The following is a 72,089-nucleotide window of genomic DNA, read 5'->3' as shown; positions in this document are numbered from 1 at the left end:
CATGCCCCACACCTGGCTAATTTTCGTATTTTTAGTAGAGACAGGGTTTTGCCATGTTGGCCAGGTTAGTTTTGAACTCCTGATCTCAGGTGATCCGCTCACCTCGGCTTCCCAAAGTGCTGGGATTACAGGCATGAGTTATCTTGCCTGGCCTTGGTCAAATACTTTGGAAAATTGTTTGACAATATCTACTAAAGCTAAACATACAACTGCCCTATGACTCAGCAATTTCACTCCTAGGTATAAACCCAAAAGAAATAAATGTGTATCTCTACTGAAAGACATAAGGAATATGCACAGCAGCTTTACTCATAAGATCCAAATAACAGAAACAACTCATTCTGCGTAGTCACATAATAGGTTACTAAAGTACAGTTTAGAACTACTGTTAAATTGTAAATTTTTTTTCTTTTTTTTGAGACAGTTTCACTCTTGTCACCCAGGCTGGAGTGCAATGGTGTGATCTCAGCTCACTGCAATCTCCGCCTCCTGGTTTCAAGTGATTCTCCTGTCTCAGCCCTCTGAGTAGCTGTGATGACAGGCACCCGCCACCACGCCCGGCTAATTTTTGTATTTTTAGTAGAGATGGAGTTTCACCATGTTGGCCAGGCTGGTCTCGAACTCCTGACCTCAGGTGATCCTCCTGCCTTGACCTCCCAAAGTGCTGGGATTACAGGCATGAGCCACCGCGCCTGGTCAAATTGTAATTTATTTATTTATTTATTTTTCTGAGATAAAGTTTTGTTCTTGTTGTCCAGGCTGCAGGGCAATGGCGCAATCTTGGGTCACTGCAACCTCCGCCTCCCAGGTTCAAGTGATTCTCCTGCCTCAGCCTCCCGAGTGGCTGGGATTACAGGCATGCACCACCGGCTAATTTTGTATTTTTAGTAGAGATGGGGTTTCTCCATGTTGGTCAGGCTGGTCTCGAACTCCCGACCTCAAGTGATCCGCCCGCCTCAGCCTCCCAAAGTGCTGGTATTACAGGCATGAGCCACCGTGCCTGGCCCAAATTGTAATTTACAACTACTGCTACACACAACTTGGATGAGTTTCACAAACATCGTGATGAATGAAAGAAACCAGACAGAGAATACATTTTCGGCCGGGCACAGGGACTCATGCCTGTAATCCCAGCACTTTGGGAGGCCAAGGTGGGTGAGTCACGAGATCAGGAGTTCGAGACCAGCCTGGCCAAAATGGTGAAACCCCATCTCTACTAAAAATACAAAAATTAGCTGGGTGTGCTGGCACGCACCTGTAGTATCAGCTACTCGGGAGGATGAGTCAGAGAAATCGCTTGAACCAGGAGGCGGAGGTTGCAGTGAGCTGAGATTACACCACTGCACTCCAGCCTGGGAAGCAGAGTGAGACTCCATCTCAAAAAAAAAAAAAAGAATACATTTTCTACGATTCCAATTTAACAGATAAAACTGTTTAAAAACAGATAAAACTGCCGGGCGCGGTGGCTCAAGCCTGTAATCCCAGCACTTTGGGAGGCCGAGACGGGCGGATCACAAGGTCAGGAGATCGAGACCATCCTGGCTAACACGGTGAAACCCCGTCTCTACTAAAAAATACAAAAAACTAGCCGGGCGAGGTGGCGGGCGCCTGTAGTCCCAGCTACTCGGGAGGCTGAGGCAGGAGAATGGCGTGAACCCGGGAGGCGGAGCTTGCAGTGAGCTGAGATCCGGCCACTGCACTCCAGCCCCGGCGACAGAGTGAGACTCCGTCTCAAAAAAAAAAAAAAAAAAAAAAAAAAAAAAAAAAAAAAAAAAAAAACAGATAAAACTTATCTCTAGTGGCAACAGTCAGAACAGGTAATTTCTGGGAAGGAGAAGAAGTATCAATTAGGAAAAGATACAAGGGAATCCCCTAGTGAGCTGGGAACATTCTGAAGTATCTTGATTGGATGGTGATTTTATATGTAAACAGTCTTCAAGCTGTATACTTAACATTTTTACCCTTAACTGTATATATACCTCAGTGAAAAATTGGTAAGCTGTTTTGAGATGGGCGAAGATGAGCCAATGGACACCTTCATGTGGTACTTACTTTGGAAACTGCCCGGTCAATCCAGCCTTTTGCGCAAGGGTCAACATTAATGAGCATAAGGCCTTCCACAAGCTCTGGATGGTCGAGCTGAAAGAGGAGGCAAAGACGACAGTATGAAAGCTACACTCCCAAAGTTCTTCTAAATAGTTGGAACATGACTGATCAATTCTTTCTTACATGCCTTAACGCCTCACATTTGAAAGTAAAACTACAAAGAAGGAGAACATGTGGAAAAATAGCTCTTGAAATCTGACTTAGCATCTGGAAACCAGTTTCTGGTTTTACTATCAAATTACTTATTTTACTATCAAATTATCTTGCCTTGCAAAGATCTATATGCAGTTGTTCAACTCATGGTGGATCTTTCTCATTGGGAAAGTGCCGTTGGCACAAGTGGCTGCTCCACACTCATATATCTTTGTTCTCAACAGGGGCTTCTAAAGTTTTTTTTTTTTTCCCCAAAACCACCTGAACAGTTTATATCATGCTCAGAAGACTCTCCTATCACTGAGGAGGTATTGAAAAAAATAATAATAATTTCTAGCCGGGCACAGTGGCTCGTGCCTGTAATCTCAGCACTTTGGGAGGGTGAGAGGGGAGGATCACGATGTCAGAAGTTAAGAGACCAGCCTGACCAACATGGTGAAACCCCATCTCTACTAAAAATACAAAAATTAGCCAGGAGTATTGGCGGGTGCCTGTAATCCCAGCTACTCAGGAGGCTGAGGCAGGAGAATCACTTAAACCCGGGAGGCAGAGGTTGCAGAGGGCCAAGATTGTGCCATTGCACTCCAGGCTGGGCGACAGAGCAAGACTCCGTCTCAAAAAAAAAAAAAAAATTTTTTTAAAATGAGTTCTAGCTCTCTAGCTTATTTAATTAATTAATTTATTTATTTTGAGACAAAGTTTCACTCTTGCTGCCCAGGCTGGTGCAGTGATGCAATCTCAGCTCACTACAACCTTGGCTTCCAGGATTCATGCAATTCTCCTGCCTCAGCCTCCCAAGTAGCTAGGATTACAGGCACCCGTCACCACGCCTGGCTAATTTTTGTATTTTTAGTGGAGACGGGGTTTCACTATGTTGGCCAGGCTGGTCCGAACTGCCGACCTCAGGTGATCTGCCCACGTCAAACTCCCCAAGTGCTAGGATTACAAGCGTGGGCCACTGCACCTAGCCCCGAGCCTACTTTTTTTCTCTTACTACAGTAGAAAATTTGATAAGCAGAGAAATGATAAAAAGCAGAAAATAAAATTTCACATTATCTTACCACACATCAATCCATTAATATTTTTTGGTACATTTTCTTCCAGTCCTTTCCTACAGTTATGACAAACTTTACGTTTTGTCATATTCTATTCTATTCTAACTTTTTTGTTAACATTATAAGGTATGCAAACCATGTATCATTATAAAGTTTTTCGTAAACTTAATTTTAATGGCTGTACAAAATTCCATTATAAGCAGTATCTAGGAATGGCTTTTTATTGATGACGTACTGTCCCCATTTGTGATTTTTCAAGTATTGTAAGTACAAAGCAAGACTTTATACAACCTGCATCTAAAGCTGACAGAAGTTACAGAAAAATTGACATAAGTCCCAGAATACTGCCTGGTCATTTAACACAGCGTAATAGCTGTGACCTAGGCAGTGCCTCAAGCATGTTGAGGCTAATCCTCTATATACTTACTGCAAATCTGCTGAGGATGTAAGCTCCAGCTCCAACTCCAATTCCAATGATGCTTTTCAGGCTGTGAATGGGACATAATGACAAATGACAACTTCATTTGGAGGCAGCACTGCGTAATTGAAAGCATACAACCTGGGTTGAAATCCTGGCTCTGATATTTATTAGATGTGAGAATTTGGGCAAGTGCTTTCTTCCTTTTCCCTAACTTTCTGAGCCTCGGTTCCTTCCCTATCTATAAAACAAGGATCCCAGCTGGGCGCAGTGGTTCATGCCTGTAATCCTCATGCCTGTAATCCCAGCACTTTGGGAGTCTGAGGCAGTTGGATCACGAGGTCGGGAGATCAAGACCATCCTGGCCAACATAGTGAAACCCCATTTCTACTAAAATACAAAAAATTAGCCAGGCATGGTGGCGTGCGCCTGCAGTCCCAGCTAAACAGGAGGCTGAGGCAGGAGAATCGTTTGAACCCGGGAGGCGGAGGCTACAGTGAGCCAAGAGCACGCCACTGCACTCCAACCTGGTGACAGAGTGAGACTCTGTCTCAAAAACAACAACAACAAGGATCCCACCACCTACTTTCAAGTTGGTTTTAATGGTTAAATAACATATAACTAAGGCTGGGGGCGGTGGTTCACGCCTATGATCCCAGGACTGAGAGGCCAAGGCAGGTGGATCACTGAAGGTCAGGAGTTCAAGACCAGCCTGGCCAACCTGATGAAACCCTGTCTCTACTACTAAAAATACAAAAAAAATTAGCCAGGCACGGTGGCCTGTGCCTATAATCCCAGCTAAATGGGAGGCTGAGGCAGGAAAATCGTTTGAACCTGGGAGGCAGAGGTTGCAGTGAGCCAAGATCGCACCACTACACTCCAGCCTGGGCAATGGAATCAGACTCCATCTCAAAAAAAAAAAAAAAAAGTAGTATATATATACATATATATATACACACACACACAGACACACACACAGACACACACACACACATATACACAGCTGAAACCTGGCAGTTATCCTTGGTAGCTTACTGTCAGTATCCAACCCATCAGCAAGTCAGTGGAGTCCACCTCCAGAATATACCCATCTATCTACTACTATCTACTTCAATCATCCCCAACAGCAGCATCCAGTACCATGCTATCATTATCTCTTGCCTGGACTATTGTTAAGTTTAACTGTTCTCCCTGCTTTCTCTCTCTGATTCCTCTCCAAAGCATTCTCTTCATAGTGAGATGAACCCTTTAAAAAAAATTTAAACAGCTTTATTTTTATTTTTTAGATACAGGGTGTCACTGTTACCCAGGCTGGAGTGCAGGGGTGGGATCACAACTCACTGTAGCCTCAAACTCCTGTCGTTAAGTGATCTTTCCACCACTGGGCCCAGCTCAAGGTAGATTTCTAAATCTTCTAGGTCTCAGCGTATGTGCCACCTTCCTAGAAAGGAATTCCCTCACTAGCCTTACTAATCTAGATCCTGCCCTTATTCTCTATCACAACACCCCCACTGACTTATTTTATAAAACTTTATTATTTGTTTGCTTACTTGTTACCCCACTAAGCTCTAGAAGGACAGTGACTACTGTTTTCCTAATCTTCGTATCCTCTGAAACAGACACTAAAGAACTCACCATAGAAAGTCAATAAAAACTGCACGAAAGACTACAGAATGAACCTACCTTAGGTGGGTAAAAACAGAAGGCAGCATTTCGGCCAGCTCATCCATTGTGGGGTACTGATACCTGAAATCCAGAAGGATATCTCCTGAATTAGAAAGTACTCACAGGGGGGAGGGGGGAGGAGGGAGGGATTGCATTGGGGAGTTATACATGATATAAATGATGAATTGATGGGTGCTGACGAGTTGATGGGTGCAGCACACCAACATGGCATAAGTATACATATGTAACAAACCTGCACGTTATGCACATGTACCCTAGAACTTAAAGTATAATAAAAAAAAAAAAAATAAGAAATGTAATCCTCAGTGTTGGATGTGGGGCCTGCTGAGAGATGTTGAGATCATAGGGATGGATCTCTCAGGAACGGCTTAGTGCCATCTTCCTGGTGATGAATGAGCTCGTGCAAGATCTGGTTGTTTAAAAAGTGTGTGGTGCTGTGGCACTGACCTCACCTTGCTCTTAATCATGTGACATGCTGGTTCCCTGTCACCTTCTGCCATGAGTAAGAGCTCCTTGAGCCCTCACCAGAAGCTGAGCGTATGTCAGCACCATGCTTCTTGTACAGCCTACAGACACATAAACCAATTAAACTTCTTTTCTTTGTAAAAAAAAAAAAAAAAAAAAAGTACTCACAATTCCCAGTTACTAGAACAGCTGGAAAGGTACAGAAGTCTTAGATAAAAGGCTGGGCACAATGGCTCATGCCTATAATCCCAGCACTTTGGGATACGGAGGTGGGCAGATCACCTGAGGTTGGGAGTTCGAGATCAGCCCGACCAACATGGCGAAACCCCATCTCTACTAAAAATACAAAATTAGCCAGGCATGGTGGTGTGTGCCTGTAATCCCAGCTACTCGGGAGGCTGAGGCAGGAGAATCGCTTGAGCCTGGGAGGTGGAGGTTGCATTGAGCAGAAATCACGCTATTGTACTCCAACCTGGGAAACAAGAGCGAAATTTCGCCCCCCTCAAAAAAAAAAAAAGAAGTCTTAGAAAAAAGCATTTCCTTTTACCAAAGGCTCAAAGGAGGTGATGTGGTACCTGAAAATGATTGTGGCATATTGTGTAACTCTCTACAACTGCCATGCTAAGGAGAAAGTGAAAGAATCCACTGTTTCTATATCCTAATGAGCAGCCCTTGGGACCAGAGGGTGCCACATGAAAAGAATTAGTAACAGGGTTCTCTCTTAGGGTGTTTCCAAACCTCTAGCAATCACTTCAGTTTGGAGTCCAGGCTCAGTAAACCTCTGGCACTAAGAGTCAACTCAGAAAGTGGGTCTTGGTCTGCTGCTATATTTAGACAACTAAATGCAAAAATAAACAAAGGTTTTCTAGTTATGGGCACACAGTTACAAACCCTTAGCATGAATGCTTATTTGTTTCACTTAGGCAGAGAATAACATAGTTATTTTTAAAAATTTATTATTAAATTTTTAAGAGACATGGTCTCACTCTGTCACCCAGGCTGGAGTGCAGTGGTGAAATCATAGCTCACTATAACCTTGAACTCCGGGGCTCAAGCTATCCTCCTGCCTCAGTCTCCTGTGTAGCTGGGACTACAGGCGCGTGCCACCATGCCTGGCTAATTTTTCAATTTTTTGTAGAGATGGAGTCGCGCTATGTTGCCAGGGCTGGTCTTGAATTCCCGGCCTCAAGTGATCCTCCTACCTCGGCCTAACAAAGTGCTACAACTACAGGTGTGAGCCACTGTGTCTGGCATGGTTATTTTACCGTTTTTGAATTTGGTTCATAGTATGAACCATATGATCCTAAAATGTTCGAGCAAGCCCAGGAACAGACCCAGATCAGAATTCTTAGAAAAGCAGTAAGCATCTGACTGGGAGCGTTGGCTCACGCCTATAATCTCAACACTTTGGGAGGCTGAGGCAAGCAGATTGCTTGAGCCCAGGAGTTCGAGACCAGCCTGAGCAACAGGGCAAAACCCTGTCTCTACAGAAAATACAAAAATTGGCTGGGCGTGGTGGCTCACGCCTGTAATCCCAGCACTTTGGGAGGCCCAGGCGGGCGGATCACGAGGTCAGGAGATCGAGACCATCCTGGCTAACACAGTGAAACCCCATTTCTACTAAAAACACAAAAAATTAGCCGGGAGTGGTGGCAGGCGCCTGTAGTTGCAGCTACCTGGGAGGCTGAGACAGGAGAATGGTGTGAACCCGGGATGTGGAGCTTGCAGTGAGCGGAGATCTCGTCACTGCACTCCAGTCTGGGAGACAGAGCAGGACTGCGTCTCAAAAAAAAGAAAAGAAAAGTAAAGAAAATACAAAAATTAGCCGGACATGTTGAAAATGCAAAAATTAGCTGGGCATGTTGGTGCACACTTGTAGTCCCAGCTAGTAGGGAGGCTGAGATGGGAGGATCACTTGAGCCCAGGAGGTTGAGGCTGCAGTGAGCCATGATCACACCACTGTACTCCAGCCTGGGAAACAAAGCAATATCCTATCTCAAAAAAAAAAATAAATAAATAAAATAAAGTGATTACAGAATTGAAGATGGAATTGATCCTAAGATGACCACTTACATATGAGGCAGTATCTGTTCTACATCTGACAGGGAAGTCAGCCTGCCTCTGCCTGAACACTTAAGGGATGGTGTGCTGTGGAACCATTTGTGCACAAAATAGAAAAAAGGAACTGGATCCAAATCTTGTTGGATATAAATTGACCACTGACCAATTTGCATTATAGAGTCAGAACAGCACAGATTCTGGCACCAGACTGTCTGTGTTCAAATCTTAGTTCTGCCACTTATTTGTTATGTAATGTTAGCCATGTTACTTAATTTTTCTGGGCCTTAGTTTCCTCACTTATAAAATGGGAATAATAGTAAACTTATCCCATAGGGTTATGAGGAGTAAATGAGTTAACAAATGTAAAGCATCTAAAGCAGTGTCTGGAACATGGTTTGAGTACTATTTAAGTATTAGCTATTATTTGTCTGCAATTGTCTATTTCCCAGCAGTCACTGGCCAAAGGCAGCTCTGGAGATGAGTGAAAGGAGAGGGGAAGAATTAGAATTCCACAGTGTGTGCGCTCACTCCTCCTAAGGTCTTCTCGATAAGCACACCGTCCAGGGAACAAACAGGTAGGGAGCCTGTAACTCTGCCCTGCAAAGCAGACGTAGGAGGAAGCTGAGAGTGCCAAAGCCAATCAATCGGCCCACACCTCTATCTGCCAGGACAGCCTCTCAGAATAAATAGTTACACAGATAGTCAAATTTCCATTATCAGATTGAGAGTCAAATTTCCATTATCAGGATGGGGAGATGCTCCCAGGAAAGCTCAGAAGGACCTGAATTTGGGCCTAGGTAGTTGGGAGTTTCGAGGAAGGACACAAAAGTGACAGTTTTGTTTTGTTTTGTTTCTGGGGACAAGGTCTTGCTCAGTCACCCAGGCACTGCAGCCTCAATCTTCTGGGCTCAAGTGATCCTCCCACCACAGCCTCCCAAGCAGATGGCAACACAGGTGAACACCACCATGCCTGGGTGGCTAATTTTTAAATTTTTTGTAGAGACAAGGTCTTCCTATGTTATCCAGGCTGGTCTTTTTTTTTTTCTTGTTTTTTTTTTTTTGAGACGGAGTCTCTTGCCCCGATGCCCAGGCTGGAGTGCAGTGAGTGCAGTGGCGCGATCTTGGCTCACTGCAAGCTCTGCCTCCCGGGTCCAGGCCATTCTCCTGCCTCAGCCTCCTGAGTAGCTGGGACTACAGGCACCTGCCACCATGCCCGGCTAGTTTTTTGTATTTTTAGTAGAGATGGGGTTTCACCGTGTTAGCCAGAATGGTCTTGATCTCCTGACCTCGTGATCCGCCCACCTTGGCCTCCCAAAGTGCTGGGATTACAGGCATGAGCCATTGCACCTGGCCCACTATCCAGGCTGGTCTTGAACTCCGGGGCTGAAGCAATCCTCCTGCCTTGGCGCTCCAAAGTGCTGGGATTATAGGTGTGAGTCACCACGTCTGGCTAAAAAATGACGCTTTCAAATAGATAAGGAAGGGAAAGACAAAGACAGTGAGAAGTAGGTGTTCCAGGCACTTACGCCTTGAGATTACAGGAAAGCAGGCACCTGCTATGGACAGGCATTCCTGGATATGGGAAAACATACAGTTTCCCCTAAAAAACTGTAAACACCAGTCCTCTCAGCCCAAGGACAGAAAACATGAGGATGGATGGTCAATAAGCATAACCTATAGACTGTAATAAAATCAAAGGGAAGCACAAACCACTTCTCCCATTGGAGCTCAGCCAGTTGCTCTGAGTGCTTATCTCCCAGATGACCTCTTTGTGGCCTTACCCTGTTGGGAAAGAGGGTGCACCATTCTGCTGGCCTGGGGCATCCACATGACAGACAGCAAAGTGCTGGGTGACCTCGTGCATATCCTCAAAGTTAAAGAATGCATCGAAACAGGATATATCTATAAGAATAAAAATACCTGTAAGTCACAGGCTCTCCGTATCTCCTCAATTTTCCTCCACTCAGTCAATGCCTATCATCACCTTCTTTCACTGCTTTTTAACCACCAATCCATCAAAGTGAGGTGTCTGAACAATCTGTCTGATTCAAGCTGCCCTAAAGGCTGAATATAAGACATCTCATATTGAGATACATATTGAAAATAATTCTCAATTCTAAATAATGTCTGCAAAGTAGAAATTACTTTGTTAACGTTTGGTGGCTTCCGATTATAGCACAAAATAATCTTACACCCATAATGCCATCATTTCTCATGGACATTATTCCTCTATCTCACAAAGAGACACTGATTATATCCCAAGAGCACAGGTGGAGTGAATGTCCTGAGCTGCTCACATTCACCTCATGGAAGTTTGCCTCTTGGCAAAATTGCCAGGGTGCAGTGAGGGGCTGCTGCTTCCACTTCTACCCTCTTTGTATACCTGCTTAGATCACTTCTCATGCCAAGGAGGCTACAAAAGCTTTAACACTCAACTGTAGCCTCAAATGCAGGGCATTTCTGAAAGCCAGAGCAGCGTGAAAGAAAACACATGTATGCAGACTCTGTGTGTCCATGGCTGGGGCCAGAATCTTACACTATCATCTAGAAAAGACCACTTAAAGTCACTGGCGACAGACTCTAGCAAGAACTCTTTTACTAATTCATTGAAGAGCTCACAACAAAGTTAAGTTCCAACTCTGAATTTTCTAACCTGAAACAAACAAACAAACAACAACAACAAAAAAACAAAGTACAGGCTTGAAAACATGGATTTCAGTTCTACTTTCTTAAGCAATTCATTGTATAATCTTCACTCCTTTAGCAGACATGAAGGCGAGATATGGTTCCAGTATCCCCAAAATATATCCCCCTGCACACTTCCCAGGAACTTTATACCATTAACGAATGTGGGAACAAGGAGGGAAGGCTACCACAGAGAGGGGAAAACCTCTGCTCTATTAGAATATTATTGTTGTTTGGTTTTTAATATACAAAGATCAAATATGATAAGAAGGGAAGGTATAAAATCAAATACATACGGTTGAGGCCAATGTCATGATACGTTAGTATTACTGGTCTGTTTCCTTTGGGTAGTAAGCCTCTTATAGTGACGTGGACCACACCATGAATTGTTTCTACGTCATGTTCCTGTAACAAGATAATATAAGGTCGCAGGAAAAGCAGAACGAACTTCCCAGGTTGCCAAAGTTTTACAATACCTGCTTTACCGCCATTTCCCACTAGCTGGGGCAGGACACATTAATAAACTGTATGTGGCCGGGCACAGTGGCTCACGCCTGTAATCCCAGCACTTTGGGAGGCTGAGGTGAGTGGATCACTTGAGGTCAGGACTTTGAGATCAGCCTGGACAATATGATGAAACCCTGTCTTTACTAAAAATATAAAAATCAGCCGGCTGTGGTGGCACACACACATAATCCCAGCTACTTGGGAGGCTGAGGCTGGAGAATCACTTGAACCTGGGAGGCAGAGGGTGCAGTGAGATCGTGCTACTGCACTCTAGCCTTCATCTCAAAAGAGCGAGACTTCATGTCAAAAAATAAAATAAAATAAAAGGAAACGGAAGATATGAAGAAGTTGCTGGGTAGCAAGTGAGAGGTTTCAGAGCTTCTGAACACATGTTCAGAAAATTTATAATTAATTTCAGTAGATAATTTCACTAGACACCTATGTGTGTATCTGCCTAGGATCTCTTCTTTCCTGGGAGCTGCCCTTCTGTGTCATCCACACGTTACAGGGGTGGGTCTTGGCTACCATGTCTGTGGAACATAACCTTATGCCACAGCTTACTGGAGTCAGGGAGGCATCTGGCCCATGCTGGGTCAGTATCTTTCCCTAGGTATTTGTAATTGGAACTAAGAGATTCTAACTTCAGCTTGGCTCTTCTCTTGAAAAGAGGAATCAACTTGGGAGCTTTTAGTAGGCATTTCCACTACTCTACTTTCTGGTGCTAGTTGTGTGTACTTGTAAGTTCTAAGACATCCCTGGATTGCTTCTGGTGTAAGCTATAGTGGGTGAGTTTATACCCTCTACTCCTAAAAGATCTTAACCAAGCCAATAAGTTAAAGATGTAGCCACAGAAAAGCTCAGGAACTGAATAAAGCAGACAAAGGATGCACCGAGCTGCTGAGAGTAGATGCCGCACTAAGAGTGGTTCGGTGGAAAAAAAAAAAGGGACTACAGAAAAGTTAACTGAGATTTACTCTAGTCATGCTCAAGTTTTACATTTCTCAAAAATAAAAAAAAAATTACCATCCTAGCCTAGTGAATTTCTGTTGATGAAGCCTGTATCTATCTCAGAAAGTCTTACATTAGGCAAGACAAGATTCACTCCGTCAATGAGAATCCCAAAAAAGGCAAAGCGCTTCCAGTTTAATTTCCTGTCTAATAATGAACCTCATCAGAGCTTTGGTTTCTCTGATGTGGGCCACAGAATATAATCTCAAGCTAATTGGACATCAATATATCTCAAATCACAGGCTGTAGGCTGGAGCTGATAGCCATCCCTATCAAATGAAACCATGCGTGACTCAATATTTCTGTTATTTTCTATTACTACTACCTCCTAGTCAAGTATATTCAAAGCCTTGAAAAATGAACATAAGAAATGAAGATGGCCGGGCGCAGTGGCTCAAGCCTGTAATCCCAGCACTTTGGGAGGCCGAGACGGGCGGATCATGAGGTCAGGAGATCAAGACCACCCTGGCTAACCCACTACTTCTTATTTACCGAGAAAGCTTGCAAGGACTGCTAATCCATGCTCCCGCATTTAACAAAACAGCTCTCTCAACTTTTAAAGGATAGCAGTTATCCATTGGTCTTAGGAACCAAAAACATTGGTGCAACTCCAAATAAAAGTAATAACTATGCACGCCTCCATTGTCATATTAACCTTAACTTCCCTAACCTTCCCAATTATTATTACCTTTGTTAACCCCAACAAAAAACACCTATACCCTAACTATGTAAAAACAATTATATTTACCTTCACCATCAGCCTCCTTCCCACAGCCCTATATATTTTCCTAGATCAAGACATAATTATCTCAAACTGACATTGAACAACTATCCAGTCACTAGAACTAACACTAAGCTTTAAACTAGATTATTTCTCCGTAATATTTATTCCAATTGCACTATTTATTACCTGATGCATTATAGAATTCTCACTATGATAGATAAATTCAGACCCAAATATTAACCAATTCTTTAAGTATCTCCTCATTTTCCTTACCACTATACTAATTTTAATCACCACCAACAACCTCTTCCAACTCTTCATTGGATGAGAAGGTGTAGGAATTATATCCTTTCTACTAATTAGCTGATGACATGCTCGAACAGACGCCAACACAGCAGCCATTCAAGCAATCTTGTATAACCGCATTGGTGATATCGGCTTTATTCTAGCCATAACATGATTTCTCTTACATTATAACTCATGAGACTTTCAACAAATATTTATCCTAAATTCTAACCCAAATCTTCTGCCACTAATAGGCCTCCTTTTAGCAGCAACAGGAAAATCAGCTCAACTTGGCCTCCACCCTTGACTACCTTCCGCCATAGAAGGCCCAACCCCAGTCTCAGCCCTACTCCATTCCAGCACTATAGTAGTAGCTGGGGCATTTTTACTCATTCGCTTTCACCCTCTAATAGAAAATAACATACTAATCCAGAGCCTTACACTATGCCTAGGAGCCATCACTACTATATTTATAGCAATCTGCGCTTTAACACAAAATGATATTTAAAAAATCGTGGCCTTCTCCACCTCAAGTAGGATTAATAATAGTTACCATCAGCATCAACCAGCCATATCTAGCATTTCTACACATCTGCACCCATGCCTTCTTCAAGGCTATGCTATTCATTTGCTCCGGATCTATTATCCACAACCTAAATAACGAACAAGACATTCGAAAAATGGGAGGACTATTTAAAACAATACCCCTTATCTCAACTTCCCTAACTATCGGTAACCTAGCACTCACAGGCATGCCATTCCTTCCAGGCTTCTACTCCAAAGATCTTATTATCGAAACCGCAAACATGTCGTATACCAACGCCTGAGCCCTATCTATTACTCTCATCGCCACTTCCCTAACAAGCGCTTACAGCACTCGGACTATTATTCTCACGCTAACAGGGCAACCCCGCTTTTCAACCTCAATTTACATTAATGAAAACGATCCAACTCTATTAAACCCAATAAAACGCCTAACAATTGGCAGTCTACTCGCAGGATTTCTTATTACCAATAACATCTCCCCTACTACACTCCCCCAGTCAACAATACCTTATTACCTAAAACTCCTAGCCTTATGCGTAACCACCCTAGGCTTCCTAATAGCCTTAGATCTAACCCTTATAACCAATAACCTCAAAATAGCCACCCCATCACACATATTCAAATTCTCAACATATTAGGGTATTTTCCCACTATAGTTCATCGAATAATCCCCTACCAAAATCTAATTATAAGTCAAAATCTGGCCTTCCTTTTACTAGACTCAATCTGACTAGAAAAATCAATACCCAAAACAATTTCACACACTCACATTATTACTTCCATCACCACAACCGCCCAAAAAGGTATAATTAAACTTTATTTCCTTTCTTTCCTTATTCCTCTTATTCTAATTCCATTTCTAATAGCATAATCTATTGCCCCAAGTAATTTCAATCACAATATATACACCAACAAACAATGTTCAACCAGTAACTACTACTAACCAACGCCCATAGTCATATAAAGCACCCGCACCAATAGAATCCTCACGAATTAATCCTGGCCCCTCCCCCTCAAAAATTACTCAACTTCCCATATTATTTAAATTAATTACTACCACCTGCTCATCATAATCTAAAATCCATAAAACTAACCCCACCTCCATCGCTAACCCTACCAAAAGACTTCCCAAGACCTCAAGTCCTGAACCCCATGCTTCAGGATACTCTTCAATAGCCATTGCAGTAGTATAACCAAAAACAACCATCATACCTCCCAGATAAATTAAAAATATTATTAAACCTATATAAGTACCCCCATAATTTAAAATAATTACACAACCAACCACACCACTAATAATCAATGCTAAACCTCCATAAATAGGAGAAGGCTTAGAAGAAAACCCTACAAATCCCATAACCAATAATACGCTTAATAAAAATAAAATATATGCCATCGTTTCCACATGGACTCCAACCATGACCAATGATATGAAAAACCATCGTTGTATTTCAACTACAAAAACATTAATGACCCCAGCATGTAAATCTAATCTGATCATAAAAATAATTAACCACTCCCTTATTGATCTACCCACCCCATCCAATATTTCTATATGATGAAATTTCGGTTCTCTCCTAGCAACCTGCTTAATCTTACAAATTATCACTGGCCTATTCCTAGCAACACACTACTCACCAGATATTTCCTCTGCCTTTTCCTCAATCGCACATATCACCCGAGACGTAAACTATGGTTGAACTATCCGCTATCTCCATGCCAACGGCGCCTCTATGTTCTTTATCTGCCTGTTCCTACACGTAGGCCGAGGCTTATATTATGGCTCATTTCTTCTCCTTGAAACCTGAAACATTGGCATTGCACTCTTACTCATAACCATAGCAACAGCCTTTATGGGCTACGTACTCCCATGAGGACAAATATCATTTTGAGGCGCCACAGTAATTACAAATTTATTATCTGCAGTTCCATATATTGGAACTAACCTCGTTCAATGAGTCTGAGGAGGGTATTCCATCGACAACCCAACCCTCACACGATTCTTTACCTTTCACTTTACCCTACCCTTTATTATCGCAACCTTTACAGCCCTGCACCTACTTTTCCTACACGAAACAGGATCAAATAACCCCTGCGGAGTCCCCTCTGACTCCGACAAAATCCCCTTCCACCCCTACTACACAATCAAAGATATTCTAGGCCTAGTTCTCCTCCTTCTTATCCTAATAATACTCGTACTATTCTCACCTGACCTTTTAAGCGACCCAGACAACTATACTCCAGCCAACCCACTAAGCACATCACTACACATCAAACCAGAGTGGTATTTCCTATTCGCATATGCAATCTTACGATCTGTCCCTAACAAGTTAGGAGGGGTATTAGCACTCCTTCTATCTATCCTCGTCCTAACAATCATACCCATACTCCACAAATCCAAACAACAAAGCATAGCATTCCGCCCACTCAGCCAATTCCTACTATGATTCCTAATCACAATTCTACTAACCCTAACCTGAATTGGAAGTCAGCCGGTAAACCAGCCCTTCACTGTAATCGGACAAGTAGCATCCATGATATATTTCATCACAATTCTAATCTTAATACCACTGGCCTCCCTAGCCGAAAACAATCTACTCAAATGAACTTGCCCTTGTAGTACAAACTAATACACCAGTCTTGTAAACCGGAAACGGAGACTTCTCCCTAGGGCAATTCAGAAAGAAAGCACTTAACTCCACCACCAATACCCAAAACTGGCATTCTATTTTAAACTACTTTCTGTATTCTGGGGAGTACAACCCTTGAAGAGCAACTTAAGTACTAATTTAATTTTACGTGCCCCTATGTAATTCGTGCATTACTGCTAGTCAACATGGGTATTATATAGTACTATAAATGTTTTACCGTACATAAAACATATTTTTACATACTTATCAGGAATTTGTTCAAGAACATGCTTCCAAGCAAGGACTTCGTTAGGCAAGACTAACTGTAACACATACCACCCGAAAGCCAAAGACCTAGCATAACCTACCGAAATACCAACTAACCTAAACCTCCATTAACATACATAGTACATTCAATTCTTTACCGGACATAGCACATTTCAGTCAAATACCTCCTCATCAACACGGAAACCCTCCTCACTTAGGTGTCCCTTGTTCACCATCCTCCGTGAAATCAATATCCCGCACAAGAGTGCTACTCTCCTCGCCCCGGGCCCATAACTCGTGGGGGTAGTAGCTATAGTGGTATCAAAAGGACATCTGGTTCTTACCTCAGGGCCATGACATCAAAACCACTCATACATTCCCCTTAAATAAGACATCTCGATGGATCACGGGTCTATCACCCCATTAACCAGTCACGGGAGCGCTCCATGCATTTGGTATCTTTTATCTCTGGTCTGCACGCGACCCCATTGCAGAATGCTGGTCTCACCACAACAAGTCCTGCAGCGCCTGTCTTTGATTCCTAGTCCATGCTATTATTAATCGCACCTACGTTCAATATTCTAGCCCCCCATAAGTGTTACAAGGTGTTATTTAATTCATGCTTGTAGGACATACAAATAACTAACTATACACACGTTTCCCGCTACGTCAAATCAATCCACAGCAAACTTCACTCAAACCCCCCCTCCCCCATCTCCGACCCTTCCCACATAAATTTGCCTTTGCCAAACCCCAAAAACAAAAGCCTGTCACCTGGCCGGAGCTTACATTTTCATCTTTTAGGTATGCACAACTCCAACTGCCATTCCCTCAACTAATAAAAATTTAATTCACTAACCACTCTTGACACTCTCACGACCCCATACCCACCCACTACCAAACCCACGCCCCATCACCACAACCCCAAAGATGACATCCATAACACCTATCATCCCGTTTATGTAGCTTAATATATCCAAAGCAAGACACTGAAAATGCCTAGATGGGCTCACACACCCCATAAACAAATAGGTTTGGTCCTAGCCTTTCTATTAACTCTTAGCAAGATTACACCTGCAAGCATCCCCACTCCGGTGAAGACACCCTACAAATCATCATGATTGAAAGGAGTAAGTATCAAGCACGCCCGACGCAGCTCAAGACACTTTGCTCAGCCACACCCCCACGGGAGACAGCAGTGACTAATATTTAGCAATAAACGAAAGTTTAACTAAGCTATGCTATTATAGGGTTGGTCAATTTTGTGCCAGCCACCGCGGGCATACGATTGACCCAAGCTAATAGGCACCGGCGTAAAGAGTGTTTTAGATAAACCCAACTCAATAAAGCTAAACTCTACCTAAACTGTAAAATCCTAGCCAATGTAAAATAAACTACGAAAGTGGCTTTAAAAATTCTGAATACACAATAGCTAAGACTCAAACTGGGATTAGACACCCCACTATGCTTAGCCCTAAACCTCAATAGTTAGAATAACAAAACTACTCGCCAGAACACTGCAAGCAACAGCTTAAAACTCAAAGGACTTGGCGGTGCTTCACATCCCCCTAGAGGAGCCTGTTCTATAATCGATAAACCCCGATCCACCCCACCATCTCTTGCTCAGCCTATATACCGCCATCTTCAGCAAACCTCAACAAGAGACGCAAAGTAAGCGCAAACGCCCACGCAAAAACGTTAGGTCAAGGTGTAGCTTATGAGATGGAAAAAAATGGGCTACATTTTCTACCCCAGAAAACCCCACGATAACTCTTATGAAACCTAAGAGTCCAAGGAGGATTTAGTAGTAAATTAAGAATAGAGTGCTTAATTGAATTAGGCCATGAAGCATGCACACACCGCCCGTCGCTCTCCTCAAATATATTTAAGGATTAACTTAACTAAACACCCCAACATTTATATAGAGGAGATAAGTCGTAACATGGTAAGTGTACTGGAAGGTGCACTTGGATAAATCAGGGCATAGCTCAACACAAAGCATCCAGCTTACACCCGGAAGACATCAACATCACTTGATTGCCTTGAGCTAACACTAGCCCAAAAATCAAATAAATATTACTACCAAATTAGTGTATATTAAACCATTCACAGATATAAAAGTATAGGCGATAGAAAGTTTTACTTTGGCGCCATAGATATAGTACCGCAAGGGAAAGATGAAAAAAAAATAATCAAGCACAAAATAGCAAGGACTCACCCCTATACCTTTTGCATAATGAACTAACTAGAGATCATTTCGCAAACAGAACTAAAGCCAAATCCCCCGAAACCAGACGAGCTACCCAAAAACAGCTAAAAGAGTGCACCCGTCTATGTAGCAAAATAGTGGGAAGATTTCTGGGTAGAGGTGGTAAGCCTACCGAGCCTGGTGATAGCTGGTTATCCAAGATAGAATCTTAGTTCAACCTTAAGCTTACCCACAGAGCTACCAATCCCCCTGTAAGCTTAATTGTTAGTCTAAAGAGGGACAGCTCTTTAGACACTAGGAAAAAACCTTATATAGACAGTAAAAAACCTAACTCCCATAGTTGGCCTAATAGCAGCCATCAATTAAGAAGGCGTTCAAGCTCGATGTCAATTACCTGAAAAATCCCAAACATATCACTGAACTCCTCACATTACATTGGATTGATCTATTATATCATAGAAGCAATAATGCTAGCATTAGTAACATGAACATCTTCTCCTACGCATAAGCCTAAATCAGATCGAAAACTTCACCGATACTTAACAGCTTAATACTAATAAACATAAACAAGCCAGTATTACTCACACTGTTAATCCAACACAGGCATGCTCTAAAGGAAAGGTTAAAAAAAGTAAAAGGAACTCGGCAAACCTAACCCCGCCTGTTTACCAAAAACATCACCTCTAGCATCACCAGTATTAGAGGCACTGCCTGCCCGGTGACATATGTTTAACGGCCGCGGTATCCTGACCGTGCAAAGATAGCATAATCACTTGTTCTTTAAATAGGGACTTGCATGAATGGCAACACGAGGGTTCAATTGTCTCTTACTTTCAACCAGTGAAATTGACCTGCCCGTGAAGAGGAGGGCATAAAATAATAAGACGAGAAGACCCTATGGAGCTTTAATTTACTAATGCAACCAAAACCCACATAAATCTACGGATTTAACCTATTCTATCCCTGCATTAAAAATTTTGGTTGGGGTGACCTCGGAGCATAGTTAAACCTCCGAATAGTCTATGCCAAGACTACACAAGTCAAAGCGAACCAGTACCTATAATTGATCCAATAACTCGACCAACGGAACAAGTTACCCTAGGGATAACAGTGCAATCCTATTCCAGAGTTCATATTGACAATAGGGTTTACGACCTCGGTGTTGGATCAGGACATCCTAATGGTGCAGCAGCTATCAAGGGTTCGTTTGTTCAACGATTAAAGTCCTACGTGATCTGAGTTCAGACCGGAGCAATCCAGGTCGGTTTCTATCTATTCTATATTCCTCCCTGTACGAAAGGACAAGAGAAATAGGGCCCACTTCACAAAGTGCCCTCCTCCCATAAATGACCTAGTCTCAATTTAACAAAAAATTATATACATGGCCCAAGAACAGGGCTTGTTAAGATGGCAGAGCCCGGCAATTGCATAAAATTTAAAACTTTACAACCAGAGGTTCAATTCCTCTTCTTAACACTATGTTCACAACAAACCTCCTACTTACCATTTTACCTATTATAGCTGCCATAGCATTTCTTACACTCACTGAACGAAAACTACTAGGCTATATACAACTACGTAAAGGACCCAACATTGTGGGCCCTTATGGACTACTACAGCCCTTTGCCGATGCAATAAAACTCTTTACCAAAGAACCCTTAAAACCTTCAACCTCCACCACCACTCTCTATGTTATCGCACCAGCCCTAGCCTTTTCCATTGCACTTCTACTATGAACACCCCTCCCCATACCTAACTCCCTAATTAACCTCAACCTAGGACTTTTATTTATTCTAGCTACATCTAGTCTAGCTGTCTATTCCATCTTATGATCAGGGTGAGCATCTAATTCAAACTATGCACTAATCGGAGCATTATGAGCAGTCGCCCAAACTATTTCATATGAAGTAACCCTTGCCATTATTCTGTTGTCAGTCTTATTAATAAGTGGCTCATTCAACCTCCATGCACTTATCACAACACAAGAACACCTCTGACTTCTCCTACCCTCATGACCCTTAGCCATAATATGATTTATTTCCACACTAGCAGAAACCAACTGAGCACCCTTTGACCTCACAGAAGGCGAATCAGAACTAGTCTCAGGCTTTAATATTGAGTACGCTGCAGGTCCATTCGCCCTTTTCTTTATAGTCGAATACATAAATATTATTATAATAAATGCCCTAACAACTATAATTTTCCTAGGGACATTATACCCCATCCATTCACCAGAGTTATTCACAACATGCTTTATTATCAAAACACTCCTCTTGACCTCCTTATTCTTATGAATTCGAGCAACCTATCCCCGATTCCGCTATGATCAACTCATACACCTGCTATGAAAAAATTTTCTCCCCCTTACGCTAGCACTCCTCATATGATATATCTCAACACCCATTACAACCTCTGGCATTCCCCCTCAGAACTAGAAATATGTCTGACAAAAGAGTTACTTTGATAGAGTAAACAATAGAGGTATTTAATCCTCTTATTTCTAGAATCATAGGCATCGAACCTACTCCCGAGAATCCAAATTTCTCCGTGCTACCTATTACACCCTATTCTAAAGTAAGGTCAGCTAAATAAGCTATCGGGCCCATACCCCGAAAATGTTGGTTATACCCTTCCCGTACTAATTAATCCACTAGCCCAACTTATTATTTACTCTACCATAGTCACAGGCACTCTCATCACGTCACTGAGCTCACACTGATTCCTCGCCTGAGCGGGCCTAGAAATAAACATATTAGCTTTCACTCCAATCCTAATTAAAAAAGCAAACTCTCGTTCCACAGAAGCTGCCACTAAATATTTCCTCATACAATCCACCACGTCTATAATTCTCATAATAGCAATTATCTCTAACAATTTGTTCTCCGGACAATGAACCATAATAAATAACCCCAACCAACTCTCATCCTTAATTATAACAATAGCCCTTACCATAAAATTAGGAATAGCCCCCTTCCACTTTTGAATCCCAGAAGTTACCCAAGGAACACCCTTAATCCCCGGCTTGCTTCTCCTCACATGACAAAAACTAGCTCCTATCTCAATTATATATAAAATTCATCCATCAATTAATACAAATATTCTCCTAACCCTCTCAACTCTATCCATCATGGTGGGTAGCTGAGGAGGCCTCAACCAGACACAACTACGTAAAATTCTAGCATACTCCTCAATCACACATATAGGCTGAATAATGATAACACTAACATATAACCCAAATGTTACAATCTTTTACCTGTCCACATACATTATTCTAACAACCACTGCATTTCTAGCCCTAAACCTAAATTCAAACACTACAACCTTAATACTATCCAGCACCTGAAACAAATTAACCTGATTAATACCACTGATATCATCCACTCTTCTATCCATAGGAGGTCTACCCCCACTAACTGGCTTCCTACCCAAATGAATTACTATTCAAGAACTTACAAAAAATAATAGTTTTATTATTCCCACTATCATAATTACTATAACCTTGCTTAACTTACATTTCTACATACGCCTAATTTATATCACCTCCATAACACTACTTCCCACATCCAATAACACAAAAATAAAATGACAGTTCGAAAATACAAAACCTACACTCCTCATTCCCCCGCTCATTATCCTTACTACTTTCCTCTTACCAGTATCTCCAACAGCCCTAGCTATCTCCTAGAAATTTAGGTTAAATAAGACCGAGAACCTTCAAAGCTCTTAGTAAGTTAAACCATACTTAGTTTCTGAAACATATTAAGGACTGCAAAGTTCTACTCTGCATCAACTGAACGCAAATCAATCACTTTAATTAAGCTAAGCCCTTACTAGATCAATGGGACTCAAACCCACAAAAACTTAGTTAACAGCTAAACACCCTAATCAACTGGCTTTGATCTACTTCTCCCGCCACGGGAAAAAAAGGCGGGAGAAGCCCCGGCAGAAGTCTTAAGCTGCTCCTTTGAATTTGCAATTCAACACGAAAATCACCTCGGGGCTGGTAAAAAGAGGGCTCAACCTCTGTACTTAGATTTACAGCCTAATGCTTACTCAGCCATTTTACCTCTTTCTCACCTATGCTCATCAACCGCTGCTTATTCTCTACAAACCATAAAGATATTGGAACCTTATACTTATTATTCGGCGCGTGAGCTGGAATCATAGGCAAGGCCATAAGCCTTCTAATTCGAGCCGAACTAGATCAACCCGGTAACCTATTAGGCAATGACCACATTTATAATGTTATTGTTACGGCCCATGCATTTGTTATAATTTTCTTTATAGCTATACCCATCATAATTGGAGGTTTCGGAAACTGACTAGTACCCCTAATAGTTGGCGCTCCTGATATAGCATTCCCCTGTTTAAACAATATGAGCTTCTGACTTCTACCACCTTCCTTCCTACTTCTCGCATCGGCCATAGTAGAAGCCGGTGCCGGAACAGGTTGAACAGTCTACCCCCCTCTAGCAGGAAACTTCTCTCACCCAGGAGCCTCTGTAGACTTAACTATCTTCTCACTTCACCTAGCAGGTGTTTCTTCTATCTTAGGGGCTATTAACTTCATCACAACTATTATTAATGTAAAACCTCCTACAATATCTCAATATCAAACCCCCTTATTTGTTTGATCAGTTCTAATTACAGCAGTCCTATTATTACTATCCCTACCCGTATTAGCTGCCGGCATCACAATACTACTAACAGACCGCAATCTCAACACCACCTTCTTTGATCCTGCCGGAGGAGGAGATCCTATCTTGTACCAACACTTATTCTGATTCTTCGGCCACCCTGAAGTCTATATTCTTATTTTACCTGGCTTTGGGATAATTTCTCATATTGTAACATATTACTCTGGAAAAAAGGAACCATTTGGGTATATAGGCATAGTCTGAGCTATAATATCAATTGGGTTCTTGGGCTTTATTGTGTGAGCTCATCATATATTTACGGTCGGCATAGACGTGGACACACGAGCCTACTTCACCTCTGCCACTATAATTATTGCAATTCCAACTGGCATTAAAGTCTTTAGCTGACTTGCTACACTTCACGGAGGTAATATCAAATGATCCCCCGCAATACTCTGAGCCCTAGGCTTTATTTTCCTTTTTGCCGTAGGAGGTTTAACCGGTATCGTACTAGCAAACTCATCACTAGACATTGTATTACACGACACATATTATGTCGTAGCCCATTTTCACTACGTCTTGTCGATAGGGGCTGTCTTCGCTATTATAGGGGGATTTATTCACTGATTTCCCCTATTCTCAGGCTATACTCTGGATCAGGTTTGCGCCAAAGCCCACTTTACGATTATATTTATGGGCGTAAATTTAACTTTCTTTCCACAACACTTTCTCGGTTTGTCCAGGATACCTCAACGCTATTCCGACTATCCTGACGCCTACACCACATGAAATATTGTATCATCTACAGGCTCCTTTGTCTCCCTAGTGGCAATACTATTAATAGTATATATAATCTGAGAAGTCTTCGCCTCAAAATGTAAAGTCCTATTAATCGAGCAACCCACTTCTAACCTAGAATGATTACGTGGCTCCCCCCCACCATATCATACATTTGATGAACCAACTTTCATCAAAACCAAATAAAAAAGGAAGGAATCGAACCTTCTGAGACTGGTTTCAAGCCAATTCTATAATCCCTATAACTTTTTCAATGAGGTATTAGAAAAATCATTTCATAGCTTTGTCAAAGCTAAATTATAGGACATATCCTATATATCTTATATGGCCCACCCAGTTCAACTAGGCCTACAAGATGCCACATCCCCTATCATAGAAGAACTAATAGCCTTCCACGACCATGCCTTTATAATCGTATCCCTAATTAGCTTTCTAGTCTTGTATGTTTTATCATCAGTACTCACAACAAAACTAACCAACACCAGTACCACAGATGCTCAAGAGAGACTATTTGAACCATCTTACCCGCAATTATTCTAGTCCTAATTGCTCTCCCATCCCTACGCATTCTCTACTTAACAGACGAGATTAACAACCCATCCTTCACTATTAAATCAATTGGACATCCGTGATACTGAACCTATGAACATACAGATTACGGGGGCTTAATCTTTAATTCTTACATACTCCCCCCATTATTCTTAAACCCAGGGGACCTTCGACTTCTAGAAGTTGACAACCGAGTAGTCCTCCCAATTGAAGCCCCTGTCTGTATAATAATTACGTCTCAGGACGTCCTGCACTCATGAACTATCCCCACACTAGGCCTAAAAACAGATGCAGTCCCCGGACGCTTAAACCAAACCACATTCACTGCCATACGACCAGGCGTCTACTATGGACAATGCTCAGAAATTTGCGGTGCTAACCATAGCTTTATACCAATCATCGCAGAATTAATCCCACTAAAAATTTTTGAAATAGGACTTGTATTTACCCTATAGGTATAAAATTCACCTTACTTCTTCCCCCATCTCAAAACATCTACAGACCCACTGTACAGCTACTGCAGCATTAACCTTTTAAGTTAAAGATTGAGAAAATACTCTTCTCTACAGTGAAATGCCTCAGCTAAACACATCTACATGGTTTATTACCATCACAACCATGCTCCCCACACTATATCTTATTATACAATTAAAGCTACTGAACACAAATTACTATTTACCCCCATCACAAAAAACTCCTAACACACAAACCCACAACAACTCTTGACAACTAAAATGAACGAAAATTTATTTACCTCATTTATAACTCCAACAATTCTAGGCTTGCCTGCTGTAGTACCCATCACTCTATTTCCCATATTACTATTTCCAACCTCCAAATATCTCATTAACAACCGGCTAGTTACCATTCAACAAAACCTAACTCAACTAATTCTAAAACAAATAATAATCCACAATACCAAAGGACAAACCTGATCCCTAATACTTATATCTCTAATCATTTTTATTACCATGACCAACCTCCTCGGGCTCCTACCCCACTCATTTACGCCTACCGCCCAGCTATCTATAAATCTAGCTATAGCAATCCCTCTATGAGCGGGTGCGGTCATTATGGGGCTTCGCTTTAAAACTAAAAGCTCCTTAGCTCACTTTCTACCACAGGGCACACCCACACCCCTCATTCCCATGCTAGTAGTCATTGAAACTATCAGCTTATTTATTCAACCAGTGGCCTTAGCTGTACGCCTGACCGCCAATATCACAGCAGGTCATCTACTCATACACCTGATTGGAAATGCCGCACTAGCATTATCAGCCATTAGTCTCCCTGCAACCTCACTGATTTTAGTACTCCTAGTATTATTAACAATTCTAGAAATTGCAGTTGCCCTAATTCAAGCCTACGTTTTCACATTCTTGGTAAGCCTTTACTTGCATGATAATACTTAATGACTCACCAAACCCACCCTTACCACATAGTTAAACCTAGTCCATGGCCACTAACAGGAGCCCTCTCAGCCCTCCTTAAACATCCGGCTTAATTATATGATTTCACTTTTATTCCACTACTCTACTAGCACTAGGATTATTAACCAATATATTGACAATATATCAATGGTGGCGTGATATTATCCGAGAAAATACTTATCAAGGCCACCATACAACACCAGTCCAAAAAGGCCTTCGTTACGGAATAGTTTTATTCATCGTCTCAGAAATTTTTTTCTTTGCCGGCTTCTTCTGAGCATTCTATCACTCAAGCCTCGCCCCCAGCCCACACTTAGGAGGACACTGGCCACCAACAGGTATTACCCCCCTAAACCCCCTAGAAGTACCTCTTCTAAATACCTCTGTACTACTTGCATCAGGAGTTACAATCACTTGAGCCCACCACAGCTTAATAGAAAGCAACCGAAACAAATAATCCAAGCCCTACTCACTACAATCTTATTAGGCATCTACTTCACCCTACTGCAAGCCTCAGAATACTATGAAGCACCCTTTACTATCTCTGACGGCATTTATGGCTCAACATTTTTTATTGCTACCGGCTTCCACGGACTTCATGTTATTATCGGATCCACATTTCTTATCATCTGCCTCATTCGCCAACTATTATACCACTTCACATCAAATCACCATTTTGGTTTTGAAGCCGCTGCTTGATACCGGCATTTTGTAGACGTTGTCTGTTTCTCTGTATCTCCATCTACTGATGAGGTTCCTATTCTTTTAGTATAATTAGTACAGCTGTCCTCCAATCAGCTAGCTTCGATAATACTCGAATCTCTTTTTTTTTTTTTTTTGAGACCGAGTCTCGCTCTGTCGCCCAGGCTGGAGTGCAGTGGCCAGATATCCACTCACCGCAAGCTCCGCCTCCCGGGTTTCCACCATTCTCCTGCCTCAGCCTCCCGAGTAGTGGGACTACAGGCGCCTGCCACCACTGCCGGCTAATTTTTTGTATTTTCGGTAGAGACGGAGTTTCACCGTGTTGGCCAGGATGGTCTTGATCTCCTGACCTCGCAATCCGCCCACCTCGGCCTCCCAAAGTGCTGGGATTACAGGCTTGAGCCACTGCGCCCGGCCAGGGCTCCTTTCTGAGACCTCCACACAGGGAGGGCCCGGGCTGGCGCTGAGCTTACCCACCTCTCCTGGTCTGGCTCTCCCGGATGAGGAAGGCCCCTCCAGGGTTCCCAGGTAACAACTGCAGTTCCTCAGCATTCTCCCTGCTTAGGCCCTCAAACAGCCACCTGGAGGAGTGAGAGAGAGGGACAAGGGACAGGGTCAGCCTGGAGGAAGAGGGAAGCCAAGATTTTACCACCGCCTCTGAGTAACCCTTGTTTGGACGCACGGAGGCAAGATGGCGCAGTTCTGGGTTCTTAACCGTCAACTTTCCCGCACCCGGGAAAGACACGGGTTGACTGCGCAGGAGCAACCCGACCTCCCACGGAGAAAAACCGGAACCCGCCTAGCCATGCCTACCGCCCCGCCCCCGACCCGCCTATGTTCCGCCCACTGCCCGCCCACTCCCGGGCCTAGGACATAAAAGCCGCTCCCGGCAGGCGCCTGGCGCGAACTTCCTTGGCCTCTCCTCCTACGCGGGACCCAGGAACCTTGTCCGAGAACGCCAGAGCGACTTCGTCGGCCTCCACCGCCGGAGACTGGTGAACCTCGCCCCTCCTGGTGATCCACCTGCCACAGCCTCCCTCATAGTGTTGTTTTAATCTGCATTTCTCTTATCATCCTGTGATCAAAGGATATCCAAACAACTCTTTTCTAGCTATTTTGAAATATACACTGTATTCAACTCTGGTCATGTTACTGTGCAATAGACCACCAGAACTTGTTCTTCCTATCTAACTATAGTTTTACACTTATTGACCTTTTTCTCACCTTTTTCCCTTTGTTCCACCTTCCCCATCCTCTGGTAACCACTATTCTACTCTCCACTTCTATAAGAACAACTTTTTCGATTCCGCATATGAGTGCAATCATATAGTATTTTTCTTTCTGTGCCTGGCTTATTTTCACTTAACATAGTGTCTTCCAGGTTCATCCACGTTGCCGCAAATGACAAGATGTCATTCATTTTTAATGGCTGAATAATATTCCATTGTGTATATATGCCACATTTTCTTTTATTTTCTTTTTTTCTTTTGAGATGGAGTCTTGCTCTATCGCTCAGGCTGGAGTGCAGTGGCGCCATTCCGGCTCACTGCAAACTCCGCTTCCCGGGTTCGTGCCATTCTGCCTCAGCCTCCGGAGTAGCTGGGACTACAGGCACACACCACCACGCCTGGCTAGTTTTTTTTTTTGTATTTTTTAGTAGAGACAGGGTTTCACCGTGTTAGCCAGGACGGTCTCGATCTCGTGACCTCGTGATCCTCCTGCCTCGGCCTCCCGAAGTGCTGGGATTGTAGGCGTGAGCCACTGTGCCTGGCCCCTACATTTTCTTTATTCATTCATTTGTTGATGGACACTGAGGTTGACTCTATGTCTTGGCTGTTGTGAACAGTGCCGTAACAAACATGAGTGCACATATCTCTTTGACACACTGATTTCATTTCCTTTGGATATATACCCAGTAGTGGGATTGCTGGATCACGTACTAATTATATTCTTAATTTTTCGAGGAACCTCCAAACCGTTTTCCATAATGGCTGTACTAATTTACATGCTCATTAGCAGTATGTGAGTGTTCCCTTTTCACCACATCCTCACCATCACTTGTTATCTTTTGGTTTTTTGACAGCAGTCATTCTGAATGGAGTGAGGTGATATCTCGTTGTAGTTTTGACCTGCATTACCCTTATGCTTAGTGATGTTGAGCATTCATATATCTGTTGGCCATTTCTATGTCTTCGTTTGAGAGATATCTATTCAGGTTTTTTGCCCATTTTAAAATGGGGTTATTTGTTTTTTTGTTTTTGAGTTCCTTACATGTTTTGAATGCTAGTCCCTTTTCAGATGCATGGTTTATAAATACATTCTGCATTCTGTAGGTCGTCTCTTTGCTCTGTTTGTTATTTTCTTTGCTATGCAGAAGCTTTTTGGTTTAATGTAATCCCGTTTGTCTATATGTGATTAGACAAGCTTTTGTTGCCTGTGCTTTTGAGGTTTTGTACAAAAAATCCTTGCCTAGACCAATATTGTGGAGCTTTTCCCCTATGTTTCTTCCAGTAGTTTTGGGTCTTACATTTAAGACTTTAATCCATTTTGAGTTAATACTTGTATATGGTTAGAAAAAGGAATCTGGTTTCATCCTTCCGCATGTGGATATCCAGTTTTCCCAGCACCACTTATTGAAGAGGCTATCCTTTCGTCATTGTGTGTACCTGGCACCTTTGTTTAAAATCAGTTGGCCGTAGATGTGTGAATTTATTTCTAGGTTTTCTATTTTGTTCTGCTGGTCTATGTGTCTGTTTTGATGCCAATACTATATTGCTTTGGTTGCTATAACTTTGTAGTATGTTTTGAAGTCAGGTAGTGTGATGTGATCAGCTTTGTTCTTTTTGCTCAAGATTGCTTTTGCTATTCAAGGTCTTTCATGGTTCCATATTAATTTTAGGATCATTTAGTCTAAAGATGTAACATCCCCAAGGTGGACGGAAATCTGCTTTCTTTTATTTTTGAGAAATGCTTGTAAAAGGCATTTGGTCATTTTATAGAAAACATGTAGGTAAGTCATAGAATTTATCAAGTCTCATGGGATGGAGTACAGGCAATTGACAATTTTTACTTTTAGAACCACCATCACTTAGATACCCAACAACAAAATCTGGCTGTTGATTGTTAAGTGAATCTGAATAGTTTTTCTAATGCCACGTACTTTAATTAAAAAAGAAAAATAAGTTGGGAAATGCATCTTATATCATTGTCCATTTCATCATGCTTTGATGTTGTATTATTAATCTTAATAGTTCCCAAAGGGTTTCTGGGAACTTAACTAACAATGGCTGAAATTTGCTACCCTATATAACTTCAGTGATACCACATATCATGTTAAATGACCAAAGGACATAGAAGAATCAGCTTGAATGCTGAAAAAAAGGACAGAAGAAGAACAGCTGAAGGAAATCTGGATAAGATTAAGTAAAGTACACATCTAGACACTGTATGTAACAAATCTGTATGTAGCAGAGTTTTGAAAGTTAAGTTTTAATGGAAGTAGAACATACTTCCAGAAATGTACACTAATTATTGGTATACAGCTGGATGAATCGTCTTAGAAAAAACTACTCATGTAACAAGGATTAGAAAACCTCTTCATGACCTCTTCCAGTCATTAATGTTCCTCTTCCCCTCCAAGGTAATGCTGTCCTGACTTCTAATACCACCTAGTAGGCTGACTTTAAAAAAGATTCCAATTTTTTATTCCTCCTGGGATCCATGCCCTTTGCTGTGTAATTTTATGATGCCTTCTTATTACAGTCAGAGAGTCTACCTCACCATTTTGTTCTGGGTTCATCCATGTGACTTGCTTGTTAGTAAATGTGATTTCTTATGTAGGCCAAAGTTTATTTACTAATGTGTTAGTTTCTCTCCAAGTCACAACAAGGCCTGACCCTGCTTGGCTTCCGAGATCAGACAAGATTGATCGCATTTAGGTTGATATGGCTGCAGACTAATGTGTTAGCTTCTAAATATGAGTTCTTTGTCATTCTTTTATTGTTAATTTCTAATTTTATTGATTATGTAGGGGAATACAACCTATATGCTATTCTTTTTTTTTTTTTTTTTGGCATGCTATTCTTTAATGAAGTTTTCTTTGTGGTCTTAAATGTGGGACATTTTTGCAAAGTTTTGCATGAGCTCAAAGGAATGCTTACTCTCTGTTGAGCATAGAAATGTCCAGATATAAATACATATTCAATAAATTCAAGTGTATTGAATACATTGGCCAGAACTTCAATGTGTTGTTCTCAATCAAGTGTTAACATTTGAGTTGAAGATCTCTAAATATTATTGCTGACTTATCCATGAAGTGCTGTCATTTGTCATTCTATAAATTTGAAAGCTGAAATAGTTGCTAATATGTTCTTGTAGCTCACTAACAACAACAACAACAACAACAAATAATAATAATAATAATAATAATAATAATAATAATAATCTTTTAGAGACACGGTCTCATTCTGTTGCCCAGGCTGGAGTGTAGCGGTGGCATGATCGTGGCTCACTTGCTGTAGCCCTGACCTCCTGAGCTCTTGCCTCAGCTTCCCAACTAGCTAGGACTATAGGTATGCACCACCATGGCCAGCTAATTAAAACATTTTTTTGTAGTGATGGAGGTCTCACTATGTTGCCCAGGCTGGCCTTCAACTCCAGGCTTCATGCCATCCTCCCATCTGGGCTTCCCAAAGTCCTGGGATTACAGGTGTGAGTCACTGTACTCAACCTCAAATATTTCTTTATCTGTATATAAACCATCTCTTTGTCATTTATTATACATTTTGCTGTGAATTCTTCTCTGTCACATATTAAGATTGCCACTCCAGTTTTCTTTCTTTTTCTTTTTCAGACAGGGTCTCACTCTGTTACCCAGGCTGGAATGTAGTGGCACAATTCCTCCCAGCTCACTGCAACCTCCTCCTGAGGCTCAAGTGATCCTGTCACCTCATCCCCCTGAGTAGTTGGGACTATAGGCATGCACCACCACACCTGGCTAATTTTTGTATTATTATTATTATTATTTTTGTAGAGTTGGGGTTTCACCATGTTGCACAGGTGACTCCAGCTTTCTTTTAGGTTATATTTGCCTAGTGTGGCACAGGTATCTGTGCCATTTAGACAACATGCTATTTGAGATTTCCTTGTCTCATTTGAGAGTTTAAGCCTTTATTTAATGAGTTTAACCCATTTACACTTATTGTAAGTAAAATTTTATTAGAACTTATTTATTTTACCTTATTCTATATTTTCCATTTATTGTAGGTTCTTTTGCTTGCTTACTATTTTCAATTAGATGGATAAGGGTTCCCTTAGTTGGTATAAAATGTATTCATTTTATTTTTATTCTTATTCTATAAGCAATCGTATAAAGCCCATGTCCATAATAATCTACCTTTATTGATATTTAAAACTTATCAATAATTATATCTTACCTCTTACCAAGGCAAGTACTTTAGCAGTGCTCTCATATGCCTTGGCTTTCTCTCCACTGAGCTTTGCTCATCCCCTCCCTTAACCATGGTGATTATCTAAAATTTATGGGCAATTATCGGATACATTCTTTCTCTCTTTCTAGTCTAATTTTAAAGTCAACTAGAAAATTGCAAGTAATTGGTAATTCTTACCTTTCATATATCATTTACAACATCCTTCTGTATTTGTTTCTCTTTTTGAGTTTTTCCTCCAGTCTTTATGTGGCAAGCATTCTGAGTCCTTCTATGCTTGAGAATATTTTTTATTATGCCCCTATATTAAATAGCAGTGTAGATGGATATAAAGTTCTAGGCAAAAAGTTCATTTCATTCACTATTTAAAGTATTTAGTTTTTCTTTCACACCAGTGTTACCGTTGAGAAGTTTCCACAACCCAAATTTTTCTAGGTTTTCATGAAAAAGTTCATTTGAGTTTTCTAAAGCTTTTACTTTTTGTCCTAGAAGGCAAGTGATTTTATCCAGCCATGTATGACCCACAGAGACTTAGAAAAGGTGCTCATGAAAAACAAAATAATACACTTACTCAACCTAGCAAATTGACTTCTAGGAACTTGTTTAGACATTTTTACCCAAATATATAAAAATATATGTGCAAAAGGTCAGTTGTGGTTTTGTTTGTTTTATCAAAGATTTGGTAAGATTTCGTTTTACACTCAATAGAGATTAGATATATAAACTAGGATCTATCCACATGATGGAATAATATGTAACTTCCAGAAGCAAAGAGGCAAAATTTTATGTGCTGACAAGGAAGATGTTGAGAATATATTGCTGAATTTAAAAAATTTTAGAGCAATGTATAGTTACCTTTGTTGGTTAAAAAAGAAGTACAGGTACAATATATTTATGTGGATTAAAGGTTTTAAATGTCAGGCACAAGAGGAGAATGATACCTTGTCTAAAAATTATTCATGCCTTCATAAGTAGTAGTTTCAAAACTCTGGCCATTTGTTTGTGAAATCTTGCTGGAAATCATTAACAAAATCACAGACTTTTATAGTTGGAAAGGAGCAGAAAGGCCTGTACTTTCTTCCACATAGCTACTCTGCAGATACTTTTATCCCAGAATAGGAGTACACGAACTTTGTATGAAGTGATAATAGAACTTAATGTCCAAGGAAGGCCTCAGGACTCATGATTTGGTAGAGATTAGAAAGACAACTGAAGTCAGACAGCCCCTCAGTTGGGTCATTGGTACATTGGCGCAAAGCACCATGTGCAATGTGGGATGCTGAAGTTACAGCTGAGTATGAAAGGGACTTCTTGTAGGACACCCTGCCCTACTTTACGGTTCCAGGGATCCTGGCCAGATACACATTCCCAATATGGGGCCTTAGGTTTGTCCTAGGAGGAAAGCATTCTGATAAATTCAGGCCTATTTCAACCATCCCTAAAAACCCTATTTCAATGGAGGAAAAGGTATTAAGTCTTCCACGGACAGTTCGCTATGCTAGCTCTTTTTCCCTTCTTCCTTGATTCTGTTTACCTGGGAACATCTGGAACAGGACCAAAAATACAGTAAGAGCCAGTAGCAAGAATTTCATGATCTTTGAGAAGGATATGGCAGATCCAGGAGTTGAGAACATCCTGCAACAGGGCTCTGGACTCAGGTTTTTATTTGCTTCCATGGGGCGGAGTCCAGGGCATGAGTCATAGGTAATGATGCAAAGAGAGGTATAAACGGACATTGATCCTTTGGCCAGTAGCATTAACTGATTATTCCCCACTCAGAGCTCTGTTCTAGATACACTGAGGGCAGGCAGAAGAATGGAAGAAAAGGTAAAACTGTCATGCAAGTATATACACAGAGGATCCACAAACCAGGAAGTCTACCTTCCTATGGGAGTGTTGGGATCTCTACTCATAGCTCCTCTCATTCTATCCTAGCACTCATCACACTGCATCAGAACCAACTGAAAACTCCTTGTTTCCAGAGCCAGGGGCTTAAACTTAGGGAGGCTCAGAAAAGAATATTTTAGTATTCGTTTAATAATATTAATATTTTAGTCCTTTCGGCCAGAACCGCCATCTTCCAGTAATTCGCCAAAATGACGAACACAAAGGGAAAGAGGAGAGGCACCCGATATATGTTCTCTAGGCCTTTTGGAAAACATGGAGTTGTTCCTTTGGCCACGTATATGCGAATCTATAAGAAAGGTGATATTGTAGACATCAAGGGAATGGGTACTGTTCAAAAAGGAATGCCCCACAAATGTTACCATGGCAAAACTGGGAGAGTCTACAACGTTACCCAGCATGCTGTTGGCATTGTTGTAAACAAACAAGTTAAGGGCAAGATTCTTGCCAAGAGAATTAATGTGCGTATTGAGCACATTAAGCACTCTAAGAGCCGAGATAGCTTCCTGAAACGCGTGAAGGAAAATGATCAGAAAAAGAAAGAAGCCAAAGAGAAAGGTACCTGGGTTCAACTGAAGCGCCAGCCTGCTCCACCCAGAGAAGCACACTTTGTGAGAACCAATGGGAAGGAGCCTGAGCTGCTGGAACCTATTCCCTATGAATTCATGGCATAGTAGGTGTTAAAAAAAAAAAAAAAAAAAGACCTCTGGGCTGAAAATAATAATAATATTAATATTTTAATATTCTTTTCTGATGCACATATTTTTAACACATTAAAAAATCTTAAATCTGTTAAACACATCTTAATAAACCCATTTTTAGACAATGCATAACATCAGGATCTTTGAAATAAAATAGGTCAGACTTCCTTATTTTACAGATGGGAGCACTGAGGTCAAGAGAGGAAGAGTGACTAGCAGGCAGGAGAGTTGGGGAAAGGATGCTTATAACAGGGCCTGAAATGCCCTCTTCCCAGGGTAGGTGAAGGGCTATGGGAATGCTCCTTCTGACACAGGCCTCCTGGAAAGAGTACAGTCACTTCTATGAACCCCAACACACAGAGCAAACTTTGCATCCAGCTGTCACCCAGGATCTACCTCAGTGTTGTTTCTCTTAGGCTTCATTTTCACCCTCTATCAGCCCCTGTGGAAAGGAGTCATATAACCATATACTTACATGCCTGCTTGGCCACAGAAGAAGTAATAAAGCGTGAGAAGAGGGGCTTAATGTTATTTTTCTGAATAAATTTCCAGGTGGTTTATTTCCTTTGGTCACTTTTGTTTGTGATTGATTTCTGGCCTTAATGGACTATGGTCAGAAACAAGGGACTGATAATCTTTGGTTTTGGGAATTTAGAAATGATTTCTTTTTGCCAAAGAACTTGGTTCTTTCATATGATATGGGACAAAGTCCTCTATTAAATTAAGCTTTTCACTCCCTTAATCAATGTAAATATTCTTACTTATTTTCTATTTACTTGATGGGTAAAATACTCAGAGAACTATATTAAAATCCCCATGTGATTAAGCATTTAAACAAGTTCTTATATTTTTAGTAGTTTTTACATTACATACTTATTTTGTTGCTTTATTTCATGGTGCACACATTTCTATGTTGCCAAGGCTGGTCTTGAACTCCTGGCCTCAAGCAATCCTCTTGCCTTGACCTCCCAAAGTGTTGGAATTACAGGCATGAGCCATTGTGCCTGGCCACTGTACTGTGTTTCTTCCAGAATTGCAGATGAGAAGTCTGATGTTGGTTTGATTCTCTTTCCTTTGTTGGTATCTTGCATCTTTTGCCTAGAAACTTCTGATATTGCCTTTTTGTCCTGGAAATACAATTTTAAAAAAAAGTAATTTGTGTCTAGATAAGTGCTTTTTCTCACAGATATCCCTGGGACTTGGTGAATCCTCTCAATCTAAAAACCCATGTTTTCCTTCAGTTCTGAGAAATTTTCTTCTATTATGTTTCTAATTGTAACTTCTACTTTTTTCTTTCTAATTATTGAGCTTATTATTTGTAGAGGTGGCAGGAAAGTGTTCTTTAAAATACTTTTCCTTCTTTAAGAGTGTAGCAGGTTTTCTCATGAAAGCATGAGGAATGTGCAGGAAGCATTACCCCAGCTAACAATTTTCATTTCATTGTATTTTGTTTTCCATTGTGAAATATCTTTTCCATTTCATCTTTTAGACCACCAATTTGTTACTACTGTGACCATCTTTTGTTTATTTATTTTAATACAATTTTATTTTATTTATTTATTTATTTATTTATTTTGAGACGGAGTTTCGCTCTGTCGCCCAGGCTGGAGTGCAGTGGCCGGATCTCAGCTCACTGCAAGCTCCGCCTCCTGGGTTTATGCCATTCTCCTGCCTCAGCGTCCCGAATAGCTGGGACTACAGGCGCCCACCACCTCGCCTGGCTAGTTTTTTGTTTTTTTTAGTAGAGATGGGTTTCACCGTGTTAGCCAGGATGGTCTCGATCTCCTGACCTCGTGATCCGCCTGTCTCGGCCTCCCAAAGTGCTGGGATTACAGGCTTGAGCCACCGCGCCCGGCCTATTTTAATACAATTTTAAACTGACCATAATGCTTTAAGTTATGTGCCTTTTTGTGCTTTATTTCTATTTCCTGGAAAGTCTGTGTTATGTTAAAAATTTAACTTTTCATGTGATTCTTCTATTAGTTTCTCTTGAAAGAGGATGTAGTAGGAGTAAACTGCTTTTGTGTGTACTTCATGACCCTTTGGGGAACTGTCTCTTGGTGGGGCTGCCAACCACAGGATCATAACTCCATAACCATTGGTGAGGACACAAGGGCCGTGGTGGGTGACTTAATCCTGGCATTAGGATCTTGAGCAAAACAAACTGGGGTCACATGTCTTTACCCTAGAAGCAAAATTGTGGCCTTCCTGTCTTCAGAGAAGGAGATGTGCTCTTTCACTTTGACTCATATGACAAGGAATTACCTGACGATAAGTCAGTGCAGATTTTGGGCATTTAAACAGGTGAATGACCACAGCTGCCCCTTCGTTAATAAGTGACAGAGCCAGGATTCAGATCCGAGTCTGTCTGACATCAGAGTTTTTGGGCTTAATCATTATGATACACTTTCTGCAAAATGTTCATCTTCTTTAAAAGGGACTATCCTCTCTTTGTCCAAGGCAATATTTCCCCTGAGCCTCTTGACACCATTATCTGTTGCTTCCTCTGGGTCTTTGTTCCATTAATCACTTCTCATCCTTTTGTATTTTCAACTTCTTACTCTTTATTGGATTCCTTTCCCCCTCAGACATAGTTCTCTTCTCTGCTCATTGTCCTGGTCTAGCCTCTGAAGAGTCAAGAGTAGCTGTCATTTAACCATTGTATAACATTGTGTCAATTTTTTTTCTTAGATGAGCCACCATTCTGGAAAAGAAAGATAAAAATATCTACCTTATTGTGAGGATTCATCACATTAAAGGCTCAATATATGACCAAAGATAGTACTGTTTTGTTTGTTAGATTATGAAGGCAAAGATGAATTCCCAAGCATAAGTTCCTAAGCAAAAGGGTATCGATGTTGAGTTCACCTCTCTCTTGTGTACAGATGCTAAATATTACTCCCCCATAGCCCAATTCCTCTATCAAAGTTATGGGAGCGAACAGTCAGGGAGCACCTCCTGATTTAGTCTTACCATGCTGAGGCTGCTGATACCTGGGGTATGACAAACATTTAATTATCTATTGCTGTATTATAACCAACCCTAATATCTTAGTGGGTTAAAATGATAATATAATTCCATTATCTCTAACAGTTTCTGTGGGTCAGGAATTTGGGAGTGGCTTGGCTGGGTGCTTCCAGCTGTGGGTCTCTTATGAGGTTGCAGTTAGATATTAGTTCTCTGAAGGCTCAACTAGAGCTGCAGGTTCTTCTTCCTCATGGTTGATGAGTTGGTGTTGGTTTTTGGTAGAAGATCTCACAGTTCCTATTCACAGGAAAATCCAGAAAAAGTGACTTTCAGGGAGTGAAAATCTCAAGAACCAAGACCATGAGGTGGAAATGACCTTAGTGAGTGCAGAACAGAAACATGGCCACTCTCTTTAAGCACGTCTATCTCTCTTCTTCATGAATGAACTCCCATTGCCTTCAGGGAAATGGTTTCATTCATACCTCAGCTCCTTCCTCAGTGCCTAACACACAGCTTTGTCATGGTGCCACATGTTCCCTTAGATGAAAATTCTTCTTCAGGCTCATCTTGTATATTTCTCTCCCAAGTGCTAGAGTCAGTCATTTCTCCAAGAAAGCCTGTTTCTTTTACTAGCGAATTTTATTAGAAATCAAGTTCTGGACACTAGATATTCCTATTGCTACAGGGGTGTCATTGCTTCTAGACTCTCTCAGCTGACAGAACAAAGAAATACATATGTGTATGTTAACTCACATCCCCAGGGAAAGTAACTTTATTAACTAGTATATGATGCTTATGTGCAGTCCTTTTTGCCTTTAGTCTTAGAGACCCCGTTCATTTCCCAAGTTAGTCAGGTCAGCTCTTATCCTCTCAACTCCTTTCAGTGTGATTACTTCTCACATCTGTAACCCAGTAAGAGTCTTTTGCCATGGTCTGCCTTCTATCCTGGGACTCCCTGACCTCCTAAACAATTTTTAAAATGTGCATAACTACTTTGCATACTTTGGGCTATAAAGTTCTATGGGTTTTCATAATGCATAATGTCATGTATTCACCATGACAGTGTCATACAGTATAGTCTTACCATCCCCTAAATTTCCTTCATTTCACCCTCCTTCCTCCCTCCAAGTTCCTGGAAACCCCTGGTCCTTTTACTGCTCTATAGCCTTTGCCTTTTCCAAATTACATATAATTGGATTCATACATTACGTAGCCTTTCATACTAACTTTCACTTGGATAAGAGCTAGAAGAATTCCTTGGAATACCAGGCAGAGCCTCTTGTCCTCTTCCCTTACTATCGCCCAAAGAGACAGTCTGTCTCTGTGTGGTGAACTGCCTGGAGCTGGGGAAGTGGTGACACAGACACTCCTGTGGTTACCACAACTGGGACTATGCTGGGTCAGACATGAAGCCAGCTCAGCACCGGTTCTCACTCAAGGCCTTTGGTGCCCATGGCCTTGCTGCTGCTGACGTTTACTCAAGGCGCAAAGGCTTTTCAGTCGGCAAATGGCAAATCCAGCCAGGCTTGTGTCCTTTCCTTTAGGGCAGTGAGCTCCCCTCTGCCCCAGGGCAGATTCAGAAATGCCACTTGGGAACCAGGGTGTGGAGCTGGGAATCTACTTGGTGCTGTGCTCTACTGCAGCTAAGCTGGCACCCAAGCCACAAGACAAACTCCTTCCCACTCTTTCCTCTCCTTTCCTTATGCAAAAGGAGGGTCTCCCCATGGCCAACACTGTTCCAGGGCCATAGCAAGTAGTGCCTGGCTACTGCTGATGTTCACTCAAAGCTCAAGTGCCCTTCAGTCAGCTTGTGGTGAATGCTGCCAGGCCTGGATCTCTCCCTTCACGGCAGTGGGCTCCCCTCTGGCCCAAGGTGGGACTAGAAATGCTATCCAGAATACAAGGCCTGGAATCAGGGGCCCCAGGAGCCTGCTTGGTACTCCACCCCACTGTGGCCGAGCTGGTGCCCAAGCTGCAAGACAAAGTCCCCTTTAGTCTTCCCCCTTTTTTCCTCAAGCACAAGGAGTCCTTCCCCATGGCCACCACAGCTGGAATGTGCCGGGTCATACCTGAGGCCAGTACAGCCCTGGGTCTCATGCAAGGCCTGCGGCAAGTACTGCCTGGGTACCCCTGATGTTCATTCAAGGCCCAAGGGCTCTTAACTCAGCAGGTAATTAATCTTGTCAGGACTGAGTCCTTCCCTTTAAGGCAGTGGATTCTCTTCTGGCCCAAGGTGTGTTTAGAAATGTCATCCAGGAGCTAGGTCCTAGAATGGGGGCCTGGGGACTTTGCTTGGTGCTCTGTTCTACTGTAGTTGAGCTGGTATCCAAGTTGCAAGACAAAGTCCCCTTTACTCTCCCCTCTTCTTGCCTCATGCAGAAAGAAGTGTGTCTCAGAGCTGCACTGCCTGAGGTTGGAGGAGTGATGTGAGCACTGCCTTGGCTGCCTCAGCTGGTGTCTTCCTAGGTCACATGACGCTCAAGTCCACTGGCTCTGAGCCCAGCACAGCACCAGGACTTAGCCAGGAATTGCAGTCCTTGTGGTCTAGACTGCCTTTTGAGCTTATTTAGGACACCAGAGTGCTTTAGCCTGTGGTGGTGGGGCTAGGTGGAACTCAGGTTCTGACTGATGGATGATGGATGATTGGATGATTTGCCTCTGGCTAGGGGTGGTCTAAATGCTCCCTTCATGGGTGCCATCTGAATTCCACCTCATGTCGCTTTCTGCTGTGACAGGGCAGCACTGAGTTCCAATGCAAAGTCTTACAATCACTGCGCCCCCTTTCCCCCAAGCACACAGATTCTCTGCATCATGCGGCTGCTGCCAGGGGATGAGAGGGGAGTGGTGTTGGTAATTCAAGGCTGTCTTTCCCACCCTCTTCAGTGCCTCTTTCCTTGACATGATGTTAAAACCAAGTACTGTGATCACTCACTTGATTTTTGGTTCTTATGAAACTAGTTTCTTGCATGGTCAGTTGTTCAATCTCGTGTTCCTCTGAATGGGTGGGGTGGCGGGGGGGAACAATTGTTAGAGGGTTCTATTCAGCCATCTTGCTCCATCTCCTCTCATTGTTAATTAGTGTATATCTCATCTGCTTTCAGGAAAATGAGTGGGGCTGTGCCTTGCGTGTTTGGGAACCAGGATTGGTGTACAAAAGATCCCAGAGACAAAAAGCTTTAACTTGGAGTATTGCTTGTCTTCAGTGTTGGGGAACTCCTGCTCCCTGGAGGTCAAATTTTCAAACTCCTGAGACGGAGTTTCGCTCTTGTCGCCTAGGCTGTGGAGTGCAATGGCACGATCTCGGCTCACCGCAACCTCTGCCTCCCAGTTCAAGTGATTCTCCTGCCTCAGCCCCCCAAATAGCTGGGATTACAGGTGCCCACCACCATGTCTGGTTAATTTTTGTATTTTTAGTAGAGACAGAGTTTGTCATTGTTGGCCAGGCTGGTTTTGAACTCCTGACCGCAGGTGATCCACCCACCTTGGCCTCCCAAAGTGCTGGGATTATAGGCGTGAGCCACTGTGCCTGGCGAGTTCAAGTTTTAATTCACAGGATGTTCAAAGCAGTTGGGTAAGTGTTTTCTTTTCTGAATAGAATTTCATTTTTCATCCTTTTCTTTGGAAGTTAAGGGGTTGCTATGCAATTTACAGATGGACCAAAAATCTATAGTTTCTTCTGTTGTTTGATTGTGAGACTTATTTATTTATTTTTTTGGTAGGTGACCAGATTTTTTTTATTACTCACATCAGTCTCCCCAGCATTTGGGGATCAGAGTTTTAGTTGGTGGGTGGGGGGAAACCAGTGAGCCGGGAGTGCTGATTGGTCGTCAGGTCAGAGATGAAGTCACAGGGAGTGAAAGATGTCTTCTTGTGCTGAGTCAGTTCCTGGGCGCGGGAGGTGTAGGGGGATGGGGAGTGGGGCGGGGTGGGCACAGCAGTGAGACTTTTTCCTATGTGTGAGCCCATGCAAACTGAGAAAGAGGGAGTGGAGAATCCAAGAGGATTCTCTAATCCTACCAACATGTCCATTTTTCTGATGCTTTCTGATGCTGCCTAAATAGATGACAGTTGCAGAAGCCATGTGACCCTTGAATGTTGGTGTGGATGTGATATGACTGAGGAGAGAAAGAGGTTTCCTTTAAAAGGCATCTCTACATTAGATAGGTGAGCCTGTTTATGGAGGTTATTGGAAAGGGTGTAAAGGTTTTATTAACTTTCAGGGAAAAAAATTTTAAATCAAACCCAAATTCCAAGTGCCTTAAATTTGTTAGCACTTCAATAAAAAAACTCTCCAGCCTGGGAGAAGGTGGCAAGTGTTTGAGGAGCTGAGCCATCAATTCCGTCTCAAAAAAAAAAAACAAAAACAAAAACAAAAAGAAAACCCCAAAAATTAGCCGGGCGTCGTGGCGAGGCCCCTGTAGTCTCAGCTACTAGGGAGGCTGAGGCAGGAGAATGGTGTGTACCTGGGTGGTGGAGCTTGCAGTGAGCCGAGATGGCGCCACTGCACTCCAGCCTGGGCAACAAAGCGAGACTCTGTCTCAAAATAAAATAAATAAATAAATAAATAAATAATAATTCTCAAGCAAGATTTGGAATGTATAGCTTTAGCAACCAAGCGTTCAGAAACTAGCCAAATAGACATTCTCCCTTGCTGTCAGCAATGGAATAGATGAGTTGGGTAGCAGTAAAGAGGAGTATATGAAAATATTGGACCATTCACAGGCTTCTTGCAACAAACCTTCCATGAATAAAACTACATTATGGAACTCTTTTCAGATATCAAGTGGAATTAGTTGTAAGGATATTGATTTTAGCATATTTGCATTTGGCATGAAACTTTTCCGGAGGACGGTGGTTCCCTAAGTGTTAAAATTTCCAGTAGTTTAGAATCCAGTTTAAACCGGAGCCAAAAAGTCCTGTGGACAGTGGCATTTTTCTAGGAGATGTTATGGGAGATGGACAGACTACTCCAGAATCAGACTTCAATTTATAGGTTGTTTGCAGTAGATATGAGGCTCTAAAGAAATCTCTTTCCAAGAAAAAGGAAGAATCTTACCTGCTAATCTTGAAACACTTGAAAGACACAAACCAGAATTGAGCCCTACTCCCCAAAATGTGCAAACAGATGATATGCTTAACGATTTGGACACTAATGATTTGCACGTTGAATATACAAAACCACCTTTACACATGGCTCTTGGTGAAAGAAAAGTCTCTTTCACCACTAATTAAGTTTCCTCCAGTGGAACAAAGATTGACCACAATACCATGTAGTTTTGGAGAACTTCTATCTAATTCAAACGAAGAAGACATCTTGAGTAAGATCCGTGATGCAGCAGAATCTCCGTCTGACTTGGCAAGATGAAGCAATACGGAGTTAATATAACTATGATGTACTTAGACTGAAGCTATGCCACAGGATAGAAACTGACTTATAAGTTAAATACATGTTGGAAGTATAACACTCTTCTTCAAGGTCTAAAAAATTCTAAATGCCTTTTAGCGTCCTGTAGTATTTTTAGGTAAGGAAAGTATGTTGAATTATTTCTCTTTGTAGGGATATGGGGTTGAAATGTGAAGTATTTGGAAAGCAAATGTCAAGCAATGGGAAGCCATTTTGATTTCTTGAGTACACTTACAAGCATTAAGTAAATGACAAAAGTAGTAGTTTATTATAATTTCAGTTAATTAACATAAGGATGTGTAGTTTTTGTTGTACCTTCACTAAGTGGTTAGTATAATAGCCACTGAAGTTACTGATCTTTCATTTTAAAGAAATATACTTTCATTGTTTTTTGTTTCTGTGTTTTTTTGAGACAAGAGTCTCGCCCTGTTGCCTAGGCTGGAGTGCAGTGGTGCGATCTCAGCTCACTGCAGCCCCTGCCTCCGGGGTTCAAGCGATGCTCATGCCTCAGCCACCCAAGTAGCTGGGACTACAGGCGCACGTCACCATGCTCTTCCAATTTTTGTGTTTTCAGTAGAGACGGGGTTTTACCATGTTGGCCAGGCTGGTCTCGGACTCCTGGTCTCAAGTGATCCAACTGCCTCGGCCTCCCAAAGTGCTGGAATTACAGGCATGACTCACTGCACTTGACCTTTTATTCTTTCTTTATGGGACATTCTGTATTAACCAGGAAAAGTGAGAAAGGCCTTGGCATGTGTAGTCAAGATGACAGATTGTAAGACTAGGAAAGCTCTAAACAGGCTGGATGATTATTCAAGTAGATTGATTTTGAGAAATGATGTTTGGTGGAATAAAGTGCATGTGATGATAAGTGAAGACTGGGGCAGAATGATTTTAGAAAAGAAAAAAGATGGAACTGTCATCTTTTCCTTTTAAGAAGGAACTTGGCCGGGTGCGGTGGCTCAAGCCTGTAATCCCAGCACTTTGGGAGGCCGAGGCGGGCGGATCACGAGGTCAGGAGATCGAGACCCTCCTCGCTAACACGGTGAAACCCCGTCTCTACTAAAAATACAAAAAACTAGCCGGGCGTGGTGGCGGCGCCTGTAGTCCCGCCTGTAGTCCCAGCTACTCGGAGGCCGAGGCGGGAGAATGGCGGGAACCCGGGAGGCGGAGCTTGCAGTGAGCTGAGATCCGGCCACTGCACTCCAGCCTGGGCGACACAGCGAGACTCCGTCTCAAAAAAAAAAAAAAAAAAAAAGAAGGAACTTAAAAGGAACTGTCGAACTACAAATCCATTCAGTGGGTGGTATAACGTTTATATTGAGTCTAATTTAGTCTAATATTTAGTCTTATATTTAAACTAAATATAAATCCTAGTTTTATATTTTAACAAAAATATAAATCAAAAATTTCATTAGTCTGTTTAAAAATATATTGTATGTATACACATATGTACATATCAAGATCTATTGAAGCTAATGAAAACAATAAATTTGAACTAAATAGAGGGGAAAAGATTGATAGATCAGAGAAAAGAAAGTTAAACTTAAGACATGTACTGTGTTCTCAATATGAAGTAGCAAATACTTCTTTGTTTTCTGTATACTTTGTACAGGTAGTCAACATTTTCCCCTTGAGAAATTGTGTTTTTTCATATCTCAAAAGAACTTTGACTCTCATTATCCACTTAACTTTAAATGCATTTTATAATGTAGACAATTATAAAAAGAATAATGATTCCCTTGCCTCTAGAGTAGCTAAAATTTCTAATGATCCTTCTCTTAACATCTACAGCGTTGATTATAAGGTACTAAAACTTCAGTTATTCACCCAGGCTAGATGGTGACCTTCTCTTGATCTCGTGTACCTATGCTCCTGTGTTCAACTGGCAGTGCTCACAGATATTCCCCTTGTCCAGCATCGGGACTCAAATTTAGACCTTCAGAGAGTGACAGGCATCTCTTGCATGCTGACCAGGTTTGGCCTTCACAGGTAGCTGTTCTTTTGCACCAAATATTTGCTCTTACTTTGCTTATGTAATCTCTGGCATGACACACATACAGAAAGGAAGACAGCATTTTAGTAATAATAAGCCTTGATTAGTATGCTTTAGAGTCTTTCAGAATTACTCAACAATATTGTAAAAGATATTTTACTTTATGGTGTTCAGGTAAAGAAAGCAGCTCATACTTCCATTTGGAGGCCTATGTAACTATTTAGATAGGTTTTTACATGTGTGAAATGTGGTCTAGATAAATGTATTTCAATGATTCTGTGCACGTTGTTAGGAAGGGCAGAACCATGCTCACATGTAAATATGTATGCAATGACTGTCTGCAGAAGGACTTGTATAATACCCTGCCTCTTGACAGTATTTGGGCCACACTGTACAAAACAATGCCTTCACAGCCTTCACTGTGAAATATTAATGGTTAAAACTCTGCCGCCTCTTCAGGGACCAATCACTGGAGAAGAAGAATTGTGTTAATCTTGAGCTAGATTATTGCAAGGCACTCAGGAAGTGTGCCGATGCTTCTTCACAAGAAGCCCTCTAATTGACCCAGAAGGGCAAGTCATTGAATACGCTTGGCAATGGATTTCATATCAAGTTTAGTCAGTGGAGATTTGCTCAAACCTGTCTGGAAAGGGCCCTACCAAGCACCAACTTCAAACATGGTGTCCAGCCCTGAGATATCTGCCTCCCACTGTAAGGAAATGTGTTCCTCACCTATTTAATAACATCTTGTTCTTAATTTGTGTTCTACTTTTAGGCACAGCGATAAATGACCCACTTCTTAACAATGTCTTAAAATTACCTGAACAGCTGAAGACCCACTCTGCCGTTGATCTCGCCCCTAAAATACCAGAGTTTTCAAATAACTTCTACACTGCTATAATGAATTCCACATTGAAACAATTACTGAAAATTTCCAATGAGACAGCATTCAACTTTGTTTCTGGTTGATCTTGCTTTGGACTTCACTGGTTTGTTCCTAAAAATTAGATTATCCTTCTTCATCTTCTTCCCATAAATACACAACCTATTTCTGCCAATAATGTGTTCATTTTCCCATCAGGAAATAGTCTTTATATGGGACATATCTCATAACATGGGAAGTTTGAGAAAAAATGTAAATTTTTTCCTTTCCTTCAAAGAAGAAGTTAATAGAGCTGACAAGAAGCAAAATCTTGTGGTTTGATAGTTGCTATAATTTTCCACAGAACTTTACAGATTGGCCATTGAACCTCAATTGTAAGGTAAAGAGTGTTCACTTTAAAAAATTAAGACTGAAATGGTAAGATTGTGTCTAGGTATTTTTGCTGTGCTTTTGAGTATGAGAGCCCAAATACACAGCATCAAGAAATCCATTCAATTATCTTACTTATATGTAAAAGACCTAAATGTTTTAAAATGCTTGCTCACATACCACATGGCACCAAGGGAGAAATTCCCAGGACTTTCTCTTGGGACAACATACATAACATTTGAATAGAGTGACACTGGTTTAACCTTGCAGGATTGGTGCTTCCCTGTTTCATCACCATGGTAGGAAAATACAGAGGTACCTGCCTTTTGTATAGTTGCTGGTGTTCCTGGCTTGTGAGGTTGTCAACAACAGCATTATATTAATCCTCATAATCGTACCCTGGATTGCACTAAAAATGTCATACTTGCAGAATATAATGCCATATCGTTGCTGGTGAAACTTACAACTTTAAGAAGGGTGCTCTGAACTCCCCCGATTATCCTGTGGAACTGACGGCATATCCTGTGGAACTGACGGCAGCTGTACATGAAGGTTGTGAGTTCCCCTGCCATATTCTGTAGGCTCAGCATTGGTGAATCCATTGCCAACCAGCAAGATTCTACAATGTAGTTCAGCCAAAAGAGTTTGGCCAAACACCTAGAAGAGTGAGGCATCTCAGGAATGTATACCACAGCCCTGTTTCAGAGGACTTCTTTGACCTCTTCTCAGTTCCCTGGCTATTCCTTCCTCTTTCTGCTCCACTTTTGCCATTCTTGATCACCTTGTTCTTTTCCATTGCCTTTGGGCCTTGAGCACATTTCTCTGAAAAGTTCGAAGCTTTGTCTTCTTCTCCTTCTTCTTTTTTCTTTCCTTAGAGAGAGGGTCTCCTTTCATTGCCCAGGCTGGACTGGCACAATCGTAGCTCACTGTAGCCTTGGACTCCTGGGCTCGAGCAATCCTCCCATCTTAGCCTCCCAAGTACCTGGGACTACAGGTGTGTGCCACTATGCCTGGCTAATTTTTAATTTTTTTGTAAAGATGGAGTCTTGCCAGATTGCCCAGGCCAGTCTCAAACTTCTGGCCTTAAGCAATCCTCCCACCTCTAACAAAGTGCTAAGATTACAGGTGTGAGTCACCACACCCGGCCTAAAACCTTATTTTGACCTTCTGAATGGCTGAAACATTCTTGCAGGAGATGTGTCTTGGGTCAGGTTCTCTGAAAGCAGATTGGGAGAGATTTTCATGTAGGAGGTTTATACAACATCTGTAAGGAAATGAAGAAGCAGGATTGGGCAAAGGGAGAAGTTAAATTAGAAAGCAGTTGGCTGGGCGTGGTGACTCACACATGTAATCCCAGCACTTTGGGAGGCCGAGGCGGGCGGATCACGAGGTCAGGAGATCAAGACCATCCTGGCCAACATGGTGAAACCCTGTCTCTACTAAAAATGCAAAAATTAGCTGGGCATGGTGGTGCGTGCCTGTAATCCTAGCTACTTGGGAGGCTGAGGCACGAGAGTAGATTGAATCAGGGAGTCGGAGGTTGCAGTGAGCCGAGATTGCGCCACTGCACTCCAGCCTGAGCAACAAGAGCAAAACTGTCTCAAAAAAGAAAAAAAAAATTTAACACTTTTTCACTTCTGTTTTCTTGCCTTTGAAATATACAGTATTGTAATGGTGCTGGAAGAAACCATTCAAATTTAGCGGTGACATTTATAGAATGCTGCATCATTTGCAACCTTTACTAATGAAAATTAAAAGTTCTTACATGGATATTAAGGAGCAATGCATACTGGAAAAAGAAATCTGAAAAAAAGGAACTAAACCATCTTCTACAAATTCACGTCTAAGTAAAGTGCCACTGAGTGGCAACAGAGAGGGGCACTGTGAGTGTAAAACATGACATGCTCATGTTTTCTTTATTGAAAACTCTCTTTTGTCTTTTTCTATATTGTGAGTTTTAAACTTGCATCTCCCTCCCCCTGTTAGTGATCATTGAGATTCCAGCACCTGTCCTTGAAACTATAAACCCTACTCACTGTTGGTGAAGTAAATTTCAACAAGGAGAAAATGTTGTTCCTCCTCCCATGCAGTTTGTGAGGAAAGCAGGTAATATTTAGGTTGATAAAACTATTCTCATGAAGATTCATGCTAACAAAGAAGTTTTGTAAAACACCCAGACTTCAAAGTTTGTTGCTCTGCCCTATGAAGTTAACCTTAACCTCCATGAGGTCTGTAATTCCACTTGGTTGTCCTATTTATTATGTTTGTCATATTTTCTCTTTTCTCAAAGATAAGAAGCCAGATGGCGATTACTGCATCTTCCAACTCCTCCCGTAAAAACAGAACAAACAAGTATGATGACCCCAGAGGTTTCTTATCTAAACCAACATTGGACACATTTAAATTAATAATGGGTATTAAGAAAATATTGATACATTATTATTTTATAAATATTTCTTCTGCTGTCCTCCATCCTACCCTGACTCTGTGAAGAAAATGTACTTTGTTCAAGACTTCAGATAAATCTGCATTCCCATCCTTGTTCTCAGGAGCTGCACGAGCTTGGGAAGGTTAACACCTCTCCTGGAACTTCCGTTTTTGTATTTATATCTGTACTTACTGCCCACGTTGGGTTTAGGACAGAGCCTGACACAAAGTAGTTGCTTCTGTCATCTTCCCTCTTTTCTTGCTACCCTCAATTTTTATTCTCATCTCTGCTTTCTTCTTTGTTCCTATGGTGCTTAGCACAAGACTGAGTGCATAAGTGCTCCATAGCTCTTACACAACAGGAGGGAAGGACAATTTATTATTTTAAAGGGTCTCTTAAAAAATCCCTTTTATTATTTTTTGTGTCTTACACAAAAGGACAAATTTTTTTTGGGGGGGGATGGTAATGACATTCTTTTCTTAGCTTTATTGAGGTATAATTGACAAATAAAAATTTGTGTATTTAAGTTGTACAACTTTGTGTTTTGATATATATATACATTATTAAGTGATCACCACAATCAAGCTAATTAACATATACATTACCTCACTTAGTTATTTTTTTCTTTCTTTTTTTTTTGTGGTGAGAACACTTAACCATCTACTACCAAATATCAAGCATATAATACTAACCGTAATCACTATACTGCATATTATCTTCAGAACTTACTCACTTTGCATAATTGAAACTTGGTACTCTGTGACAAATATCTCCCCATTTTCCCCATCCCCCACACTGGCAACTACCATTTTACGCTCTGCCTCTATGAGGCTGACAACACCATTTGTTGAAGAAAATACCCATTACCCAAGGGTATGTTTTTGGCATCCTTGTTGAAGACTAGGTGAGTGAATGTGTAAATTTGTTTCTAGAATTTCTATTCTGTTCCATCGTTCTGTCTGTTTTTATGTGAGTACCATGCTGTTTCATTTACTGTAGATTTGTAATATATTTTGAAATCAGGAAGTGTGATGGATTTGTTCTTTTTGGGGTCTTTTGTAGTTCCACATGAATTTTAGTGTTTTTTGTTTGTTTGTTTCTGTGAAAAACGGAATTGGAATTTTGATAAGGATTGCATTGAATCTCTAGATCACTTTGGGTAGTATGGACATTTTAACAATATTAATTCTTCCCATCCATGAGCATGAGGTCTTTTCATTTACCTGTACCTTCTTTAATTTCCTTTGTCAATGTTTTATAATTTTCACTGTATAAGCCTTTCTCCTCTTTGATTAGGCTTATTATTAAGTATTTTATTTTTTTGTTGCCATTGTAAATATCATTGTTGTCTTAATTTCCTTTTCAGATTGTGCGTAGAAATCCCACTGATTTTTGTACGTTGATTTTTATCCTGCAATTTTACTGACTTAGTTTCTTAGTTCTAACAAGGTTTTCTTGTTGAGTCTTTATGGCTTACTACATATATAAACATGTCATCTGCAAACAGAGATAAATTTACTTCTTCATTTTAAATTTGGATGCCTTTTATTTCTTTGTCTTGTCTAATTGCTCTGATTAGGACTTCTAATACTGTATCGGATAGAAATGGCAAGAGTGGGCCTCCTAGCCTTGTACCAGATCTTAGAGAAAAAAACCTTCAGTTTCTCCTCGTTGATTATGTTAGTTTTTCAATTCATTGATTATGAATAATATAGGAGTCTCAAGTGTGTTGGAATTCTGGTCTTCTTTTAGGATTCTGGTCTTGTGTAGGGTGGCCAGCAACTGAAGCCTGGTTTCAGGCAGCTTGATGAAGTTATCCTCATGTTCATTTCATGTTAGCATCTCTTCGAGGCTTTCTTCCAAGGGCTTTTTCAGTGTTGAGAGCCTTTCAGTGTTGAGGTCTTTTCGTTGTTGAGATTCAGTATGGGCTTTATTGTGTTCAGGTCCTTCTATACCTATTTTTTTTTTAAGAGATGGTTGATATGATTTCAATCTTCTTAAATTTCTGAAGACTTGTTTTGTGACCTAGCATGTGATTTATTCTGGAGAATGTTCCAGGTGTACTTGAGAAGAATGTGTAGTCCTCTGCTATTGAATAGACAGTTCTATGTCTGTTAGGTCCATTTAGTCCAAAATATTGTTCAAGTCGGCTCTTTATTAATTTTTCTGTCTGTATATTCCATCCATTTTTGAAAGTGGAGTATTGAAGTCTCCTACTATTATTGTATTGTTGCCAGTTTATTCCTTCAGATCTGTCTACATTTGGTTTGTATAATTATGTGCTTTGATGTTGGGTAGGTTTATATTTATAAGTGTTATATCATTCTGTTGAATTAACCCTTTTATCATTATAAATGACTTTCTTTGTCCCTAGAGACCCTTTGATCATTATAATGACTTTCTTTGTCCCTAGAGATAGTTTTGACTTAAAGTCTATTTTGTCTGATATAAGTATAGCCACACTTGCTTTCTTTTGGTTACCTTTTACATGGAATATTTTTTTTCCATCGCTATACTTTCAGTCTATGTGTGCCCATAAATCTGAAGTAAGTCTCTTGTAGACAGCATATCATTGACTTTTTTTTTTAAACCCATTCATGTACTCTCCCTTTTTGATTGGGAAGTTCAATTCATTTACTTTAAAGTAATTATTAATAAGTGAGGGCTTTAGATATTTTGTTACTCATTTTCTGAAAGGACAAATGATTTTCTCTTACTAGGAGAGAAAGCCCACTTTTGTTATGGATGCTGGCCAGTATCTCACTTTCCCATTCTAATGTCTAGATAGAATACATATTAAATGTTGTATCTCTGTTACGTTGACTTCAGATAAATTGCCTCTCTCTATATTTTACTGACCAAAACCCTACCATGCTTCAGAAGCTAATACAGTCCAGAGTTCAGACTTGCTGCAAAAATTATTTTGCATCCTTCATAAATCAGCCACCTACTTCTCCTGGGCCTTGCAGCTACAGAGTTTCATATCCTGACCTTTGTCAACCTTTGGAACCTGCTTCATGGAACTCAAATAATATAGGACTCTCTCAAGTGTGCTGGAGTTCTGGTCTTTTTTTAAGATTCTGGTCTTGTGTAGGGTGGCCAGCAACTGAAGCCTGGTTTCAGGCAGCTTGATGAAGTTATCCCCATGTCCATTTCATGTTAGCATCTCTTTGTGGCTTTCTGCCAAGGTGGATTTAAGAGGTTGCTGCTTTTGCAGTGATGGGAAAGTGGAAGACTTGGGAATGTGTCAGTCAAGGCTGGCACTAATACGTTTGTCACTTAATATACTATTGCCTGTTGTCTGTCAGCTTCAAATCCAACCATCTATGTTCTACTTTGCAATGCTGAGGCTAGCACTCTACAAACAGGGGTTCTCCTTTGCAGAATATTCCCTTAAGCTCTGCCAACAGGGAGTGCCAGAAGCACATTTCAAAGTTGGAAGGGGGAAGAACTCTTTCCTATTTACTTCCTAAGGGCTTCCTATTTATTTCCTGTTGCCAACAGCATCACTCATTCTTGCTTCTTCACTCCAACGCTAGGAGGGCATTCCTCTAGCACAGCTGAATCCAATTTGCAATTTTCCAACTCAGAGAGCCAGCGTCATGATGCCTCATAGAGGTACTAGTTCTAGCTGAGCAGAGCTCCTTCCTCAGAGATCTGAAATTTAGCTCTGCAGGTCTCTTCCTCCAAGCTTCTAATTTATTTTTAATGGTTCCAACCTTTTTTCGTGTTATTCCCGCTCTGGAATTGGTAGCTGATTCCTGCAGTTGCTACCTCTGTGATAACTGAGTGTCCTCTTTTTATTTTTTTAATTCATAAATGCCTACATAACAAATCTTTATATTAAAGTTAATATTAAATTTATTAACATTAACACTAATATTACACTTAAATGTTAAATAATCTCTGTTATGATAACTGATAAAACTCTGACGCATACAATATGCAATTAGATGAAGGGTTAGGGGCAAGAGATTGAGTCCCAGTTGAAGAGAGGAAGGGATCTCTGAGAGATTATGTTGGACATCAGCGATGAATTTTGTTGGACAGTGGGAAGGGAGCATGCAATTAGGGAGATATTTGGAAGATGGTTCAGGATAAATACTAGGTAAGGAGTTGTATTGGGGGAATTAGGATTGGTATGAGGTGGTCTGGAGAGGGGGTGAAATTTTAGGCCAAATGAATCTGGATATAGGGATTAGGCAGGGTGATGGGCTGAACTGGGGCTAGTGGTAGTAAAGTTAGGTTGTGGTTGACTTGGGGTTAAACATGGATAGACCTTGGGTAGAGCAGGGTTGGAGTTCGGAGTTAAGATTGAAACAGAGTTTAGGCTCAATTTGAACAAAAGTGTGAGTGATCAGAACTTGGGATTGGTCTGTAGTTGTGTGGAACTTAAGTCTGTGTTAGGCTTAAGTGGAGCCATGTAATCAGGTAGGTCTGGGTCTATTAAAATTTATTCTGTTGCCTCCTCCAAATGAAAATATTCAGAGGCCTTTCTCCATAATTTCCCAAATTCCTTGGGTGAGAACTTCATAAGCACTGAATGGTTCAAATGTTAGAATTTGGAAGTTGTGTAGAGGAAGAAAAAGGGCTGGTATGTTCAGAGAAGGCACCTCTTGAAGCTGAGCATTTACACAAGAATACCCTGACAGTAGTTTCTCCCATTCCTCCACTATTTCAAAGGCAACACAATCATCTTTTGTCCTTCTCGTCTCCCTCATCCAGACTCTCTTTTTTCTTCCGCTGCTCCTCAACTCTCTCTACTTGTAGAAACTAATCACTGCCAGTGGTTTTCTTTTCATTTTAAAACATATCCCACCAACCAGTAGACTGTTTTGTGAAGAAGATGAAGATGGGGAAACTGAACCTCAGAAAGGAAAGTGACCTGACCAAGGCATTCAGTGGGTCACATACATAATGGTGAAATTCAAAAGAATCTTCTTTTGACTATCAGACTGAGCAATGAGGAAATATTAGAAGTAAAAATAAATTGATATTGGCGATACAAAGTATGGTGGTTCAGGCAATATGGAACTCAAAAAACCGTGGTAATAAGGAACTTAAAAAAGGTGCTGACATTTGCTTTGACTGATGCAGCCGTGTGTCTCTGTCTGGATGGAAAGAGAGAGAGAGAGAGAGAGAGAGACTACCTTCCTGCAACTCTGTGTCAACATTTTGCCCATTGCTCTGGTGGATACTGAGAGAGTTTTGAGTATTTTGTAGTAGTCTTCCTACTCAGGGCAATTGGGAGAGGGCAGTCCCTTCAGATTGGGGTGGAATTAGATTAGGTTTGAGTTTCATCCTGAGGAGGGCTCCCTGCAGCTCTTACTTCTCCCTATTTTTGCGAGGCCTGCTGAGAAGGCATGCCAGGCAGCAGGGAGGAGTCCCCTGTCTGTTTGGATGTGGGATGGGACATACAGGGGCACTGTGATTCAAATGCAGCAAGGACTGTAAAAGGTTTTGGTACTTTTCTGGGATCTACCAGGAGGCCAGCAGATGTAGCTACGGTTTTGGGTTTCTGTGGGAGGCCATATACTAGCCTGACACAAAACTTCAGAGAAGAAAAACAAATTTTGTTTTTTTGCTGCCATCCTGATCCAAAGAAAATAGAAGAAATAATTTTTAGTTTATTCAAATACTTATGAACAAGGGATGACTTTGAGCATTGTTTATATATTGGAATTATTTTTAGTTTATTTAGGTACTGAAGAATTTATTATGCCTAGCCCTTTGTAGAAGGATAAGCATGAAATGAGTGCTAATAAATAAATGTATTGTCAAGGGATAGCATCACTGTGGAGGAATTTCAATAACGAAAATGCTGAGAACTTATGGTGACAGCTGTGGAGGAATTCACTTACTCCATTTCTTTTATGAAGATGGTTGCACTTGAAACTTTATATGTGTATATACCTGAGTCTTCTTGCGTGCACTGTATTGAAAGTTATATTGAAAACGTTGGTAAGTTTGAGTATGTAAAAATGTAAGAATTTCTCTCCATCAAAAGATACCCTAAAGAAAGTAAAAAGGTAAGCTACAAACTGTAAGGAACGTAAGTGTTCTTTGGCAGGCAAATAGATAAATAAATTGTGGTATATTCAAAGAATGAGCTACACATCAGGAAGAAGAAGTAAAATTCAGCTACACACAACATAGTTGAATTTTAATAATAATATATTATGGATTGTAAAAGACAAATCTTAGATGACTATGTATACCAAAGAAGACTTTAGTACCTCTGTTAAAAATAAAACTATTTTTTCCCACCCTCCCCAAAATAAACAATAACAATTACCATTATGCTATTTTGAAATGCAAATAAATATGTTAAATTCTTGGGGAGTGGATAAGGAAAGGCAGGATGTGTGGGATTTTAGAGGAATACAGAAGTATTTAAATGTAAGTTATTGATGCTATTCTAGCTCTTGTATTTGTGAAGGACTCATTATTTTTAAAAGAAATAAATGAATAAAAACATTAAAATAAATAAACATAAAAGAGGGCTATAAATATGCCAAAGATTTTGATGGACCAAGGATAATGGTATGCACCTCTGGTATACTGGAAAAGAAAAAAAAAAAAAAAAAAAAAAAAATCCCCCACAAAAACCTATAGAGCAATGGATATCACAGCCGCAACTGGCATTATCTAGAAAGGAGTCAGCCTTCTCCAGGTAAGTTTCACTATGTGGAGAGATGGTGTGGTACAATGGATGTAGTTGAGGGTTTGGGATATGAATGTTGGCTTTATTACTTACTATTTAGAGAGACTTTGCTGGAAATTTCTAAGCACAAAACCAGTAAACAGCTATGAAGGATTAACTACTGAAATTTAGTTACTTCTCTATGGCAAAATGTATCATACCCAAATTAAAAGGGAAGTCCAACCCTGGGAAAAGATTTAATTACTTCTTTAGTTCAGAGAGGAGTTCTCTGGTGGGGCGTAAGATAATCTTATGGGCAGTAAAGTACTTACTTGAAGGAGATTATAAAGTGACACTGTCTAATTTATAAGGGGATGAGGAAACCTAAGTTTGAAGAAAACTCAAGTTGCACATAACCTTGAGGTTCAGACATATTTAGACTTGTTTGGAAAAAGCAAAAGAGAGGATACTGGTCAAATAGCAACCAAATTTCAAGAATGAGCAGAAAGAATCCTCTTTCCCTAGTAGCCATGCTGAGCAACAAAGCTTAACATTGGACTTAAGCATTTGCCTTGAACTCCATGGCAGAGTGAGTACTTTTCTGCTGAAAACATCTCTAAAATGGATATTTTTTCATGTTTTCTTAAATGATTTCATAAGCTTGCAAAAATTAAATAATATGGAACCAAGAAATTGAATTGAGAAGGGAATCCTTTTAAGAAAAGAAACACTGAAACAGTTTCACCTTGAATATGAATAGCAAGGGACATCTACATATTAAATGACTTCTGATGTGATGCAGTATAAAGAACACAGCTTCAGCTCTGATACATTTTTGCCAAGAGTATTAGCTTACATCAATAAAGCCGTTAGAACTAACTTCCTACCTACATGATATATTGGTGAACAAGCAAAAGGAAACTAGAAAATCAGAAGGTGGATCAGTGGCTCAATGTCTTCAAGAAATCAGTGTGACAAAATGGGGACTGTGCTAGATTAAAAGAGATTGAAGGGAAATAAAAAAATCACACACAGTCATTTAAGCATACCAGCTTCACAGAACATTTCTGGCACAATTGGGGAAATTTGAATATAGCCTGGGTGTTAAATATGAACAAAATGCATTAAAATTGAAAAATGAAGATTATAAATGAAACAAAGCAGATTATGAAACAATGTGTAGTGAGATTTCATTTTAATAAAACCTATGCATACAAAAAGATCTAGTAATATACAATGTTAACTGTGCCAATCTCTAGGTAATAGTGATATAGTGTTTTTATCGTTTCATTTTTTGCTTATCTGTATTTTAATATACAATAAAATATACCCCTTTTGATATAATATTAGTTTAAAAATGAGTTAAGCATTAAATTTTAGATGCTAGAAAAAGAGCAAGAGGATATCTGGAGAAACCAAGAGAAATAACATAGTAAGTTCAGGCATTTCATTGAATTTAATCCAATGGACTGTAATAACAACAAACACCCTGGAATATAAATAACAGAACTGGAATATTAATTCTTGCTAAATATAATAAAATAAACAGATTTTGTATAATCTTATGAAGAAAAAAATGGAAATAATTAAAAACAGTTTAAAAGCTGGAAATAACTATAGACACAACAGAGATTAAGAATAATAAAACTCTATTATGAGGAAATAAACATAATACATTTGAAAAATCCTTCAAGGAAATACAATCCATCAAAACTAGCACTGGAAGAAATACAAACCTGAGAAGATCAACCAAGCATAAAGACACTGAAATGGTACTGACAGGCCTCCCCCTCCCAGTAAGCCTCAGACTCATAATTGCTTTGCTTAAAATAGTTTATGTTCTTTTGTCTTGGAATAATTATTATTAATACTCCCTTTATTCTTTAATGTGTCCTAGTTACATAAATTATAGAAGAATTGTATAATACCCTTAGATCTAGCAAACTTTGAAGGAACAGTTAATTCTTATATTGCACAAATTGTTCCAGAAAATAGAGGAAATGTAAAATCTGCGTAAATGATCTTAGGAGGTCAGTGTTATCTTGACTTCAAAGGTGGGTAAAAACAATAAAAAAGAGAAACAATAGGCTGTAGCTCCTCTGCATATATATGCCAGAATCCCAAATAGAATAGTGAATAATGGAACCTAATAACTGTGTTAAAAATATACTTCCTGTATAATCAATTAGGATCTATCTGGAAACTATGAGGATGAATAACATCAGAAACTCTAACAATGTTAATCTCTACCTTAATAGACAAAAGGAGAAGAATTATATGATTCTTAAATAATACATAGAAAATATTTTATACATTTCGAAAATTAAGTATAGTAGAATATTTAGCTAATTAGGAAGAAACGAGAACTATCAAACATGCTAAAGATTAAATGCCAAAATTTTGTGGCAAATGTTAGATTTATTCAGGGAACTGTAGATATAGTCCCTTTAAAATTGGGAAAAAAACCCAAGGACTCTCATTAATAATGCAAATATTTATTACAACAGTGGAGGGAACGTCTGCCCTTGCTTTTAGGAAAAAATAAGAAATAAGTTCAAGGACTAAAAAGGAGGAGCTAGTTCCACAGACTGTAGAAATCGATAAACAAATTCAAAGATTTATAGAAATGGGCAAAGAATAGCCAATATAATTGTGAAAACAAAGTTAGAGAATTTACAATAGTGGATATTGAGTTATTATAAAGCCATAGTAGTAAAATGTACTACTGATGCAAATATAAAGAAACTAAGCAACAAAATAGAAAGTCTAGAAAGAGATCTAGTCATATATGATTCCATGAAAAAAGTAGAACAATAGAGTAATGGCAGAAGGATGGTATTTTCAATAAATGGTTATCAGCTGGTCTTTCCTTCACATCTAAAATCAGTTCCATGTAGATAATAATAATAATAAAACAATAAAGTTTCTGGAACAAACACAGGAGAATATGTTTATGACCTTGGGGTAAGTAAAGATTTCTTAACCAAGACACAGAATGTACCAACTATAAAGAAAGAGATTGATAAATTAGACTTCATTAAAATTAGGAACATCTGTTGAACAAAAGATGCCATTAAGAGGCAGAAAAGGCCGGGCGCGGTGGCTCAAGCCTGTAATCCCAGCACTTTGGGAGGCCGAGACGGGCGGATCACGAGGTCAGGAGATCGAGACCATCCTGGCTAATACGGTGAAACCCTGTCTCTACTTAAAAATACAAAAAACTAGCCGGGCGACGAGGCGGGCGCCTGTAGTCCCAGCTACTCGGGAGGCTGAGGCAGGAGAATGGCGTGAACCCGGGAGGCGCAGCTTGCAGTGAGCTGAGATCCGGCCACTGCACTCCAGCCTGGGCGGCAGAGCGAGACTCCGTCTCAAAAAAAAAAAAAAAAAGAAAAAGAAAAAAGAGGCAGAAAAGTAAAGCCACAAAATCGTGGCAGCTATTTCCAAAACCCATAGCCAACAAAGATCTTGTGTCTTGAATACATAAAGAAATTTTACAATTCATTAAGAAAAACTCAGACACGCACGCCAAGAACAAAGAAGCCAAAGTGTTGAATAGAACATCCGAATGACCCGTAAATATGTGAAAAAGCTCTTAATTCCACTGATCATTAAGGAACTACAAATTAAAACCATAATGAGCTACCATTATACAGGGAGATTAGCTAAACGTAATGAAGATGAACAATATCAAGTATTAGTGGGGATGTATTAAAATGGTACACCACTTTGGGAAGCTATTTGACAGCAGATTAAAAAGCTGATCACATGCATATCTATGACCTCTCAATTTCCCCAATAGAAAGGCCTACATATGTGCATAAAAACGTATGAACAAGAATGTTCGTAGTAGCATTTATAATGGCCCCAAACTAGAAAGAACCCAGTGCTTGTCATCAGTAGTATGGATAAGTTAGTTATGGTAATGGAACACTATGCCATAATAAAAATGAGTGAACAATTGCTATCTCCACACAACATGGACAAATCTCAAAACATAATGAGTCAAACTTTCTGGAGACTACCTTTAATAGTAGAGTTACAGTCCATTAAGTCACTGATGCTTTTCTCACTATCAAAGCACGCATCCAGGTGTGTCACTCCTTCCTGTGACAGTGATGTGAGTTATCAGCAACACCTGGTAGTGTCCTTCTCAGCACTATGGTAATCTAGCCTGCCACTGGATAAGTTCAGTGTAGATTTGTCTCCTAGTCTCTATTAGCAACACACCGTTTCAGGGGGATTCTTCCATCGCTTGGCCACACGATGGCGTAATGAGCCTAGGGAAATAAGAAAACTGTGTTTTCCATTATGTAAAGTAACAGGCTAGGCTTCACTGCTAAACACATAGCGCTTCCAAACATTAACTCAACAGGAGAAATATGTTTGCTAAAGGGGAGTTAACCTTAATTTTCATAGAACAAACACTAAGCCTCCGAGTCACTGTAAGCCGGTGGCTTTATTTAATGTAGCCAAATGTGTTTTTTTGTTGTTTCTTTTTTTTTTTTTGAGACGAAGTCTCCCTCTGTTGGCCAGGCTGGAGTGCAGTCGTCCGATCTTGGCTCACTGCAACAACCTCTGACTCCTGGGTTCAAGCGATCCTCCTGCCTCAGCCTCCCAAGTAGCTGGGATTACAGGCGCTCTCCACCATGCCCAGCTAAGTTTTGTATTTTTTGTAGAGACAGGGTTCCACCATGTTGGCCAGGCTGGTCTCAAACTCCTGGTCTCAAGTGATCTGTCCACCTCGGCCTCCCAAAGTGCTGGGATTACAGGTATAAGCCACTGCACCTGGCATAGTTTAGCCAAATAATTCCTTAGAGTAAGTTTCATTTGTTCCGTTTGTCCAGAAAACTGGGGATGATAGGAAGCATAAATTATTGGTATTTGTAGGTTTTTACTGAGCCCCTGATTTGCCACAGGGAAAGTGATTTCCCATGTCAGATTCTCCATGTTCAGGAATTCCAAAGACTGGGATGTCATAGTTTAGTAAGGTTTTGATCACCATTTGAGCACTTGCTTGAGCCAAAGCAAATACTTCTGGCCACCCAGGCATCATACTAAAGAGTATTTCTTAGCTTGTGATGACCAAAGCTCTATAATATTCACTTGCCACCGGGTCCTAGGAACTTTGGCCTGAGTGGGCTTCCTTGGCTTGCCTTAGGTATTCCCTGTAAAGAAATTTGCTGACAGACAGCACATGCTCATATTATTTACCGAATTATTTGACCTTATTACAGGAGTGGTAAGATTCCAAGATTTCCAGTATATTCCTTTTGTTTAAGGGATATTGCTGGTTGGATGGCATGAAAAACCAGTTCAGGAATATCTCATTGGGTAATTCCCATATTTTCTATGGTGCTCTTTTTAGCTCTCCTTGATGCCTAATTTTCTAATCTGGGGGGAGTTTCATATTTCTGAAACCATGAATAGGACTCCCCATAGATGTGATGGGACTTCAGTTTCCCCAGTCCAAATCTTAGTAGCTATTTTCATGTAAATTTATTTAGATGTTTCATCTTGTCTATGAGTTCTACAATGAGCATAAATCTGTTGGGAAAATTGCAATGACTCTAATAAATCAGTCCATTTCTGTGTGATATTTTAGTTCTCGTTAATGTTAGAAAACCTCTGTTCTTCCAAATTTGGTCTGTAAATATGACATGTCCCAAACACATATTTGCTATCAGTATAGATATTGACTATACCTATATAAAGATATGGCTAATTTAAAAGTTCATGTAATAGCTGAGTACTACTGCTTGCCTGCTTTTATGTTTGTGAGAACATCAACCTCTATCGCCTCATGAAGACAGATTGCCATCAGTGAAGTGGTGACCTGAAAGTACGCCATCGACACTGTGCATCCATGGAGTGAACTTGAAGAAGTGTGTCCCTCATGGATGAAGCTGGAAACCATCATTCTGAGCAACCTATCGCAAGGACAGAAAACCAAACACCGCATGTTCTCACTCACAGGTGGGAACTGAACAATGAGAACACTTGGACACAGGGTGGGGAACATCACACACCGGGGCCTGTCTTGGGGTGGGGAGAGGGGGGAGTGGGGAGGGATAGCATTAGGACAAACACCTAATGTAAATGATGAGTTAGTGGGTGCAGCACAGCAACATGGCACATGTATACATATGTAACAAACCTGCACGTTGTGCAAATGTACCCTAGAACTTAAAATTTAATTTAAAAAAATAAAAACAAAAAGTGTGTCCCTCAGGCACTCAACGAGATCCAGAAATTTTCCATGAAGAGATGGGGTCTCCAAATGTGTGGATTGATATCAGGTTCAACAAAGCTGCTTGGGCTGAAGGAATAAAGAATGTCACATACCATGTCCATGTACAGTTGTCCAGAAAATGTAATGACGATGAAGATTCACCAAACAAGCTCTATACTTTGGTTACCTACGTACCTGTTACCATTTTCAAAAATCTACAGAAAGTCAATGTGGATAAGAACTGTTGATCATCAAATACACCAAATAAAGTTATAAAACAACCTTCTGAAAAAAATTCAAGGTCAAGTAGCAAATGCTGATGTAGATGCTGCAGCAAGTTATTCAGGAGATCTAGCTAAGATTATTGATGAGGGTGTCTACACTAAGCAACAGATTTTCAATGTAGACAAAATGACCTTCTATTGTAAGAAGATGCCATCTAGCACTTTCAGAGTTAGAGAAGAGAAGTCAATGCCTGGCTTAAAAGCTTTGAATGACAGGCTGACTCTTTTGTTAGGGAGGGGCTTATGCAACTGGTGACTTAAAGTTGAAACTAATGTTCATTTACCATTTCAACGATCCTAGGGTCCTTAAGAACTATGCTAAACCTATAGCCTGTGTTCCAAAAATGGAACAATGAAGTCTGGATGACAGCACATCTGTTTACAGCACGGTTTACTGAATATTTTAAGCCCACTGTTGAGACCTACTGCTGAGAAAAAGATTTCTTTCAAAATATCACTGATCAATGGCAATGTACCTAGTACCCAAGACCTCTGATAAAGATGTAAAAGGAGATTAATGTTGGCTTTATGCTGGCCAACACAACATGCATTTACAGCCCATGGATGAAGGAATAATTTTGACTTTCAGGTCTTATTATTTAAGAAATGCATTTCATATGGCTATGGCTGCCATAAATACTGATTTCTCAAGACCAATTAGCCAGGACTTATTATAATCAAGCTATCAAAAATCAGGGAGAAAAAAGGATTCTGAAAAAAGCAAGAGAAAAGAAGCATATCACATACAAGAAAGACTCAATACAGCTGTCAGTGAATTTCTCCACTGAAGCCTTACAGGTCAGGAGAGTGAGATAATATATTCAAAATGCTGAAGGAAAAAACTTCCAAACAAAAATATTTTACTGAGCAAGGCTCTGCTTCTGAAATAAAGAAAAGATAAAGGCTTGCACAGACAAACAAAATCTGAGAGAGTTCATTTCTACCAGGCCAGTCTAACAAGGAATGCTAAAGGAAAACTTTCAAGCTGAAAGAAAAGGATGTTAATAACTAAAATGAAAACATGTTCAAGTATAAAACTCACTGGTAGAAGTAAGTACACAGTCAAATTCAGAATACTCTAATACTGTAAAGATGATGATAAGTCACTAACATATTGAGTATAAAACAAAAGACAACCCTATTAAAAATAATAAGTTACAATAACCTGATAGGGGATACACACAATATAAAAAGTAAATTGTGACATCAGAAACATAAATTATCAGGAGAGATAGAATAAAAATGTAGAATCATATTTTGCAACCAAAGTTAAGTGATTATCAGCTTTAAACAGCCGTTTATAACAATATACGTTTTGTGTAACCCTTATAGTAATCACAAAGGAAAAATTGACAGTAGATACACAAAGGATAAGAAGAAAGGAATCAAAGCATTCTAATGTAGAAAATAATCTAATCACAAAGGAGGATAGCAAAAGAGGAAGAAAGGAACAAAGGATGTATAAAATAACCAGAAAAGAATGAACAAAATGGCAAAAGTAAGTCCTTGCCTATCAATAATTACTTTGAATGTAAACGGATTCAGTTTGTCAATTGAAAGACATAGAGTGGCTAAATTGATTTTTTTAAATGACTCGACTATATTTTGCCTACAAGAGACTCATTTCACTTTTAAGGAAACACATAGCCTGAAAGTTAAGGGATGGAAAAAGATGTTCCATGGAAAAAGAAACCAGAAAAGAGCAGGAACAGCTTTTCTTACAACAGAAAAAATAGATTTTAAGTAAAAAATCACAAAGTGAGACAAAGAAGGTCATTGTATAATAATAAAGGGATCAATTAATTAAGAGATCAGCATGTCCATCACCTCAAATTTTTATTATTTATTTGTGATGAGGTCATTTAAAAATCTTTCTTTTAGCTCGTTACATTATTATTAACTATAGATACTGGAGTACTATTCAGCCTTTAAAAAACAGAAATTTCTGCTATTTGCAATATGAATGAACCTAGAAGGCATTATGTGAAGTGAAATAAAGCAGGCACAGACAAGCAAATACTGTATGATCTCACTTAGATGTGGCATCTAAAAACGTTGAACTCATAGACGTAGAGATTAACATGGTTATTACGAGAGCCTCGAGGGAGGGTGGATGGGGAAAGGCGAGACATTGGTTCTTGGGTACAAACTTTCAGTTAGATATGAGGAATAAGTTCTGGTGTTCTATGGGGATAGCATGGTGACTATAGTTAAAAATAATTATTTATTTCTTTTTTAACAATTATACTTTAAGTTCTGGGGAACATGTGCAGAACATGCAGGTTTGTTACATAGGTATATATGTGCCTCACATAGGTATACACGTGCTTATTTCTTATCCAATTGTTTATACGTTTTTTCAAGTTTGCTTGCTTGCTTGGTTGATTCATTCATTCAAATTTGTTTCACACAAAATGCCAACTGGCTCTAATTTGTCTTTGTTTCTTAATAGGAAGAAAGACCCACCCAGGCATGAGTGCTGCTGGCAAGTCTCCCACACTTACAGAGTATCAAGCTCAGATAAGTGATACATGTTGTCCTTCTGCCTGCCTGACCTCAGTTATCTCCCATCCCTTTTAGTTCACTGCACACAACCCTGATCCATTTCCAAAACTAATAAAGGCGGGCTACTGCTCTGCTACAATGATCTCTGTTCGGTCACCTGCAACACAGCCTTTCATTCTGTTGGAACATGTCAGTCATGAAGCCCTGTTTAATGATCATTGCCATCCTTATGATCCTGGCTCAAAAGACTCCAGGTAACTCAGGCCTCTCTCAAAGGTTCTGGGGTCTTGCATGTGGTACTGGTATCTTGGTGACCTCTGCAGTGACTCCTACTCACATATAGTGGGCAACACCTAAAGCCTTTTCTGGTCTCAGATGGGTCACAGATGTTACTCCCAAGGTTAATTTCATGTAAAGATTTCCCCTGGTTCTGCTTTGCCAAGACAAATTTAAGAGGTTGTTGTTCTTGACATAGCGGACAGTCTAAGCATGGAACATTTTAGGTAGTGCTGTCATTGGGGTGGGAGCTTAATTCATGAGTTAGGTGAGAGACTGTGTGCAAGTTGAGGAGCCATAGGAGGAGTATAGCAGTTTGGAGTTGGATAGGGAGTTGAGGTGGGGAGGTTGTAAGACCTTAGAGATAGGGTAATATCCAAAAAGTGAGTGGGGATGAGCATGGGGTGAATAATTGTATTTATAGGTTGGGCTGAACAGATGTTTTGGTGTAGTGTAGAGAGGAGATGGTATTTTTTCTTGAATGGAGCTGGGGGTAGAGTTGGTGCAAGTGGGAGATGGGGTATAGAGAGGTTTGTAGTTGGGCTGTGTTTTAGATTGATGCTGTGAATTGGGGTTGGGTGGCTTGGATAGTGTTATGTTTGTATGTTTTGCAACTGGGCTTTGGGTGGTTATTAGAAGAGATAGGGCTTGAGTTGTAGTTAGTGTTTGCCTAAAGTGGGTATCTTATTCAGTCGTGGGTATGTGAGGTTCATCTGGGCAGGGATTGATTTAGCCTGGGTTTGGGGGTGATTAAGCTTGAGTAAGACAGTTGGATTCATCACAGCAGGGCTATGGCTATTGAAATAAGGAGAATATTGACTCTTTCTCAGATATATGGTTTGCAAATATTTTCTCCCATTCTGTAGGTTGCGTCTTCATTTTGTAGACTGTTTCCTTTGCTGTTTAGAAACTTTTTAGATTGCTGCAATCCACTTGTTTGTTTTTGCTTTTGTTGCCTGTGCTTTTGGTGTCATATTCAGAAAATCCTTCCCAAGGCCAATGTCAAGAAGTTTTTCTCTATGTTTTCTTCTAAGAGTTTTATGGTCTTAGATTTAAGTCTTCAATCCATTTTGAATTTGTTTTTGTGTATGGTATAAGATAAATATCCAATTTTATTATTTTGCATGTAGGTATCTAGTTTTCCCGATACATTTATTGAAGACACTATACTCTCATGAATATGTCCTAGAAATCTACTGTACAACACAGTTCCTATAGTTAACAGTACTGTTACGGATATTTCAAAAATTACTAAGGGAGTGGATTTTAGTTAAGTGTTCTAAAATAAGATTTGATATTCAAAAAATAATAATTAAATAAGATAGGTGGGAGAAAACTTTTAGGGGTGGATAGGTTTATGGCATAGATTGTGATGACGATTTTGTGGGTGTAATGTATGCTTATCTCCAAACTCATCAAAATGTATAACTTAAATATGTATAGCGTTTTGTGTGCCAATCATACTTCAACAAAGTGGTTTAAATAAAGAAAAGGGGAGAATAAACATTGGATGAAAAATGTCCAGTATTACTTTCAAATTCTGAAGAAAGTTTCTGAAGTGTGATTTTCAAGGGCACTGAAGACTGAAGAACAACAGATGTGACTGTGGATGGCTAGGATAGAGGAAATCAGGAGGCTGGAATGTTCGGAAGTGTCTCCTGTCAAATCTTGGCATATACAGAGAGATATGGCAGCAGTTTCAGTTCATCCTATAGAAAACCAAGATTGTTCTTCCTTTCTTGATAGTGAGTTCAGATTCATCTGATCTAGAGGTTTCTCCTACTCTTCCCCTTTTTTCTCCCTCTGTTTTTCGTCTTCCTTTCCTCCTTTCTTTTCCCGTATTGCTTCTATTTCACAGTCTCCTCCTTATTTCTCAGCTTCTTTTATCCCCTGGTTTGAGAGACACTTGTTCGCATGCTCAGAAAAGCTCAGTTCTCATTTCTAATGGTGGTAGAAACCACAGGTGGGTTTGCAAGAAACAACAACAACAAAAACGAAGACAGCACTCTATGCTTCAAGAGTTGTACATAGTGTAGCTTCCTTAATAATTATTGAGTAATTTTACTTGGCAGAATTTATGAGCAGGAACAGTTCTGGACAACCTCTTCTATTAGGACAATCCAAACAAATTTTTCCTTTCATCCTCCCAAATGTATGCATATGAAATTAAACTGTTTGAAAGCCAAGATCTTGTCTTTTAAATCTACACAATTCTGATGTTGAGCTGAGTGTGTTGAATAGAGTAGGCTTTAGCAAATGCTTATTGAATGAATGAATATGTAATGAATCATTGCTAATAAATGTATATGAGTAGAAAGAACCTTAGAAATTAGACGGGAGAGGATCATGTTTGGTTGCACAGCAGGCAGAGAAATAATATATCACATTGATTTTGGCTCAGAATGGAATTTTTAAAAAGGTCCAGAGCATATCTTTTGTTTTTTGACTTAAGACATTTTAATTTGCTTTTGAAACACTTCCAGTGGGGAAACATGAGCTGGGCAATGTCTAGAGCTGAATGTGAGAAGGCCATCCAGAATCGTGGCTTTCGCTGCAAACAGGAGCCCATTAGTATTTTCCAGGGAACTCTTGCAAAGCACCCTTTCTCTGGCATCTCCTTAGATATACTGAATCAGAAATTCTAGAGACTTGGCATGAATATACTTAAAAATTTCCCAGGTTATTATGAAGTATGACATCTTATTAACTTCCTTTTTCACAAACACACTGGAGACTTCCTGATTTGGTGCAAACTCTGCCATTCCCATTTTCTGACATGGAGAGACTGGGTCCAGAGAGTTAAAATATAGCATTGTGCAGAGGGCCAGAGACTATGCTGAAATGCAAAAGTTGGTCCTCTCTGACTTCAATTGGAAGATGGAGAGATTATCAAAGTTGACATTAATTTGATCTGGCTGTCTAAATTTGTGACAATGCAGGGCGATCTAAGGTTAGAAAAGTAGGAGTAAGAAACTGTAACTATCTATGACAAAAATCTTTATTTTTATTTTAAAAATTTATTTATTGAGTCACTGTAGGCAGAATCCTCTTGGGCTGGCCTTGACCCACTTTCCTTGCAGAGAGAACGAGGAAAAGGCAGTTTGCCCATGGCTTATTCTTGGTATCTATGTTTCTATCCATCCCTCCAGTGACTGCAGACAGGAGATCTTGGGTCTCCAACTGCCCTCCAGTGTGTTTGGTAGAAAGGAAAAGTCCTAGAGGTCAGGTGTTAGCCAGAACAGTGTGGATGTCACTTGGGGGAGGCCCTTTGCAGATCTTCTTCTCCCATAAGTATAATGGTGCTAAGAGAGAGAGAGCGTGCCGGTCCCATGATAAGGGGTGAAGATTAAGGTGGGAAACACAGTGATACCATCGTGCTGGAGCATGGATGAATCAGCATCATTTTCAACCTCCTTCCTCTGGTTGACCAGCAGGCTGGTTGGTGTTGGAGCAGTTGAGATCCCTCTCTGGATTCCTAGGGCAGTTTATACACACACCAGTACCCAAATGTTGTGGGATATCTGCCATGGAGGCATTTTCCTCTTCTTCTTTATTTCTCTTCCCATTCTCCAACTTCACCTAATATTGGGCATTTTACTTTCTCTAATCTAAAAATTAGCAAAGTATTCATTTTTTTCCCTGCAAGAAATAACATTATACTTGCATTGTCCCATTTTCATCAATGTTAATAGTGAATAAATTTGATTAATTGGAGACCTCTATCTACTTAGCACTGAGTCCATGGCCTGACACGGAGTGAGTGTTCATAAATGGGTATGGAATGAGGGGGCAGGGGGATGGTTGAAAAGGTCCTTGAATACCAAGCTAAGGATTTTGAACTCTCTGTTGAAATCTGTAGAAGGCTCTGTGTGTGTAGACATGATGAAGGATGATGCCATCTTCTCCTGGAAACCCTATCACAGAGAAGCAATGTGACACAGAGAGAAAAGAGCATGGGCTTGATGTCATGTAGACCAGAAATTGAATACTGGTTTGATCAAATATAAGCTATGAGAATGCAGACAAAACAAAGCATCTCTTTGAGCCTCAGTGTCTTCATCAAAGAGTGAAGATAACAGCAGTTTTTTATGAGGTTCAGTGAGCTATCATTTGTAAAATGCCTGTATGTGGTTGATGCTGGACCATACCACAGTACATGGTAGTGATTATTAATATTTCTTTCTAATTGCTCCTTTGTCTGTAGAACATTAAATAGGTAAGTAATACTATTGATGACTAATATTTATATAATGCTGATTAAGTGTCAGGAACTTTGTCACTGGGGTATTTTCAGGCAAAGAGCTTATGTTCACTCATGTACACACCTGGATTAGCAATATGTGGAAAATGAATGGTGGAGGTTTGTACAGTGAGCACACATGCTCAATTTATGTGAGAATGTGGATCTGTGAATAAAGTGGGTTGTATACATGGGTCTGTGTATATGCCAGTATGCTGCCCGTGTATGCACAGTACCTGTTTCTGTAAGGCCAATGTACAAAGAGAGACAGGTGTAGTACTTGTTTGCTCCTGTTTCAGAGGATAAAGGCATGCATGCACACGGGCTTAAATATTTGTGTGCTATCTCAGAGTAGATCATGGCTGCCTCTGATTAGCTGTGTGTGAGGGGCACAGATCTCTGCAGGCACTTGGGGACATATGTGCTCACAGTAGCATTCTTTGAAACTTCATACTCTCAGGAGAAGACTTGCATATCAACAACACCATCTAATATTCAATTACTTGTTATGTGCCAGATGCTTTTCTGAAAATACTATATACACTAACCTAGTCATTACTAAAATCTTAGGAACTTGGCTCTATTATTTTGCCCATTGTGAAGATGATGCAACGGAGGACTGGAGAGCTGAAGTAACTTGCTTGAGGAGGGAGAGATGGTAAATGGCAGAGCCCAGATTTGAATTTAGGTAGTTTTGATTCCAGATCTTGTACCCTTAATATTCTTAGAGCGTGTTCCTTTAAATCATGCTTTGTCACCCTATTGTCACTGCTGCATGGAAACTAAACATGGCTATGTCTTTCCCAGGTGGCCTGTTCAGATCCCACAATGGCAAGAGCCGAGAGCCTTGGAATCCATGTGAGCTTTACCAAGGCATGTGCAGAAACACCTGCAGAGAATATGAAATCCAATACTTAACCTGCCCAAATGATCAAAAGTGCTGCCTGAAACTTTCTGTGAAAATAACCAGTTCTAAGAATGTGAAGGAGAATTACGACTCTAACTCCAACTTGTCAGTTGCAAACAGTTCAAGCTACTCTCACATTTGAATATCACCATCAGTCACCTCCTCTGTAGTAACTTCTCCTCCATTCTGGAATGCTTTCCCTATAAAAAATGCATTCCTTCTTGTGTGTGTGTCTTTCATCTGTGGGTAGTCATCACTGGTCTGGAGAGAGTACTGAGAGCTGGGAAGCTATGGAGTATAGGAATGGGCACTGGCTAGTAAAGCCAGTAAGATAGTGGCGTCACTCAATACAGGTGTGCCGAGAAAGGAGAAGGTCACATTTCTGTTCTGTTTTGACACCATTCTGGTGGCTGCAGAGGGAAGATGACAACTGTATTGAGTCTGGATGCTCCTGTGAACATGTGGAGGGATCAAGTCCTCCAAGTAAACCTTGTAGGCTGAGGATAGAGACAACTGAGCTGCATTTGATATCCAGAGAACTAACTTGGTATGTTTGCCGTAATGATGAGTCCCCAGGAAGAACCAGAACAAGACAGAGGGATGAAAGTGAGTGTAGAGATTTGTTGGACAAACTAGGGTAAAATTTTCTAAGTGGAAAGTGGAATAAACAGTCTTGTCACTGGGCATTCTTCCTATTTTGAGGCTGGAGGACTATTTCTGGATGTGGGACAGAGGTTAATGGTTATGGTGCTAGAAAGGGATTTTGCACAGAGGCTGGACACTGTGCTTGATGTCCATTCATTCCTGAGAATTGAGGAATATTGTCCCCCAAGTTCAAACTTAGTTCACAACTAGTACTTGAAATGCTAAGAAATTTTCATTGTGTTATATATACTCCTCTTCTATGGCCAGTGTCTCATTTCTCCCTCTGTTTGGATCCAGACTTCTAGAGCTAGTGTTCCCAGCTAAGTTCTCCAAGTTCTAGAGTCCCAATTTTACCTCAACTAAGAGAAATCTGGTTTTTGTGCCATCACTCCACTGAAATGGTCTTGCATTTGGTTGCCAGTGCCTTTCTTGTTGAAAATGTAAGCACTCTTTACATTTTACCATCTGCTTTGCCTTTAGCTAGTGTTTTACAACATTTCTCAATCCTTTGAAACCCCCCCCTTTTTTTTTGCCTTGGCTTCTGGTCTCTGGGTGTTCTTTCTTAGTCATTTTTGGAGTTTCTTCTTCTGCCATCTGCCCTGTAATATTTCTTTGACATTTTCACTACTTTCTCTCTCTATTTTTTTTTTTATATATGTACTTTGCTGGCATTTGCTCATTGTTTCTTAGATCAATGACAATCCCACCCAAACCAATGGATCCAAGGCTGTGCACTAAATGACCAATTTATATGTGTGACTTTTAATTTGCATGAAGCTCAAAAGCCTAGTGTGAAAGTTTAATGTTCATATATTAGAGATTTTCATTGACATTTAGAGATGTTTGTTAGCAGAGGGTGGGGTTTTGACAGAAGCCAGGTTTCAAGGAGGAATGCATAAGTTTGCTGGCCTAAGTAGCATGACAAGGAAACAAATTTTACAGGAGGCTGAGGCATGAGAATCACTTGAACTTGGGAGGCGGAGGTTACAGTGAGCTGAGATGGTGCCTGCACTCCAGCTTGGGTGATGGAGTGAGACTCTGTCTCAAAAAACAAAAAAAGAAAAGAAAAAAATTTTTTTAATTTGGAAAAAAGTATTGGCCTTGGGTTCAGTAGCATAGTTGAGATATAATGTTTCTAGACTTTCTCCTTTGGAAGTATTTGGAGAAGAACAGTTGTGAATTTCAGGTTTAAGGTACAGATTGCCATTTCCCTGGCTCCACGTGTATTTGAGAAAAAAACACGAATATGAAGTCAGCAGGATTTGTCTCTTGTTCTCTGACTTACATATTGAATTACATGTTTGTTCTAGTCTCTTGGATTACTCAGCCATTTCAGGCT

General features: G+C 40.4%; 2 protein-coding genes and 2 pseudogenes across 3 annotated transcripts in view; 3 read left to right on the top strand and 1 right to left on the bottom strand.

Annotated features, from left to right (window-relative positions):
• LOC115892797 (protein NDRG3-like) overlaps positions 1 to 5,462 on the bottom strand; it is a 28,025-nt gene extending 22,563 nt beyond the window's left edge. The window contains exons 1-3 of the mRNA XM_030915108.1: positions 5,416 to 5,462; positions 3,742 to 3,802; positions 2,053 to 2,139 (exon numbers count right to left, since the gene is read on the bottom strand). Coding sequence (XP_030770968.1) covers positions 2,053 to 2,139; positions 3,742 to 3,802; positions 5,416 to 5,462 — 195 coding nt within the window. The remainder of the gene's footprint in view (positions 1 to 2,052; positions 2,140 to 3,741; positions 3,803 to 5,415) is intronic.
• Positions 5,463 to 34,433: 28,971 nt separating this feature from the next.
• Positions 34,434 to 34,947, top strand: LOC104660795 (annotated as a pseudogene). Its single transcript, XR_747764.2, has one exon. The product of XR_747764.2 is annotated as a 60S ribosomal protein L21 pseudogene (transcript).
• A 7,571-nt stretch (positions 34,948 to 42,518) lies between these two features.
• LOC104660831 lies at positions 42,519 to 43,306 on the top strand (annotated as a pseudogene).
• Positions 43,307 to 64,869: 21,563 nt separating this feature from the next.
• DEFB116 (defensin beta 116) lies at positions 64,870 to 70,247 on the top strand. Its single transcript, XM_010361271.1, has 2 exons — positions 64,870 to 64,936; positions 70,006 to 70,247. The coding sequence occupies exons 1-2, from the start codon at positions 64,870 to 64,872 to the stop codon at positions 70,245 to 70,247; spliced, it is 309 nt and encodes a 102-aa protein (XP_010359573.1).
• The last annotated feature ends 1,842 nt before the right edge of the window (positions 70,248 to 72,089 follow it).

Source organism: Rhinopithecus roxellana, chromosome 13 (assembly GCF_007565055.1).
Source record: "Rhinopithecus roxellana isolate Shanxi Qingling chromosome 13, ASM756505v1, whole genome shotgun sequence".
NCBI lineage: Eukaryota > Metazoa > Chordata > Mammalia > Primates > Cercopithecidae > Rhinopithecus > Rhinopithecus roxellana.
This window is presented reverse-complemented; position numbering and strand designations above follow the sequence as displayed.

What these genes read in the sequence shown, in the direction of transcription:
- DEFB116 (XM_010361271.1), top strand. Translation starts at nt 64,870, where the DNA reads ATGTCAGTCATGAAGCCCTGTTTAATGATCATTGCCATCCTTATGATC. An exon ending in CCTGGCTCAAAAGACTCCAG is followed by an intron (nt 64,937 to 70,005) that starts GTAACTCAGGCC and finishes TGTCTTTCCCAG; the next exon opens with GTGGCCTGTTCAGATCCCAC.